Source organism: Phragmites australis, chromosome 15 (genome assembly GCF_958298935.1).
Source record: "Phragmites australis chromosome 15, lpPhrAust1.1, whole genome shotgun sequence".
Taxonomy (NCBI): Eukaryota; Viridiplantae; Streptophyta; class Magnoliopsida; order Poales; family Poaceae; genus Phragmites; species Phragmites australis.
This window is the reverse complement of record NC_084935.1, coordinates 25987105-26058572: the sequence shown is the minus strand read 5'-3', so window position 1 is coordinate 26058572 and position 71468 is coordinate 25987105. Positions and strand designations below refer to the sequence as shown.

Here is a 71468-nt window from a genome sequence, read left to right as displayed (position 1 = left end):
ATTTTTTATTAGAATATAGCTATAACATATAATAAAAATATAATATTATGAAGTGTTTTTCAAAACAAATCTATAAGTGTGATTTTTATGTTTCAAACTAAATATTTTGAAAGCTATTTACGGTTGAAGTTCTAAAAATTTGGTTAAATCTTGGTCAAAACGATAAGTATTTATGATCGGAAGGAGTATATATTTCTTTATAAATGAAATATATATATATATATATATATATTTAAGATGTATATAGTATTTTTAATATACATATATACACATATATACATATACTCCTTTCTGAATATCCGGAAGTACAGAAAAGGCTTATGGAAAACTAGTCTGTACTACTATGAGTAAATACTCTTAGCTCAATCTATAGTTGATCTTGTTATAATTGAATTATATATTACTTTTTGAGATATATATTATTTTTATATGTACATATTTCTTTATAAATAAAATATATATTCTAAGATGGATATACTACTTTTTAAGATATATAAGCTACTTTCTAAACACTTATGAAAAAGGAGTATCTACATCCAAAGTACAGACAAGACTTTCTATATATACACACACACACTCGTCACTCTCAAAATGGATTGCACCAAAAGTTTGTAATCTGCCCTATTGGGCCAAACTTTGTAGAATACCGTGCATTTGAATAAATTTTGGTGTTGTATCCTTGAAAGAAAATTGATATTTCCTTCAGTCATAAATATATATTATTTTGGATAAGACATGATCTCCAATATATAACCACTTATTAGAGTTGATCTTCCTGTCATACTTCTAGATTGGGCCCACTTGAACTTCTCGGTCTACCGTATCAATCAAAGCTCGTATACGAAAGCTTCACAACCTCCATCAAATTCTTCAAGAGGAGGTGGGGGAGGACTATCACGCATGTTCCTCCGAGCAAGGGAGTTACGTCGGCCATCTCTTCCTAGAGATCTACGATCATAATAACGTCGGTCGTCCTCGCGACGTTCCTCATAGCGGTTGTCTATCACTGTACATAGATCATGCCGATAGTGAGGAATACGATTCCTCAGGTCTTTCTGATTCCTGCGCCTACGGATAAGGTAGTTACAGTTTGGCCCGCAAAGCGGTGCTCGAGCTCGATCACCCGAGCTTCCCGCCTAAGCTCTCTCGACGTGGGGATGCTCGCTTTTGTGGCTCCTCGAGTCGGCGCCTTGCCGACTGGGGCGCCTAGATTTGCTAGGATTGTTTGCTCGAGTAGCTTAGATCTGGGCCACATCGAGTATGGTCCTGACCTAATTAACCATAGGGGTTAAGGGATTTGTTGGATCTAACTCTGGAAGGGATCTTAAAATCAGATGGGATCCCTAGATATTAGCATCTGAAGTGGTGAAAACATCGCTGCCTAGACTTGGCTTTGGTCGAGACAATGCTGCTTCACAGTTGCTATCATGAGGGAGCTCATCCCTCGATGCTTGAGCCACTAACAGTAGAGGTGTGCCCACCGGAAGTCGTCGTTGAAGACCAAGAGGTAGCTGACCTCCCGCGGTCTGTCGATGGAGAGTTATATCAGGGACACGTAAAGCTCCAACTGCAGATGTCTCTGGCGGTATCTCATCGGCAACGCTGGTACCATGACCAGCGGTTACTGCTACTGGATCCTCAAGAATTTTCATGCCGTTGTCTACCACAGCGTTTGGATCTACCAATATTAGGTTAGCAGGTGGGATATCGACTCCTCTAGCCATGAACATGAATCAATCTGTTCAGCTGCTCTAGCTGGCGATAGAGTTGTCGTCGCCATTGTCATCACTGTCAGTGTCCATACACTGGAGAACATTAGGCTCATTAGGATCCCACTCGAGATATCCCATCTCGTGGTATGCGTCCAATTGCCTGGACTCGAGAATACCGATGTGGATCAGCTCACCTTGATGGTTCCAACAGAAGATCATAGTTTCGAATGCGATCTTCGATCCGGCTAAGGGCGATTCGAGGGTGATCGCTGTTGACCCAAAGTGTTCATAGAAGCCGATGTCAGAGAATCCGATGTCGATGTGCACTCGAGACATAGTCGATCCTGAAAAGCAGAAGACTCCTACTTGGCGCGCCAACTGACAAGGATTTGTTCATAACAATGTGTTCAGAAATAACGGGGTTACCTTCGTGGATCAAAGATCGAACATGAAGCGAGACACACACGATGTATACATGTTCAGGCATTCGGTTGGAGTAATACGCTACGTCCTATGTGGATGATTATGTGTATATATTCACTCGAGTACAGACAATGTGGCTAACTTATTACAAGGAGTAGATCAAATCAAATCTAATTTAGGTCTAAAGTCGCCGAGTTCCACCTGCGCTAAGGTCCTGATGCCTGCCTCCAATAGCTGAGCGAAAAGAAAGAAGTCCCCCGGGGGGTCTGGGTCCCTACCTTATACTGCCTCTTATCCAGCCGTAGTTAGTAGTGAGTTCTTTTCCTTGTAGTCAAAGTAGATAGATCTAACATGAATATTAGTCTTCTTGAGTTGGGTAAACAATCGAGACCTTCCTAGTATACACCTTCTGAATTTCGGACGTATCAGGTACCATGAATTCGGTTTCATAATATCTGGAGTTGTTAAGTACGTGCACGGCATACCCCATTCATATATGGTATACTCCTTATGTGTATACCCTACAGTTAGATATTCAACACACATATTTTTCAGAACACATAAACCTAGCTAGCTAAACACAATCACTAGCTATACATCATTGACGGCGTCGTATTCCAAAAGGATAAGATGATAGACATCATGGCAACACCGCCTTCTAGAAGGACGAAAAGTGATCGACAAACAATGGTCGATTGACGCCATCTTCCAAAAAGACGAAATGATTGACATCATCTCAGCCTCCTACATTTCAGCACAATGTCAACCCAAGTATCATCTTTAATGAGCAGCTCGCAATCATCCAGATCAGGCTCTATTTTGATTAGCTCACGCTTGAGCCAGAACCAAACTGCATTGCTACCAAACCGTCCGTCATGGTTAAACAAGAAATGCTAGTTCAAACATGTCTTTGCACTTAACAAAAATGTTTCCATTGTGACGAACAACAATGGAGAACACAATTTACAGGAAACACGGGGTCTACAGTGAGAGCCTTCATAACAGCAAAGAGGACAAAGTCCACCCAATTGAAGTTAACGCCAAGCATCCACACCAGCTATAGGGACAACCCATCGTGCCACCACTTGATTACCGTGAACTGAGCCATTGCAGACCTACAACAGAAACAATGTATTACCCTCAGTTACACAGATTGAAGCAATTAAGTTTTAATAAATCCTAACTAAACCGAGATGGAAACTCCACGATACTCACCTCAGTGCAGCGAAAAAGGGATTCGGCCCTGAGATCTCACTTCTCCGATGTGAAAAAATTCGTAGTAGCTATGTGTGTGAAAGATATGAACACTAGGATGACGAGCAAGAAAGAAGAACACTCATCACCGCTTTATACTGAGGGAAGACGAGCGAATTATGTGTGTGAAAAGCTAAAAGAGCTTAAAGAGACGAGCAGTCAAATTAGAAAAAGTTTACGGATCTTTAAATACAGACGGATTTATCGGAACCCTTCTGTGCCTATCGTAGAGACACAGATAAATTTGTAAAAATCGTCTGTGAGTTCAGACACACCCAGATGATGATCTTGCTACAGATACGTCTGTCAAAACAATCATGTAGGGATATTTTATCAGTAATAGACTCTAAAAATTATCAGTAATATATTGTCTGCTTTTTACCGATTTTGCGGTAGTGTCGAGCTGCCTGTCTGATTATCGTTGCACTAGCATATTCCGTTCAGATTGAAAGATGATCCAAAGGTGGCAAAAGGAATTGAATCGGAAATGGTTGCTTTTGTGAATTGGTTTGTTCAATTTTTGTTCGCAAGGGGATAGGTTGGAATCTTTGGAAGCATCTATTGGTGGTGTATCTTTGCTGTGCAATTAGAGAGGCCCGAGAAAAGAGACACGATTCCAGTGAATTTAGACGCTTTTCCAGCCACCACTAGGATAGAGAACAGTGCTGTAGACTAGTGTGACTACTAGAGCGGTGTCTGCCACCAAATTTTGCTGGACACACAAGGTTTTTGGTCCATTTTTAAATCAGAAAGTTTTTTCTTCGATTAATTTTTTTTATGAAGATATATATATATATATATATATATATATATATATATATGAAACATATTTAGTATTCTCGAGAGTATATACTCTCATATACATATGTCACAACATAGAAAATATCTCATATGATAAATGGTATGTATACAGAGCATGTGAGTATATAAGATCATTCAAGTGGTATGTATGTATTTTAAGGTGGTTTGCATATTTTTTTAGTATATTACATTTTTATGTATAAATATAAAAGTATTATCAAAATCTATTAAAAATGATGTATTTCTTTTCAATTTTTTTCATGTAGTTCACGCTGAAACATTTTAGAATAAGTATATAAATATACTTATAGTGATAAAAGAGTATATCTAATTTATTTATATAGTACATTATAGTAAAAATATATATTTAAAAATACAGATTAATTTTTCTATATATATATTCTCCAGTAGCAACATACTACCTAAGATTTCTTAGCTAAAAAAAACACACGTTTTTTTAAGAAAAAGATGAAATTGATTTTTTTTTCTATCTCGCTCATCTATTCTACTTTTGCAACACGTTAGATCGAAAAGCAAATACACACCACGTTGGTTGGTAATGACGAATACTATGTCTATTGTACGAAGAATTTGTATACATCAACTGACTCAACTCGAACAGCTAAATCGAGCTCTAATCCCATGTGGTTGTCCGTATTATACGTTAGCCACCTAACGAATATGTTTTTTGAAAAAATGTTACCTTACGAATATACAAACATATCTAGAAATTATTGGTCATTTTGAAATGCAGCACTATGTCGATAAGATTCGTCATTAATGCAGACAAATCCCATTATCATCCAACGGCCACCTACTCGAAAAGGATTCGGTCCGTGACGTCATGGCTGTTGTTTGCTGGCGTTCACCCGGAGCGGATCGAGTATGGCTGGTCGTCACTCGTGAGGCACGGCGTGGCACCAGGGGTCGCTGGATCTTCTACGCGTGACGCCGGGTGCAAGGAGTAGCTGCTTGGGCCAGCACCTTGTCGGGCTTTCGGGCTTTTATATATGTATAGTTTATCTTAGCTATCTATTTTTTATCTGATATTTATTTATCTATTATTATTTTTACTTACTCTATAATTCTTTTCATCTATCTTTAATTTTTTTTAATATAAATGAACGATCATGTTGTAACAAAATTTTCATGTTCATATGATGTCATGGCCACGGTTCACAAATGCGACGGTAACCATCTAAAAATTGTGGTTACCGACTTTCTCGGTGAGGCACGGTTTCAAAAGTCGAGCAGTTACCGAATTTGAATTCAAAAAATTCAAACCGATTTTGAAAAAAATCAAAAAATCCAAAAAAAATCTGATAAAAAACTAGAGATAATTTCAAGAGTATCTGTGAAAACCAAACTTGAAACAAATATCATTTGGACATCCAAATTGACGGGAAAACTTTGGATATATTTGTAATGGGCTCGTCTGTGTTCTGGGCCGAATGAACAGTCGCTTCGGGCCCGTTTGCAGCCCATGACCAGTGGATAAGGTGGTGTCAGATTGGAGCTTGCTGGCAGCGCAACACTTTCCCCACCGCAACTCCAGCAGGTCCACAAGCGGTGTCGATGACTTCCCGAGCTAATCCGCTGAAGTCCGGCGCAAATCCGGCGGTGCTTCGTCGGTTATCACGGTCGGTAGCTTGGTTACCGACCGCATTTCTGCGGTAACCGACCGGCGGCCCCAGCTCATCGGCAGACAACGTCGCGTGCTCGGTAACCGTCGCTATCTCCTTGGTAACCGCTGCTATTAGCTCGATTTTGTGATTATAACGGTCGGTAATCTTTGTAATACGGTCGATAGTGATAGATTTCGTATTATTTCGACGATGCATTGCGTTATGAGTTCAGTTGTGAACTGTGTAGTAGTTTTTTTTGGTGTAAAATGCACTGTTTGGTGATGAGTTTGGTTGATTCACTGGGTTATAGACCTTATTACATTGAATTGTCCATGTACATGCGAATGATGGTAATATTCGTGCTAGATAATCGGTCATTTAGGTGTATATGGTGCTAATATTCGGTCAAATAAGTTTATTAGTTGGGTAAGCATTGATAATTTTTGTTCAATTGAGTTGAGTAACGATTTGAACATGTGTGGACATATGTATTAGTAGGCTAACCATCGAGATTTCTTCTTCCTACAGAGAAATTGTAAACTAATCGATGACATATAAAGATGTGGTGTGGTAGCATGGGGACAATTTGGCTCCAGGTTTTAGGTGTAATTATTGCAATAAGGAGAAGAGAGGTGGTGGTGCCACAAGGTTGAAAGAACATTTGGCAGGGTGCGGATCAAATGTTGTACACTGTGATAGGGTGCCTCCAGATGTACGTGATTACTTCAGACGTGAGCTGGATAGGGCAAGGCGAGAGGGTTCGGAGGCAAGAATCAGCTAGAGTTCAAGTAGATTTGACAAGCGACAATAAGGACACGGAAGAGGAACAGGTGCAGCGTGCCATAGGTCAATCGAGGGACGAGGAAGAGTTTAGGAGGAGGGCAGACGAGTCCTACGAGAATGGAGGTGGTAGTGGTACTGACAGAGGGGGCTCTGTGTTAAAGAGGATGCTTAGGAGAGCATCGTCAACAAGGGAGCCACCACCAAGTGTCCGGGATTACAATGTTGCTTTAGCAAAATCCCCTGTGCAACCGAGGATTGACACCGGGTCATGGAGTGCTAAGGGAAAGAAAGCGAAGGAAGCTATTGGTGTGGCATGGTCCAAATTTTTCCACACTTCAGGCATTCCTGGAAGAAGGGCGGACGATGCATTCTTTATCGCTGTAGTTAAAGAAACACAGAAATGGGGTGAGTGATTAGGTTTGTAATGAATTTATTATTGTCATACTTCTTTCTTTTTGACGTCTGATCATTTGTTCCGTAACAAGCGATGGTGTACCATCTCCAACAGGCCGGGATATAGATGGTAAGTATCTTAACGAGAACGAAAATGCTTTAAAGAAAATATTTGACAAGTGGAAGCTAGAATAGCCAGAATATGGTGTTACCATAATGTGCGATTCGTGGATGGGACCGACGCACATGAGTATTATTAATTTCCTCTTATATTGCAATGTTCGTATGTTTTTTCACAAGTCTGTAGATGCGACCGGCTACAGTCAAGATGCAAAATATTTGAACAAGGTACATTATTTTCCTAAGTTGCTAACATAGTATTTAAATTGTTGCATATTTATTTGGTTCATTCTTTTATGCAGGAGATAAGAGCAGTGGTAACTGATTTGGGCCCATAAAATATTGTACAGATTGTGACTGATAACGGGTCCAACTACAAGAAGGCATGTCAGGTTCTGAGAAGGGAATATCCTGCTATCGCGTGGCAGCCTTGTGTGGCGCACACGATAAATTTAATGTTAAAATCGGTTGGTGATTTTAGAGAACACGACATTGTCATCCAAAGTGCAAGGGCCATATCACGATGGCTATACAATCATTCGAAACTATATGAAATGATGAAGGCAGCGATTGGTGGAGAGTTGGTGAGGTGGAATGCCACAAGATTTGAAACTAACTACCTATTTCTTGATAGCTTTCTACGACGAAAGGATAAGTTCATGCAATGAATGGCATCTAGTGAGCTCCAGCAGTCTCGATACATTAGTTCTGATATTGGGAGATATGCACATGGTTGCCTATCCAGCTTACCATGGTGGGACAATCTAAAAATGATTGTCGATTCCGTCCAGCCATTGTATGCATTCCTCTATTTTGCGGATCAGGACAAAGTGCCAACATTGAGTGAGGTGCTCCTGAGATACACCATTGTGAAGCAGGAGTATGAAGCGTTGTATCAGAATGATAGAGATTCTTTGGATAAGTACATGGCAATTATCGATCGCAGAATGCATGATCTAGCCAATGGGACATACATGAATGCCGGTAATACACTCCTACCACTTGCTACCTTACTTTTCTGATGCTTGTGTTTCTAATGCTTTTAGTACTAATGTTTCGATCATCAACTTGCAGCGGCCGCTTTGAACCCCCGCACGCATTACGCATATGGCACATGTCCAACCTTGTTCGAAGATCTCCGTGAGGCATTTGAGAGGATGACTGATGTTACTACTGTTGCAGAAGCACTTATTGAGGCTGAAACATATCGGATAAAGTCTATCTCATTCTCAGGTCCTCTAGCTGCACGGATGGCTTGTGACAGCAGGACTCATCCTGGTACAAAATTTTTTACATATCTATCTGATGCGTCATTTTACCTACTTTTCTGAGCCTTATATCACTATACCTACTTGCAGCGCAATGGTGGTCTATGTTTGGTTCGTCTACACCTACACTATCAATGCTTGCTAGACGCCTAGTGTCACAGTGCGTGTCATCTAGTGGGTGTGAGAGGAACTGGAGTACATTTGCTTTCATCCACACCAAAGTTCGCAACCGATTAAGCTACAAGAAGCTCCATAAGTTGGTATATGTCAACTACAACCTGAGAATACAAAACAACTTGGGTGCAGGTATCAGGTCAACTGTTGATGATGATCCATTTCAGCGGCTTATGGAGCTCACATTGAATGAGGATAACAATCCGCTCCGGGACTGGATGGAGACCAGGAGATCAAATGCAACCCCTGAGCTTGACGAGGAGGACATAGATAGCGACGTACCCCTGCCTACTCACCTGGTGACAGACACAGCAAACACACCTGACTTGCAACAATAGGCTGCTACAGTGGTTGGTGACACACACACGGGAAAGAGGAAGAAGCAAATGACGCATACAAAGAAGAGCAAGAGGACTAAGGGCAAGGGCAAAAGAAGTGCAAAGCGATGAGAGCACGGATAGTGACCTAAAGAGCCCAACTTACCAAGAATCGAATGACAGTAGCTCAAAGACTGACAGCGGTGATAATGATGGTCAGGGCGGTGATGCTCCTCCATGCCAATCATCTGTCGTTCCTCCTGTGCAATTCACTGGTGAGAGTCAGTTTTCGCATGCCACGCAGGATCAGGACCACGATGCTCCATTCTCACCAAGGCATATAATACATGGTGGTCACGATGGATCACAAGATAGTGCGAGCTATTCCAGCAGTTATGGCATGGAGAGTAGTTCTGGATCGTATCCGTACCACTATCCTGTCCCCGATGCTCAGTCAGAGCCTCCTATTCAGTGGGTCTATGAGTGGCAAGACCTTGAGTTTTATGCCATTTTGCAAGGACAATGAGCAACCACTTCTGCATGGACAAGGCAAACATGGGCTGAGTTTAAGGCAGAGTTGCTATCGACACGACGGCTAATGCTAATGTCCACCGATGAGTACAATATGGCCGACTGTAATCGGCCCCCAAGCTGGTGGTTCTAAAGGTGATGCAAATTTACTTTTTGCAACTACTTCATTTTCATACCATGTTGTCACACTAATTTTTTCCATCCCCTAGGTTGCACGTTGCATGGATACCATGGTAAGTACTCAAGGATGAGATGTAATGGCGTTTTTAGCTTTACTACGGACAATTCCATATATATTTATTAATTTCAGGCGCTGCATATGTAATATACGCATATATTCAAAGCAATAATTATATGTTCGTGCTTGAATTGCTATTACTATCTGTTTGTTGCCTTCGAAACTTCCAAAATATAGCAAAGGTCATGCCAAAATTTTATATGATATTAAAAAACATACCATGGTTCTATACTATTTTCCCCCATGATTTAGTGGTCAATTTTTTGTTTATTATGATTTTTCTACTTAATTATTGATAATGCGTCCACATATCTCGGTAATCGCTTAAAATCGTTCGGCTATCGCATCAATTCGGTCGGTTTTCGATCCGTTAGTTACCGCCCAAACCGCTCGATTTATCGAGCAAACCGCTCGGTAACCGGTCCAAACCGACCGGTTACCGATCGGGCAAAAACTCGGTTTTTTTCGCTAAATTTCAAATTTTGCCGAATGAATTTTCTTCAATTTTTTTTGAATTTTTGACCGGTAATCACGGTTATCGCGAGATTTCGTTTACCGCCGGAGCTCGGTTAGGTAACCTTAACCTTGGTCATGGCATATATTCCTTTCGGCCCATTTTGGTGTGTTGGGTTGTTAAACTGAATGTTAAGGCCCTTTTTGAACACATGAGAAAAGAATAAATAGTAATCATATATTTATTCAGTGTCATATATGCTGAAATCCAACAAGAATATAACGTGAATTGTTCGTATTCATTAGACGTAGAGAGGGGATTTTTTTAACTCAAGGCCGCAGGATTTTTTTTTTTTAACTCAAGAGAGGATTGAAACTCTCAACGAAAATTGACAGTCTTATATATATCATGTCAGAGTCCCTTCAAAATGTTAAAAGAAAATCTCGTATCCTATGAGAGAATGCACTTTGAAGCGATGCTACAATATATTCACCTTCGGATTAAATTTCACCATTTTCAATCCAAAACTCCGTTTGTTCCAAAAGAGGTCCCGCTATTTGATGCACCATCTGTGTGGGTTCTGTTCTAATTGTGTCATGTGCTTTTTACGTCGTGAAGGTTTATATTGCCTTGACTTGAGTGGCCTGAACAAATCATATTTGGGCATTTGTTGGAATGGAGCAGTGGAGAGCCGACGCTCAGCTCCAACTTAGCATTGAGTCTTAAGAATCTGTTTAGCGGAGTTTCAATTTTAAGAATATTTAAAGCTATATATTTCGAGCTTTAAAAATTTATAGGTTAGTCTTGTCAGTGTATTTGGTCGAGCCATCTTATTATCAATTTAGATTAAAAGTATAGCTTAAACCACTTTATTTAGTATACAAACTCTAAATCATAGAGGAGTGCAGGAGGTGGAACTTTTCGAAACAGGCCCATAGTTGCACGCTCAAGTACATTCGAATAAACGAGAAAAAGGAACGAGGTGTGCTAAGTTGATATCGCCACAGTTGTACAGAAACCACAACAAAAATTGGTGTTGTAACCATGAGCCTCCAATTTAGGAGCTAGATCTTGAGCGATTTAGTGCCTAATTCCTAAATTCATGTTGGTACTATAAAATCTGACAAATGCCATCGCGGGAGAAGATGAGTTCTTGGTTGCTAAGGTTGTGATTGATTGGGTGGCTAGACCTCCAATCAAGCTTGTGCAATGCATTTTCCTAGTGATTGGTCGTCTCTCCAGAGTCTAAGCTAGGCAACCCAATGCAAAAGTGACCTCTAAGCAAGGCTTGGGTAGAACGAAAAATCATCCCTTTTTATCTGCCCAGGCTTCCGTTATGCAAGGCAGCAAGGGCCCACCGCGCGGGTATCCAAACTTCCTTAGCTCAATGCAATCCTAACCCTCTGTTCGTGCAACCAAACACAATCTTACACAAATCAAAAGATCCTAAGCAGGGGAACCGAACAATGTGCAATTGCATTACACAAGCCATGTTTAGGTCCAAGCCTAGGTAGACCTAGACCAAGGAACCAATCACACCATAAGATTGTTGGCTAGCGTATATTCGATCGTTAGTTATCTAAAGGACTGTTTGTTTTAGATTGTTTCTGGTTTCTGTTTCTGTCAGAAGTCCAGAAGTCAGAAACCTAAACAAACAGGTTTGCTGAAAAATAGTTTCTGGAGAAATCAGAAGCTTGCTTTTGAGGAAATAAACTAGAAGCTGAGAAACTAGCCGAGAGTAGTTTTTCTGAGAAATAACGTGCTGAAAAGCCAAAAACTTGTTGTAAAATTCAATAGCTAAAATCTAAAAACAGCTTTTCAGAAAAATCAAAAGCATAGTTTTTCAAAAAAACTAGAAACAAAAACCAAACAAACAGACCTTAAACCATCACACTTCAATCATGCTGATTATACCTGAAGTTTAAGAGATTAGTCAGCATTTCTTGTCTTTTGCCGTAGTTCACATAAAAAGGGAAGCGAACATTGCTATGCACTTTCGTGAAAAAAGCGCCTCCTCGCATCGGGCGTTTTGTGACTAGAATGCTCAAGCACCTGATTCCTCTGTTGCTAGGGCCCTCTGGAGTGAAACTTCAGGTTTTTTAAGAAAAATGAAATCGTTCCAGCCTCTCCGGTGTTGATGCATGTAGCATTTGGTTCTTATTCTATTATATCAGCACCTGTCTGATTATTTGGAATAAATAAGCAACAAGCACAGGGAGAAATGTATAATATCTTCCAACACATAGCTTCTACTAAACTGTCACCTATTTTTGTGAAGAAATCCATATCCACCACTTCCCATGAATGACAGGCGGAACAGATGTTCTTCATGTGTTCTTCTTTCCTCGCAACAGTCTCCAAAATCTTAACCAGTATGTGCCCTTAACAAATCCTACATAAAACATGTCAAGGTTTTTTTTTTTATCAAACATCATATCATTACGGCATCGCCATATTTCCCGACATAAAACAACCACCTCAGTTGAGTTAGCAAAGTGACAATCTAAAAATAGATGTTGAATAGTTCTGTTATGATTGCAGAAATTGCATTTGAGAATTCCATTCGAATTACGTTTTGCCAAATTATCTTTGGTCAAAATCACATCTCTCCCTATATACCATAAGAAAATCTTGATTTTGAGGGGAAAGCTTAAGTTACCACAGCCACTTCTGATGAAAAGTAACATATTGATTGATCATTGTTGATACATTGAACATACTGAAAATTGCCCATTCAAATGTAACTTCCACTTGAAAATGTATGAATCTCGAGGCAAATATATATCCACATGGGCCTAGACACTAAATCGTGCATGTAGTTAATTTGTCCCCTACGATTGGTCTTCTAAATGAGATGTTAAGGGGTATTGTCTTCATCACCTTAGGGGTATTAGTCTTCTATATCATTCACCCGAGCCTTCCGGTTCTCCATCTATAGAATTATTTTGGGTCCTCATCTTGTCATTTATCCAAAGTTAGTGACAACAAGGACGCTCTAAAGGGTCGGTATAGATAAAGAATTCCAAATAAAAAGATAAATAAAACTAGTAACTAAGTAAGTGGAAGAATCATTCCAACTTGACAATCATGCATGCACGCACAATGAGATATGAAGATGATCTGACCCTAAACTATGCGTCGCTCACATATCGATAAGTCTACGAATACCTTACACTTATGGGCATAAGACAACAGATTAAACTTTCAACTACTTTTCCTCATCGACCTAATTTTCTTAATCTAGGAGACAGGCTCATGTGACTATATCCATCCTTAACCCATGAAAGAAATGAGATAGTTATATGGCAAGTACTCCCAATTTTAAAGGTTCAGCAGCAGGACAAGAATAGCTCTAGGATAGAGAAGGGATAAAATAGAGCAACCATGCTAAATTTTAAATTTTAGCTCCGGTTAGTGAAGTTGTCAAATTTTAATTAACCCACTTACTAAGCTATGGTTAACTCTATCAACCTTAGCTCTGACACCACTATGTCATACCCGACCAAATTACACCTGATTTAATCGACAATTAACTCGATTAAAATAGAAGTAATCCTGACAGTCCCGACATATGCTCAATAAAGCCCAATATTACAGCATATACCGTTTACAACATAGTTTCATCACAAGATATGAACAGAGTATAAAACTTTTAATTTTTATTACAGACCTTGTTCCGAGTTCCAGTTTCTACTTACATAAGAGGTTTCATAACGCAACGGAAAGATATTAATAAAACAAAAGACCAGTGCCACCATTGCCCATAAGGCACCACCGGGACTAACTCAGACATTCAATCTCTTCTTTTGGCCATCTCCAGCATCGGCAGGATAAAAATACCTGTATACGAGTTCGTTATTACCTGTATCAACTTAAGGGCAGCACCCTAAGTATGAAGGTACTCGCAAGACTTACACAATATGAGTATATATATTCCCGACTTCAAGGATAATGTATTAAGTTGAATAACAAGGCATAGCCATAAAGTTAAGTTAACTCAGCAAAAAATAATTTAACCAATGTAATGACATGAACTGCTAACACAAACTGACAATAAACATAATCTTCAATAAAGTAAACTTGCCTAACTCAACTTAGTACCAGCGCACGCTTCTCCCGAAAGCCCACATACTTTCCTTTTATTTTTCCCAAACTGAATCAAAACTCTACGACTGATGCGGATGAAACTCAAGCATGCTCATAACCGAGAGCGTGACAATTTAAATTGATCTTACACTCTGTAGAGGGTACATATTTACCTACATGACTCGTGTCCATCCTCTTGGCCCCCGAGATAACCTTTCTCGTACCCAAAACTACCCACTTGCATTTGCTCCTATGGCACCGGGGTTACCGCGAGCGTGTCCCGGACACCTCCGGCTCCCCGCCACCTTGTATCTCCTTGTACTTTTTCTACACGTCATAAGGATGCAAGGCAAGCATCAGCACGGTATACGATAATCGGCTTATTTTACCATTAGATCGACATGTAGAAGTACGAAAAGTGCTCAAACCAACGACACCAATAGACGATGCTTAAACAATGTAAGCGGTCTATGGCACCAAGTCTCCTCTCCTGAAATGCCCCTAACACCCGCTCACATCTCGTCTCAATTTTTTTTCAACTCATCATCGCAACCTATCATTCTTTTGTAACAATAGTTGAATTTCTTGTAACTCACGAACGACAGTGACTTCCATCGCTCGACTTTTACCGATGATCTATGCAAGGCTAAGCAATTACCGTATCACTTTTAAGTTGGACAATGTCATGGAAGTACCCAGAATATAAGGATCAGGATTAACAATTTTATCAAGGTAGGTACAATGTAACAAATATGTTCTACCCGATTCTCGACATCGACTCCTCATCACATGCATCTACGATATATAGCAAAATCTAACAGATTGACCAACTATTTACCAAAACATAGGAGAGATATGATAGATACTTGCCTGGTGCCTGCCTGATGCTTCCTGCGTAACATTCACAAAATTCTACTTGTTCGTTCTCAGGTTCGATCACGTGACACTTTGAAGCGTCGGTTACTAAATAAAGATGATAGTGCATCGCAATGAGCATGATGGCATGCAACGAAAGGTGCTCCACAGTGAAAGACTAAGGTGGAGATACAATGCACCAAAGCATGAGTTTAAAGCAGTAGGGATTTCATTAATTTAAATTATTGTTAAATATTAATAATTTATAGATTTAATTAACCTTAACAAAGCTTAATTCCATTTAGAAAGTGTACTATGTTTAACATGAGTGTGAGTATTTTTTATGAACAGGACACATTATAAGAAGATTAAAAAATTGGATTAATCAATTATGGAGGTACTAATAATTAGTTATGAATTAATGAAGCTTAAACACATTTCCTTAATTGAAGAAACCACATAATATATTTCATGACTCATAGTATTTTTTTTCCACGTAGAGCATGATAAAACAAAGCTAGCAAAATTAGATTCACTATTTTTGGAGCTATACATTTTTTTCTATGCATTTTACAAGTTTCAGATGAATTAATAGTTGAACAATAAACCAAATTTTGCATTTTCCGATTTAACCCCATATTTATATGCCCTAAATCTTTTGCACCAGGGAGAGGCTAGCCACAGCGGCTGACACGGGCCCAGGCGCGCTGGCTCTGGTCAAACGGCCTGGAGGTCGAGCTGGATAGCGACGGCAGCTCGGCTAGACTCATCGACGGCGAGCGGCTGCGATCTCGACCCAACTGAGGCTACCACAAGCAAGAGCATGACTCATGGAACCCGTCCGAGGAACTCCCAGTAGCCAGCGACAACTGAAAGATGGCCGACGACAGCACACGGTGGCGTTAGTACCACGGTGGCATAGTCCAGCACGCCGACGATGAGCAGAGGTGCAAATGGGCCCAACAAGGATACCTAGAGCTTATACGCTAGCTAGCAAACTCAACGGTGCGACTACTGGCCAATGAGCCCGGCTACGGCTCAGCCGGCGGGGTGCGCAGTGGATCAACAGCGCACGGTCGTGCGATGGGAGGCGCGCCGGTCACAGGCTAAGCCCAAATTAACACGCGTGGAAGGTAGAGAGGGCAGTGGGGAAGCTCACCACTGTTCGGGTTTGGGAAATGGAGCAGCTATGTGGTGGCTCAACGGTGAGGTGCGGAAAGAGGCCGTCGGAGATGAAGAGGACGTCGACGTGAACTCAAACCAGGTGCGGAAGAGGGTGAAATCGGTCAGGAAACACGGCGGGGAGCGTCGGGCGTGCCTCCATGGGGCTTCACACGGCTGTCCTAGCGCTGAATGGAGCTCGAGCATGGTGAATTTGGCGTCGGTGGTGCCAGTGTGCTGTGCTCTATTCCTGCAAAGCTCGGCCAAGTGGGAGCAAGAAAGAGAGAGCAAGTGAGGGAGGGAGATAGAGATGAGAGGGAAGGGGATAAGGCGTGGCTGACGTCACTGGAACATGCTCAGTGGCTGGAGACATGGCTCAGCTAATAGCCTCATCGGTCAACAAAAATGGCGGTGACGCGAGCAGAGAGAAAGATGAGGCCGATGAACACATTTTCTAACTAAAAAATAGGTCTTCCTGAGGTCTGAAAATTATGGGACAAATTTTGTGTGAAACTATAATTTATTTGCAACCCATCTTAACTTGTTTGACCCAAAAATCCTGAGCCAAAACTGAATTAAAATTCTTTAAAGATAAAACCTTTTCTAACTTGCCGTAATCTTCATGCCTTTAAAATAATTTCCAAAAATTTGGAAAAATTCACTAATTTCTCACATGGTATGGATAAATTTCTGAAATTATTTCTAACCCTATGTTGCATAGAAATTTGTGAGTTTCTTTATAGAGTACCACTTGACATTAACTTTAACAATTTAGCTTCAATTTAAATTATATACCAAAATTTGCTCAAAACAAATAACCATGATTCTAATGATGCTCATTTATGCTTAATGACAGTTTAAGGATTTTGGACTGTCACAAAACTCCCCTCTTAAAAAAGAATCTCGTCCCGAGATTCGGGTGAGGGTCAGGAAGAGTGCGAGAAAACGGCGGAGTTGCAAGGGCACATATCTCAGACTTCGGAAAACTCCCAGGTTTCCAAGTGCCATACTCACCTAGACAAGATAATCCTTCAACAAGGATTCCACGAGAAACAAGCGGTGGTTGTGTGAGCGATGATAGTGTCATCATCCTTTCTCATCTCAGTTCACTGACATGACAAAGTAAGAAACTCTACTCATGTTCATGAGAGAAAAGACGAGGGTGGTCTCCTTGGCTACTTGATGGTGATTGTGTGCATATATAAGAAAAATAGGGATACAAGATTCCTACTAAAACAAGGGTGGTGGGGGTGGAAGGACAAAAATTTCATTGCTCAACAGCAAACTGTCCCAACAATAGGCAAAGAGTTTATATCATTCCTAGTACTAGGGCTTTGCTCATATGTCAGAGAAAAGCCTGGGAAAATTAGTGCAAAGCTGATCCTCACATTCCCACGTGGCTTCATCTTCAGAATAATTGTTCCATTGAACCTTGAGAAACTTAATCGAACGACGTCTTGTCTTTCGTTCAGCTTCGTCAAGGATGCGAATCGGATGCTCACGATAAGAAAAGGGTGGTTGAAGATCCTGGCCATCTAGCTCCATGGCTTCGGTTGGAACTCGAAGATATTTCCTCAATTGAGAGACGTGGAAGACGCCGTGAACGTCGAAGAGGGATGAGAGCAGCTCAAACTGATAGGACACTGCTCCATGCCTAGCAATGACTTGGAAAGGATCAACATATCGAGGTGCCAACTTTCCCTTGACTTGGAAATGTTGGGTCCCTTTGTGAGGAGCAACCTTGAGGTATACATAGTCTCCCAAATTAAAAAAGAGTTCACACCGACAACGATCGACGTAGCTCTTTTAACGAGATTGTGCCGTAAGCAAATGCTTGTGTATTGTCTTGACTTGTTCTTCCACTTCCCTGACTAGGTCCAGACCAAGGAATGGTCTTTCTCTAGACTCAGACCAATGGAGGGGAGTCCTGCAACTCCTTCCATAAAGTGCTTCAGAAGGTGACATCTTGATGCTTGACTGATAACTATTGTTGTACGAGAACTCCATAAAAGACAGGGAAACCTCCCATTTCTCTCCATATGTGAGAGCACAAGCTCGCAACATGTCTTCAAGTATCTGATTTACCCTCTCAGTTTAGGCATCGGTTTGGGGATGGTAGGTGGTGCTATGGAAAAGATCGGTACCCATGGCTTCATGGACAGCCCTCCAAAACTGAGAGGTAAGCTATGAGCCTCGATCAGAGGTGATCTTCTTAGGGACATTGTGAAGGAAAACAATCCGAGTGAGATACAAATCCACATATTCTTTTGCACTATAGCGAGTCTTGACGGGAAGAAAGTGTGCAGATTTAATGAAGCGATCAATGATGACCCAAATAGAATCATACCCTTGAGAGGTCTTTGGTAACCCGGCAATAAAATCCATGCCAATATATTCCTATTTCCAAGAGGGAATTGGAAACGGTTGAAGGGTACCTGCTAGTTTGAGATGACTGTCTTTCACTCTTTGGCAAACGTCACACTCAGCCACATACCAAGCAATCTTCCGCTTCATACGAGTCCACCAAAACCTTTGCTTGAGATCTTGATACATTTTTGTGTTTCTGGGATGAATGGAGAGCAACGAACTATGAGCTTCATCCAAGATCTTCTTTCTCGATTCATGGACCTTAGGAACCACTAGCCACTTTCCGAACCATAGAACACCTTGATCATCTTCGGAGAAGCAACTAGTCTTGTCCTCCTTCATTTTGTCCTGAATCCGGTCCATACCCTTATTAGTCTTTTAGGCTTCTTTGATTTGATCCAGAAGGGTCGACTTTATCTCAAGGTTGGCAAGCAATCCTTCTTTGACTATTTCTAGACCAAGTCCTCAAAATTCGTCGCACAGGGTGGCGACTTCGGGTTGGACCATAAGGCAATTGCATTGGGACTTTCGGCTCAAAGCATCGACAACAACATTAGCCTTGCCAAGATGATAGTGAACCTCCATCTCATAGTCTTTGATCAATTCAAGCCATCTTCGTTGCCTCATATTGAGATCAGCTTGAGTGAAGATATACTTGAGGTTTTTGTGATCGGTATAGATGTTGCAATGATTCCTAAGAAGATAATGACACCAATCTTTAGGTCGTGCACAACGGCCGCAAGCTCTAAGTCATGAGTAGGATAGCTTTTCTCATGACATTTCAATTAGCAAGAGGCATAAGCAACAACTCGACCTTCTTGCATCATGACGCACCTAAGTCCAATGCTAGAAGCATCGCAATAGACATCAAAGCTCTTCTGCAAGTCCAGTTGAGCTAGAATAGGTGTGGTGGTGAGAAGAGTCTTCAAGGTTTGGAAAGCTTGCTCACAATCTTCAGACCACTTAAAAATCACACTCTTCTTCAATAATTCAGTCATAGGTTTTGCAATCTTGGAGAAGTTTTCGATGAACCAACGGTAATAATCCGTAAGTCCAAGGAAACTCCGGATGTCAGTGATGTTTTTAGGCTGCACCCAATTCAGCACCTCTTGCACTTTACTTGGATCAACTACGACGCCATTTTTGAAAAGCACATGACCTAGAAAGGAGACTTCCTTCATCCAAAACCGTAAGTTGCTGAATTTGGCATAAAGATAATGCTTCCGAAGTCTCTCAAGAATAATCCACAGATGTCCAGCATGTTCATCTTCGGTCTTGGAGTAAATGAGGATGTCATCAATAAAGATCACGACAAAAGGTGTCGAGCTCCTGCATAAAGACCGTGTTCATCAGGTACATGAAGTAGGCTAGCGCATTGGTTAGGCGGAGGGACATGACGATATGCTCGTAAAGTCCATAACGAGTAGAGAAAACCGTCTTCGGAATATCCTCCATTCGGATTTTGATTTTATGATAGCCCAATCTTAAATCCATCTTGGAAAAGAAACGGGCGCTAGAGATTTGGTCGAACAAGATATCAATTCGAAGAAGAGGGTACTTGTTCTTGACGGTGACCTCATTCAACGGATGATAATCAACACACATCCGCAAGCTTTGGTCCTTCTTCTTGACGAAGGGAGCCAAACATCCCCAGGATGAGGAGCTCGGATGAAAAAACCTTTCTCAAGTAACTCCTTGAGTTGCTTCTTCAGTTCCACCAATTCATTTGGATGCATCTGATAGGATCTTTTAGATACCGAGACCGTCCCAGGCACTAGGTCAATAGTGAACTCAACTTCCCGGTCGGGCGACATTTCTGGTAATTCTTCTGGAAATACATCCTGGTACTCACACACCATAGAAACTACATCAATCTCTGTAGTCATGGTGCCCTCCAAGGCATAAAGATGGGAACCGCCCTTATCAAGGTTGAGGAAAAATCAAACACCAGATGAATCCTTCAGTGTGATAACTCTTTGTATGAGGGACCTATTCTTGGTTAGCCAATTCATCCCTAATATATCTATCCCTCTAGTGTTGATCATGATTAAGCTTGCGAGAAAGGTGACCTCATCGAGTAGAATATTTGCCAACGGAATAAATTGGTGGGCGTGTAGTTTGGCTCCTGGTGCTTCTATGCGGAAAGGCATGGATAGTATTTGGGTGGTAGGATTTTGATGCATGACGTAATATTTCTTGATAAAACAATGAGATGCACCAGAATTAAAAAGTACAGTTATGGGATGAGAGTTCATGAGCAATGTACCCATAAGAACGCTGCCATCCTCTTGAGCTTCTTCGGTGGTGATGTGATTAACCTGACCGCTCTTTGAGGCCTGAGTGTTCTCAGGTGCTTGGCGTGGTGGCTATGCTGGAGGTGGCGTTGGCTGCCTCAGGGCATTCACCATACTGCCTTGCTTGGGGAAAGGACACTCTCTAGCAATGTGTCCGGTATGACCACAATTGTAGCATGGGCCCCTTGGGCCACCACCAGGGTTAACTTGATTTCCGATGGGCCTTTGCGGTTGTCCTTATTGAGGAGGAGGGCGTCGAATAATCCACATAGGCCGCGGAGGAGCCTGAGACGGTGCATGGGGTGGAGGAGGAAACCCCATGCATGGACGTTGTGAGCTACCACCCGTCGAAGGAAGCAGAGCTCTCTTGCGCTTCTTCTCCTCTTGGTGGTTCCTCATTTTGTACTCCACCGTAATTTCCATGTTTACTAGCTGGTTGAAGTCGTTGAACTCACAGGTTGAAAGTTTATCTTGTATCTTACTGGATAGCCCATTTATGAAGTGATTTTGTTTCCTCGCATCGATGTTGACTTCCTCAGAGGCATACTGAGCTAAGTAATTAAACTCTCGCCCGTAGTCCATCACGGATTTATCCTTTTGCTTAAGATCCCCAAATTTGCGCCTCTTGATGTCTAACACCCCGGTAGGGATGTGGTAGGCGCGAAAAGCTTCGCGGAACTCTGCCCAATATATGCGATGATTGGCCGTTGCATGGCGAGTAAGTTTGCCCACCATGCCTCGGCTACTCCCTCAAGTTCGTGCGCAGCATAAAAGGCCTTCTCATGGTCCTCGCACTGAATAAGAGCAAGCTTTTGCTCGATGGTGCGAAGCCAGTCATCAACATCGAGGGGGTCCTCGGTGCGAGTGAAGACGGGTGGATGAGTGTGCAGAAAGTCGGAGTAGTCGTCGTGACGATTTGGTCCACCTCCACCATGTGGAACCATATTTCAGACCAGAGCTTTGAGAAGTCGGGTTTGGTCCTGACGGTTCTATTCAATCCTCATTAGCACCTCTGCCATGGTCGCCAGTGAGGGTGGGATCCGTTTACTCGAGCCTTCTAGTTCTCCGTCTCTAGAATTATTGCGGGTCCTTATCCTATCGTTTATCCAAGGTTAGTGACGATAGGATGCTCTAAAGGGTCGATATAGATAAAGAATTCCAAACAAAAGGAGAAATAAAACTAGTAACTAGCAAGTGGAAGAATCATTCCAACTTGATAGTCATGCATGCTTGCACAATGAGATATGAAGATGATCCTGACCCTAAACTATGCGTGGCTCTCATATCGATAAGTCTACAAATACCTTACACTTAGGGTCATAAGACAACGGATTAAACGTTCCACTAGTTTCACTCATTGACCTAATTTTCTTAGCTTAGGAGACAGGCTCACGTGACTATATCCATCCTTAACCCATGAAAGAAATGAGATAGTTATATGGCAAGTACTCCCAATTTTAAAGGTTCAGCAGCAGGAAAAGAATAGCTCTAGGATAGAGAAGGAATAAAATAGAGCAACCATGCTAAATTTCAAATTTTAGCTCCGATTAGTGAAGTTGTCAAATTTTAATTAACTCACTTACTAACTAAGCTATGGTTAACTCTATCAACCTTAGCTCTGATACCACAGTGTCATACCTGACCAAATTACACCCAGTTTAATCGAAAATTAAGTCGATTAAAATGGAAGTAATCCCGGTAGTGCTGATATATGCTCAACAAAGCTTAATATCACACCATATACCGTTTACGATATAATTTCATCACAAGATATGAACAAAGTACAAAAGTTTTAACTTTTATTACAAACCTTGTTCTGAGTTCCAATTTCTACTTAGATCAGAGGTTTCATAACACAGTGAAAAGATATTAATAAAACAAAAGACTAGTGACACCATTGCCCATGAGGTACCATCGGGACTAGCTTAGACATTCGATTTCTACTCCTGGCCATCTCCAGTATTGGCATGATAAAAATACCCATATACGAGTTCTTCGTTACCTGCATCAACTTAACGGCAACACCCTGAGCACGAAGATACTCGTAAGACTTACACAATATGGGTATATATATTCTCGACTCCAAGGATAATGAATTGAGTTGAGTAGCAAGACATAGCCACAAAGTTAAGTTGACTCAGCGAAAAGCAATTTAACCAATGTAATAACATGAACTGCTAATATAAACTGACAATAAATATAATATTAAATAAAGTAAACTTGCCTAACTCAGCTTAGTACCAGCAAACGCTTCTCCCGAAAGACCATATACTTTCCATTTCTTTTTCCCAAATTGAATCAAAACTCTACGACTGATGTGGATGAAACTCAAGTATGCTTATGACCGAGAGCGCATCAATTCGAATTGATCTTACACTCTGCAGGGGTACATCTTTACCCACAAGACTTAGGTCCATCCTCTTGGCCCCCGAGAAAACCTTTATCATACCTGGAACTACCCACTTATACTTGTCCCTATGGCACCGGGGTTACCACGAACGTGTCCCGGACACGCGCATGGTCACGCGACGGGAGGCGCGCTGACCATGGGCTAAGCCCAAATTAACGCGCACGGAAGGTAGAGAGGACATTGGGGAAGCTCCCCACTGTTCGAGTTTGGGAAATGAAGCAGCAACACAGTGGCTCGACAGTGAGGTGCAGAAGGAGGCCATCGAAGACGAAGAGGACGGCGACGTGAACTCAAATCCGGTGGGGAAGAGGGCAAAATCGGTCAAGAAACATGGCGGGGAGTGTTGGGCGTGACTCCACGGGGCTTCACACTGCTGGACTAGGGCTGAATGGAGCTCGAGTATGGTGGATTTTGCGTCGGCGGTGTTGGTGTGTTGTGCTCTGCTCTTGCGAAGCTCGGCCAAGTGGGAGCAAGAAAGAGAGAGCAAGTGAGGGAGGGAGATAGAGATGAAAGGGAAGGGGATAAGGCGTAGCTAATGTCTATGGAACACACTCAATGGCTAGAGACGTGGCTTAGCTACCAGCCTCATCAGTCAACAAAAACGACGGTGACGCGAGCAGAGAGAAAGATGAGGCTGATGAACAGTAGCCAACTGAAGAAAATATCCACTCCAATCTCCATCTCAAAAACAGGTAATCCTGAGATCCAAAAGTTATGGGACAAATTTTGTGTGAAACTATAATTCATTTGCAACCCATTTTAACTTGTTTGACCCAAAAATCCTGAGCCAAAAGTGAACTAAAATTCTTTAAAGATGCAACCTTTTCTAACTTGCCGCAATTTTCATGGCTTTAAAATAATTCCCAAAAATTTGGAAAAATTCACTAATATTCCTCACATGATATGGATAAATTTCTAAAATTATTTTCAACCCTATGTTTCATAGAAATTTGTGAGTTTCTTTACAAAGTACCACTTGACATTAACTTTAACAATTTAGGTTCAATTTAAATTATATGCCAAAACTTGATCAAAACAAATAATCATGATGCTAATGATGCTCATTTATGCTTAATGATAGTTTAAGGATTTTGGGCTGTCACACTATCCATTCTACTATCATTGAGGAGAACTATTTTTTACAACGTTATGGCTCGACTTCCATTAAATACTAGAACATGGAAGAGAAATTTAGCTCTCATGATGACTACTATCATGCTTATGTGCATATAAGCAAAAGTGTTGGAAAATGGAAAAGAGGCGTTTGAACCAACTCATTCGTGACAGCGACACAACATGTATTAGTGTGCTTCGTATGGACATAAGAACTTCCTATATTTTGTGGGAGATGCTTAGACACATTGGTGGGTTGAAGGGAACATGGAATATGACCCTAGAGGAGATAGTGGCTCAATTCCTATACACATTGCCCCATCATTTGAAGAATCGACCAATAGAAAAGTTTTCTTCCGAAGTGGTGAGACAATTAGTAGACAGTTCAATTAATGTCTTCTAGCTATTCTAAAGTTGCACCAGTTGTTGCTTAAGACCTCATAGCCTATACCAGAGAATAGCGCCGATGATAATGGAAATATTGTAAAGCAAATGGATTCTTAAGCAATTTCTTTCTTTAAAAAATCATAGTTGCAAAAATAGGGTGTGATATTCTTTTTCTTTTGTTTTGGCTTGCGTTCGTAGAATTGTTTAGGTGCTTTGGATGGAAGCAATTTCTTTCTTTAAAAAATCATAATTGCAAAAATAGGGTGTGATATTCTTTTTCTTTTGTTTTGGCTTGCATTTGTAGAACTGTCTAGGTGCTTTGGATGGAACCCATATAAAGGTAACTATTCCAACTATGCTAAAAGGAATGTATAGGTAAAGAAAAATGGATATTGTGATGAATGTCCTAGGTGTTTGTGCACCTGACATGCAATTAATCTACATTCTACCTGGTTGGGAGGGCTCATCACATGCGCTTCGAGATGCCATGTCGAGGCCAAATGGGTTGCGTGTCCCTCAAGGCGAGTTTTGTTTCAGTAACTTTAATGTAGCTTTGAAATAAGTTGTCGAATGCAAATATTGTTTTTTTTGTTTTTCTATCTTAAGGTTGCTATTACCATTTTGATATTGATTATACAAATGCAAATGGGTTCTTAGCACTGTATCGAGGTCAAAGGTACCATTTAGGAGGTTGAATTGCACAAAATCCACCAAATAGTGCGAAGGAATATTTTAATATGCAGCATGCTATAACAAGAAATATCATCGAGAGGTGTTTCAGAATGCTAAAGGGTTGGTGGGGGATTTTGAGGGCTCCGTCATATTTTCGTATAAAAACTCAATGATGAATAGTAATGGCATGTGCCCTTTTGCACAATTTAATTTTGCAAAAGATGTTTAGAGATCCAATGGAAAGTGAGGAATCATCGGTGACAACTTCAATGGAAATTACTGAGGGGGAAGTCAGGGAACCATAATTTATCATGGGTGCCTCAACATCTAACAAGTGGATTAGTTCTCGAGATGTTCTTGCTCAGAGGATGTATAATAATTATAGGGCTTCTAGTTCTCATTGAGGTGTGTTTTCTAGTTTCTTAGATACTTCTAAAATTATTGTATAATAATTATAGGGCTTCTAGTTTTCACAATTTCTTTCTAATATGCTATCAATGTTATGCAGCTATGGACTTTTTAGAGATCTCAACAAGTGTGTGTGGAAGGGGAAAAAATAAAAGAAAATGGATTGTGGCTGAAGATGATGATCTGGTTAAAGCATTGTATGAGGGATGTTTTTGGATCCAAGGTGGAAGGGGGAAGGAGGTTTTAAGAATAATGGGTATTGTTCACTACTTGAGACACGTATTGCTAAAAAGTTACTAAATTGTTGACTATCTACAGTTTCACACATTGAGTCTAGAGTAGGGCATTTTAAGACAAAGTACGATGCACTGGATTATATGCTAAAATAAAGTGGCTTCTCCCGGGATGAGAATAGGAAGATACTTCAATGTGAGAGACAATAATATGATATGCATTGCAAGGTAAATTTGTTATGCTCTTTTTGTGAAAACTTGCATTCATTAATTCAATTCTTTTAGGCAGGAAAATAGTAAAAACCCAATCATTTTCATATATGGGATGCATTGTCAAAAGTTCCTAATTCTTATGAACTCTGTGTTGTAGAATCATAGTGATGTCAAGGGCCTATATGACATTACGTTCCTTTACTATGATACATTACCTACCATATACGGGAGGGATATAGCCACAGGTGAAGGTGTAGAAGGGTTTAGTGAAGCTGTCACAAACATGGAGCAAGAAATTACTGCTAAATATGGTAATGACTAGAAGGGAGAAGATGAGAGAATGTCTAGAGAAACACCTAGACGGTCTACTGACTCAACACCATCAAGCTCTAAGAAATGGGAGAAAGACGGGAAAGGGAAGGATAGTGTATCAAGTGACCCTCTTGTACATGTTCAATGAAGTAAGTGGTGATCTAAAGGTTGTGACTAAGATTGTTGGAAAAATGGCAGCATCAATGGAGCATGAGGCCGCCATTAGAGAGAAGGTGATGAATGAGGATCCGAACAAAAATTGAGAGAGAACGTAATAGAAGAGTTACACATGCTTCAATTTACTAGAGGTGAAGTTACCAAGGTTGTTAGTGTGTTTGTGAAAATGCCAGATCAAATGGGCATGATGTTCGCGGTTCCAGAATCATTCAGGACGGGATTTATTCTAAACATGTTCAAAGGTATGTGAAATTATGCATTCTTTCTCTGGAAATGACTTTTCTTTCTGTTTTCATGTGAAGGGCATTGGTTATTTTGGTTCAAGCTGCTCTGCCTCCTTAGGGCAGATTCTGCCTTCCTAATCTAGCTATAAACCTGCACATCTTTACTATATGTGAGCTCTCTAACGAGTGGCATGTGCGTTAGTGATCTGGAATGTTGTTGTCTTAGATAATAAAAGTCCAGTTGTGGACAAAAAGAAAATTCAATTTTGGTCTCTGATGCCCTCCCTTATGTTTCTTGGGCCATCTTGCTCTATGCTTTAGAGTATAACTACAAGTGCTTGCTAAGAATAACTTTATGCTTTGTACATTAGAGTTCCATCAATGAAGATGTGCATTTTATCCAAGAACTGGGCAAAGTGTGGTAAATTTTGTCCAAGAAGTGAGAGCTGAGAAGTAGACAAGACAACACTTGTTCCGATCACATGAGAAAGTGAGAGCTGAGAACTCAGGTTTACAGCAAATATTTTAGGCTATATGGAAATATAGGGACAATACCACTTTTAATTTTGATATGGATGTGAGAAAGGACATCTCTCGAGGGTCTTTGTAACTTTCTAGATTTGCTTATGTGAAAGTGTACTACTCATAAATTTAGAGACCATGTTATCTAGTTCCTATCAGTCTTTCATTGTCAATAATTACATATTAACATGTCTAGCAAGAGACCTTAAACCTTAGTATTTTGTATTTAGTCCAAGTGGCAGTTTGTGTTTAGTCCAAGTGGTAGTATGTCAGATATAAGCATATTCCCATACCTGAGCAGCAAACTAAACATGGTAATGGTATCAAATACCATTACTGTGTTTAACCAAACAAAGCATGTAATTAATGATCCTACCATCAAATCCCTGAAATCCTAGGTCCCTCAAGAGCTCGTCCGCAATTGCGAGGGCATCCTTGCGCGAACTTTGTCGCCGGTGACTGACTGCTTCCGCCACATCCCACCGGTGAGGAGCATCCGCTTCCCTCTCCCATCCCTCTCCACCCAAGCGTTCTTCTCCTAACCCTAGCTTTTGTTCCAGATCTTGTGGGGATTCTTGCTGGAGGGGGAGGAGAATGAGGATCCACATCAATCAGATTGGGGAGGAGAAGGAGGATTGGATATGCAAGATGCGTGTGTTCTTCCTTCTCCTCTCAACTCTTCCATGATTTTGTTTTCTAAAAACAATGGGTAAATTGTGTTTGGTTGGGGGAAAAGGATGTAGGTGTAGGGTATGGATAAAGGGGAAGGAAGGAGGAGGTTTGAATTACAAGTGCTCAGTTTGTAATCTAATAAGTGAATTGTTTGTTGTGTTATGAGCTGCTGCTTCTTTGGTAAAAGCAATGTAGTTTGTTCAAATGGCACATGTTTGTTGTTGATTTTGATATCCTTTGCTTGTTCTTGTCTTGTTTTTTATTTGAATTCCCAGATGCTAGCTTTGATAGTGTATTCTTGAAAATTCTATGAGTAATAAGCATGTGACATATCTGTTGGGTGTTGTGGTTATTTGGCCGTGTTAGTTTGTTAACTGCAATAGATTATAGGGTCAATCAAGACTAGATAATTGTATAATCAGTCAGGAATTCTTATATATTATCAATATAAAAAGAATGAACTTGCACTACTGATTATGCACTTTGAACACAAAAACTTGTTCAAACCTTACGTATCATGCCTCTACTTTTGTTGTGGCTCTATCCATGCTACTATCACTTAGGAGAACTATTTTTGTACAGTGTTATGGCTCGACTTCCATTAAATACTATAACACGGAGGAGAAATTTGTCTCTCATGATGACTACTATCATGCTTATGTGCTATTATATTTGCGTATTATTTGCACTAGCATATAAGCAGAACTCAGGTGTTTGAACCAACTCATTCCTGACAACGGCACAACATGTATTAGTGAGCTTCGTATGGACATAAGAACTTTCTATATTTTGTGTGAGATGCTTAAACACATTGGTGGGTAAAAGGGAACACGGAATATGACCCTAGAGGAGATAGTGACTCAATTCCTATACACATTGCCACATCATTTCAAAAATCAAACAATAGAAAAAAAATTCTTCCGAAAGTGGTGAGACAGTTAGTAGAGAGTTTAATTCATATCTTCTAGCTGTTCTAAAGTTGCACCATTTGTTGCTTAAGACCCCTGTCGGAAAGTGAACTCCTGTCGCAGGGATCCCGAGAGACCCCTTTTTAGAGATTCGGCCGGGGGGATGATCCTGGAAAAGCTTGTGTGGGAAATAAGCGGGAACGGAAATAAATGCGATGGCTAGTGGGAGACGATCACCCTAATGCAAGGGAAAGTGGGTACGCCGGGTTTTAGACAGATTCGGGCCGCACGGAGGCGTAACACCCTACTCCTGTATGAGCGCTATATTTATCCTTGAAGGGGATTCTTCAAGGAGGTATCTGGTTCTAAGGGGAGAACTGTTTGCAAAGAGCTTGAGGCTCTTATGTTCTAGCTTAACTTTCGAGTGTCTGTCGATCTATCTTTGGCCTGGTTCGCCGGAGATTGTTGGTTGTCTGGTCTCTTGGTCGTCTTGTGGTCGGGGGCTGTTGCTCTCTTTTCTTAGTGTTCTCCATCCTTTCCTTTTATAGGCGCGTCGACCTCAACATATCCTGAATGGGAAAGAGGGGACGCGAATGCCAAGGTGCCACGGAGAAAAAGGCGTAATCATTTCATCTTGGCGAAGTGACCGGGGCGGTGGAGAAATGCGGCGCGCATTCGACCACCAGCCGCTGCGAAAGCCTCTCGGCGCCATAAAAGGGGCCCACCGGGCAGCCTCAGAGGTGCCCGGTGCGCCCACCCCGTCTTGTCCTCCTGACAGGGCGGGGTGGCTGACGGAGCGCTTTGATCCTGGCAACGTTATCCCGAGGCACCCGGATGAAACGGGACGGGACCCGTGCATTTAATGGACCCACGCCTCCCCCCCTGCCAGTACATGGCAGGGTCTGACACTGGGGCGTGGGCAGCTGAGAATGTCAGGATGTCAGGATGTCAGGCCGCGCGTGCCTATTAAATGCGGCATTGGGCCTTTGACTGGATGACACCCTGACGACGGGACCCTTCGGGTTGTCGAATGATCTTGCGCGAACCTTCGGGGCACCGAGTCCTCGGGGGCCGCCACGTGCAGCCCCGAGCACTCTCTCCCGAGCACTTCGGTGGGACCTTCGGGGCACCGAGTCCTCGGGGGCCGCCACGTGCAGCCCCGAGCACTCTCTCCCGAGCACTTCGGTGGGACCTTCGGGGCACCGAGTCCTCGGGGGCTGCCACGTGCAGCCCCGAGCACTCTCTCCCGAGCACTTCGGTGGGACCTTCGGGGAACCGAGTCCTCGGGGGCTGCCACGTGCAGCCCCGAGCACTCTCTCCCGAGCACTTCGGTGGGACCTTCGGGGCACCGAGTCCTCGGGGGCTGCCACGTGCAGCCCCGAGCACTCTCTCCCGAGCACTTCGGTGGGACCTTCGGGGCACCGAGTCCTCGGGGGCTGCCACGTGCAGCCCCGAGCACTCTCTCCCGAGCACTTCCTTCTTGGTATTTGGGCTCTGCGGATCATCGGGGAACTAGAGTGCTCGGGAACCAGAGGCGGCGGCCCCGAGCACCTTCTCCCGGGGCTTAGCCTCTTCTTACCTTGCAGGGTGGTGACATGTGGTGGATGGCCGGCCTGGCCTCGGGACTTAGGGACCCCTGGTTCTGAATACACCGACAGTAGCCCCCGGGCCCGTTGGTAGCCGATGGGACGGAGACTGCGAATGGGCCCTTCATCGCGACCGAGGCCAAGGCTGGCGCGGACGCCATGTGGCAAGCTTTCGAGAGGTGGCCCTTGCGGATCTAGACCTCAAGTACGTTCCAACGGGAAAATGAGTGGACGCGTGTCCACACAACTTTCGAAGGGTATGATAACCATACGGGCGGCACGCGCGGTCGCCGCGCAGATCAAGGAAAATACGCCTGGCAACCGCTGACATCGCGCGATCGGCGGGAGATTCGCCTGACAGTTGCGTCGATCGAGGTGACGCTTCGCCGAGCGAACCGTCTGGGGCGGCAGTTTTTGAATTTTGAGCTATAAAAAGGGGGAATGGATCGGACCGTTCCCCTTTTTTACGCTCTCTCGCACTTGCGCTCCTGCCTTCTTTGTGCTCCGAAGCCCTCAGGAAACTCCCAGGCGACCGGAGCATTCTCCCTTCTCTCTCTTTTCACCACCAAAAAACATCCCCCATCTTGCCGAGATGACGAGGGTTGGAGGAGGACGCCGGGACAAGACTTCGGACAGCATCTTGCCGGAGTCTCGTCTGAGGAACGAGGAGGCGGCGGACAAGATTAGGAAGCTGCTGGTGCCGGAGGGTCAGGAAGGAGCTGCGGTGGTGAGGCCGGCGACTTCGACGCCGGCAACGACCGTCCCTGGGCGGACCGTCCTGTTCACTTCTTTCGTGGCGGCGGGGTTGGTGCCGCCGTTCTCCGCCTTCTTCCTGCAAGTGCTGGAGACGTACGGCATTCAACTGGTGCACCTAAGCCCCAATTCTGTCGTGGCGTTGGCGGTCTTCGCGCATCTCTGCGAAATGTTCGTGGGGGTGATGCCGTCGGCGACGCTGCTTTGCCACTTCTTCGTCCTTCGGCCGGTGGGGAAGAAGAGGGGGCACTCCACGGCGGACGTCGCGGGGTGCTGCAACCTTCGGCTCCGGGAAGGCCTGGGGGATCATTACATTCCCCAGGTGCTGCATAGTAAGTGGGAGGAGTGGCGGCGGGACTGGTTCTTCGTCGACATCGACCCCCACGAGCGCCTCGAATTGCCAGAGAGGGCGGCGGAACCTCGGCGATCGACGTGGGAGGCGCCGCCGCCAGAAGACGCGAGGCTGAAGCCGGTGCTGGAGCGCATCTTGGAGCTGCGCGAGTCCGGGCTGACCTCCGTCATGGTGGTCGTGGATTTTCTGCGCCGTCGGTTGGCGCCCTTGCGAGAGCGGGCCCGACCAAGCTGGTTCTACACCGGGCCGGAGGACATCACCAGGACCCAGATTGGCGCGAGCTGGGATCTGGGGCAGGCGGAGCTGCGGGGGATGACCCGAGTGATCACCGGAACGGAGGACATGAGCCGGACGGAGCTCCCGTGGCCGGAGATGGCGCTCTGCGCCAACCCCAACCGGGTGGCCATTATGGCGGGGCTGCCGGAGTTCGATGCCCAGGGGCCCGTGGACCGGCCAAGAAGCCGGAGTCCTGAGGCCTCCGAACTCCCTGGGCTGGAGGAACTACTTGGCGATGAGGTTGCTAGCAGCTCGGCGCAGGCTGGCGAAGGGGTCGCCGCAGGCGGCAGCCACCGTGCCAGAGAGGAGGGCGCCACTGAAGTTGTTGAGGAGTTGGCGCCGGGAGACCGGGGAAAGCGTCCCCGGGCCTTGATCCTGGTGCCGGACTCTCCGCCGTCGCCGACGGCAGCGGCGGCATTTCCGGTGCTGGAGCCGCGCCTGGTGCGGATGGGGCCTGCATCGGCGCCCGCGACCCGCACGGCGGAGACCGAGACCCGCGCGGCGGCACCCGAGGCCCGCACGACGGCGCCCGTGGCCTGCGCAGCGGCTCAGCCGAGCCCCCAGCGGAAGAGGCGGCGGGAGGAGTCCGGACCGACAGTGCCGGACCCGGACATCAGGCTCCCAGCGGCCAAATGGCGGTATCGGTGAGTCTTCTTTCTTGCTTTTCCATGGGCATTTCCGGCCCGAACTAGGTTTTGACAATTTTCACTTGTCTCCCGTAGGCCGGCCGCAGGCGCTACTGCGACGGAGAGAGAACAGGCACCGGGGCCAGAGCCGAGCCCGCCCGCTGCGCCGACGGAGGCCGGCACAGGAACGGCGGAGGCACCAATTGACGTGGCGGCCCCTGGAAGAGAGGCGGAGGCGGCGGCCAAGAGAAGGGCGCCGGCGGAACCTACCCCGGGCGCGGAGAGCCCGGGGCGGATAACGGTGGAGGTGGATGTTCTGCCGGGGCCGGTGGACAGGGCGGCCGATGCGGGAATGCGGCCACCGTCCGAGACCTTGGCTCCGGCGGAGCCTACCCCGGGCAGGCAGAGCCCGGGGCGGATGGCGGTGCAAGGCCCTGCGGAGAGCTCGGCCCCCCTGGAGGCACTCTGCGGAGAAGCCTGGGCCCCACCGGTGCCCGGTCAGCCCGCCGATCCTTTCCTGGCCGCCATTGAAGGTGTCCAAGTAGCGGTTGGGCGGCTGGGTGCAGTGGTGAACGCCAAGAAGGGGGAGCTCGAGGCCGAGCGCGCCCGCCTGGCACTGGAGAAGGCGCAGCTGGTGGGCGCCCAGGAGGAGGCTCGTGCGGCAGCCGCGCGGGAGCAGAAGCTCTTAGAAGACATCCGCGCAGAAGCCGCGCGGGAACGAGAAACTCTGAAGACCGCGCGGGCAGAGGCCGCGCGGGAACGAGAAGACGCCGCCCGCTTGGCCGAGGCGTCGAGGCAGCAAGCTGCCGAGGCCCTTGCCAGGATGGGGCAGGCGCAGGAGAGGGAGGTGGCTGTCGCAGCCCGAGAGCAGGCTGCAGAGGAGCGGCAAGCCGAGCTGGCCCGCCGGGAGGGCGCGGCCGAGAAGACGCGCGCCGACCTCCAGCGCTGGGAAGACGATCTCCGGAAGATCAGAGAAGAATTCAAGCGCTGGGAGGAGGACGTCTCCATCCGGGAAGTGGACAATGAGCTATCGGCGTCGGATCTCGGTGCCCGGGAGGATTCGGTGGCCCAGCAGGAGGATGTGTTGGCCCGGCGGGAGAATGAGCTGAGTCGCCGAGAAGGCGAACTGAGTCGCCGAGAGGGCGAAGCTGCTGCTGCGTTGGCCACCGCGGCTACCAGGGCGGAGGAGAACGCGAAGCACGAGGCGGAACTGGCCGAGCGCGAACGCGCCTTGTCCGAGATGGTGGCCAAGACGAAGCAGGCTGCCGCCTCCACCGCGGCTGGCGGTTCTTCCGGTCCGGCCGGGGACCAGGGACTCGAGGCACAGCTGCGAGCCGCCAAGGAGAAGCTCGAGACCTCTTTTGTCTCGCGAGTCAACCTTGAGCATATGCTGGAGGACATACTCCGGCGGATGCGACGGGCCGTGGAGAAGGGTGGACTTGGACGGCTTGTCGATGACACAAAGGGTGACGGCCCCGCACGACAAGTGTTGGGGCTGCAGCAGGTCTGCGAGCGCCTCGAGGCCCTGCCTTGGGCGGTCCAGGAACTCGCCGCCCGGGAGGGACGTGGCTTGGCGCATGCAGTGGCCGAGCACGTCCTGGCCTGCTACCGAAGCAGGGACCCGAACTTCCCACTGGAGCCGGTGCGGGAGGGAGTGGTCGAGGCTGAGGGGGAGGCTGCCCGGGCAGCGGTCCGGAGTACCGCCGCCGAGGTGGCGGCCGGCTTTAGGCGAGAGGTGCCGCCGCCGCCAGTCCCCGGGGATGACTCAGAGGATTCAGCCGACGCCTCTGCCGCCGACTAGATCTTTTGTAGCCTCTTTTCTTTTGTTGTAGATGTAGGAGTGAACCCTTAGAAAATGCCTTGGAAATATCCTGTGAATATTAAATGGCTGTTTTTCCCTGGGCTCGCAACTCCAGTTTCTCTGTGTGTTTGATGTTTCTTCTGGTGCTCTGCCTGGAAGTCCCGGGGAGTACTCAGTCGGGCCGTTCCCGACCTTCCCATCCCCGAGAAATGAAGTTGTTCCGATCGCTGACGTTGGCGCAGCCAGCCCTCAAGCTCTCGCGAGTCCGCACTGCCTAGGTTAAGAAACGAAGACACAGACTCCCTTACCCGGGAGATAGATCGATCCTGCTCGGAACACGCCGTGCCTAATGAACACTTTTTTACTTTGCGACCACTCAGTTAGTAGAAGGGAGACGTGTGCGGGCGAGAATGTGACCAAGAGTCCTCGCGGTCCGGTGGTGCCCGGGCTTGAAACGGGCCGGACCGAGCACTGACAGCCTGCCCCCGAGACCTGAGCTCCGGACTACCCGAGTGGCTCGAGCGATAGGATTACCCAGGGTACCCGAGGACTCGGTAGTGCTCGGGGTCCTTAAAAGCGGACCGAACACCACGACCACCACGAAGGGCTTCGGTCAAACATTATCGCACGCGCGCTACTCTTTTCTGCAAACCGCTCTGTCGTTCTGGGAAAAAGTAGACACGCGGCAGGGTTTTTGCGTGCGAGGAAACCACCTCACCGAACAGATTAAAGCGCGAGAGCCCCCGAGAATGACTCGGGAACATAAATTTACTGAAGGTAGATTTGTCTGAATATAACCACTCACCGGACAGCTGTCGGCCTTCCGGCCCACCGATCCAGGAGGGATGTGCTTCCGAGTTTAGGTGTCGGGAACTTAATTCTTTTAACGGGGCGCCCGAGCGCCTGGAGGTGCACGAGGCTCCTAGGGTCGGGTGATCTCGACCACCCGAGGACCCTTGGGGCCGACCAAAGACCGGGGCATTGAAGCCCTCGCGGCCGAGCTGCTTGTGATCGCCAGCCTGTGACTTTAAAAGAGAAAATAGGATTTCTTTGTCTGGCGCGCTCTGCCAGTGCGGTACTTGCTATAAACTGCTCTCGTTTTCGACCCGAGACCTCTCGAACACCCAAACCGGCGGACAAGAGCGAGCAGAGGCATAACCCAGAGGTCCTATGGTTTGGTGGCGCCCGGGTATGACAGACCAGACCGAGCACCGACAGCCCGCCCCGGGGGCCCGAGCTCCGGACTACTCGAGCAGCTCGAGAGATGGGATTACCCGGAGCACCCCGAAACTCGGTAGTGCCCGGGAGCCTGTCACGACACCGAACACCACAGCCTACCATGGCGGACGTAAGTCAGCGGCGACTGCTCGCATGCATACCGATCGGGATTCTTTTGTCAGCGGGGAAAAAGAGAGAGCGAACTTTTTCTCGCACAACCGAGCTCCTCACCAGACAGATTAAACATACGGAATCCAGAAAAAGTATTTTGACATAGCGATTGCTTATTGAAATACTTAATGTGCAATATTTACAAGGTTGGGTGACAGCGACTTACCCCACGGGGCGAAGCCTTCAGACTGCTCGGGCGGGGAGAAGCCCCCGGCCTTGCTAACCTGAACCGCGAGCACGACCATCTACGGGTAGAAGCGTCGAAGATGCTCGATGTTCCACGGATTCGGGAGTGGCTGTCCTTCCTCCGTCGCCAACCTGAAAGAACCTGCCCGGGGGACCGCGATCACGGTGAAGGGACCTTCCCACACAGGGGACAACTTATTCATTCCTTCGCGCGACTGGATGCGTCGGAGAACTAGGTCCCCCACCTCGAGAGACCGGGCCCGGACATGGCGCAGATGATAACGCCGCAGACTCTGCTGGTACCGAGCCGCCCGGACAGCAGCACACCGCCGGCGCTCTTCCAGGTAGTCCACGTCGTCGCGCCTTTGATGCTCCTGCTCACCCTCAGAGTATGCATGCACTCGAGGGGAGCCCAGAGTGAGCTCGGAGGGGAGGACTGCTTTGGCGCCGTAGACGAGGAAGAAAGGAGTCTCCCCGGTGGCGCGGCTTGGCGTAGTCCGATTGGCCCACAGCACGGCTGGCAGCTCGTCTACCCATCCCTTCCCGTGCTTAGCGAGCACGTTATAGGTCCGGGTTTTGAGGCCCTTCAGAATTTCCGCGTTGGCGCGCTCGACCTGCCCGTTACTCCGAGGATGAGCGACGGAAGCGAAGCAAAGCTTGATGCCGAGATCTTCGCAATAGTCCCCGAATAAGGCACTAGTGAACTGGGTGCCGTTGTCGGTGATGATCCGATTGGGGACACCAAAGCGGCTAGTGATGCCGCGGATAAACTGGAGCGCCGTGTTTTTGGTCACCTTGATGACTGGGACCGCCTCCGGCCACTTAGTGAATTTGTCGATAGCGACATATAGGTATGCATAGCCCCCGACTGCTCGGGGGAATGGACCCAGAATGTCCAAACCCCAGACCGCGAAAGGCCATGACAGGGGAATGGTATGGAGAGCCTGAGCTGGCTGGTGAATCTGCTTTGCATGGAACTGGCACGCCCTGCAGCGCCGAACCAGCTCGGAAGCATCCTGGAGAGCTGTAGGCCAGTAGAAACCTTGCCGGAAGGCTTTCCCGACCAGCGTGTGGAACGATGAATGGCCACCGCACTCGCCCTCGTGGACCTCAGCGAGAAGATCGCCGCCTTCTGCCCGAGAGATGCATTTCAGGAGGACACCTCCTGCGCTACGTCGGTAGAGATCCCCATCTACTATGGCATAGCGTTTGGACTGCCGAGCAACCCTTTCGGCAGACGCCTCATCCCCAGGTAGGAACTTTTCTTTCAAGTACCCTCGGATGTCAGACATCCACGAGGCATCTTGAGAACATTCGGCGAGCACAGCGCACTCGCCGGACGGCGGCGCCCTGACGGGGCTTCCCACTGAGGGCACCGCCGGGGTCCCCTGAATTGAGTTCGAGGTTTCCCCTTCATCCTGTTCGGCAGGCAGGACGGAAGGCCGTGCGAGTCTTTCTTCAAAGACTCCGGCAGGGGCGCGCGCACGTGAGGAGGCCAGGCGAGAGAGCTCGTCGGCCGGAGCATTGTCGCGGCGAGGGATATGCCGTAATTCGAGGCTGTCGAAGCGTCTCTCGAGCTTTCTGACTGCATCCACGTACGCTGCCATTTGAGGATCCGTGCACTGGTACTCCTTGGAAACCTGGTTGACGACCAGCTGGGAGTCCCCTTTGACCAGGAGGCGACGAATCCCGAGCCCCACCGCAGCCCGGAGGCCGGCGATGAGACCTTCATACTCCGCCATGTTGTTGGATGCGCGGAACTGCAACTGTACGACGTACCGGAGCTCTTCACCCGTTGGGGAGGTGAGAACCACTCCGGCCCCTGCGCCTTTCAGCGAGAGGGAGCCATCGAAGTGCATAACCCAGTACCCGGGCGCGTCGTGCCCAGGATAGGCAGAGATCTCTTCTGGGATGACGCAGGGGACGGGCGTCCATTCTGCCAAGAAGTCGGAGAGTGCCTGGCTTTTGATTGCCTGGCGACAGACGAAGTGTAGGTCGAACTCCGCCAACTCAACCGCCCATTTGACAACGCGCCCGGTGCCCTCCCGGTTCCGGAGAATGGGTCCCAGTGGATAAGTGGTAACCACCGAGATCTTGTGCGCCTGGAAGTAGTGGCGCAGCTTCCGGGAGGCGACGAGCACGGCATAGAGTAGCTTCTGCGCCTGGGGATACCTTGTCTTGGCCTCCCGGAGGACCTCGCTGACGAAGTACACCGGTCGCTGTACCCAGCGGGCCCGGATGGTAGCCCCACCTGGGGGGCTGCCACAGCCCCCAGGGTCGGCGGTATGGTCGGGGCTGGCCGGGCACTCGGGCTCGATTCCTTGGCTGGGAAGAGCAGTGTGTTCGGGCTCGAACCCTTGCCCAGGGGAGCCGCGAGGATAAGTGAACGGTCGGGGGCCTCTGGGAGCTGGGACCCAGCACCCGGCCCCGAACATTCGTCGCGCTCCACCACCAGCACTATGCTTACGACCTGTGGAGTGGTCGAAACATAAAGTAGTAGGGGCTCACCTTGGGAGGGAGCCACCAAAACGGGTGGCGAGGTAAGGTACTTCTTTAAGTCACGGAAGGCCTGCTCGGCTTCCGACGTCCAGTCAAAACGACCGGATTTCTTCAAAAGCTTGAAGAGGGGGAGCCCTCGCTCCCCGAGCTTGGAGATGAAGCGCCCGAGGGCTGCCATGCAGCCGGCGAGGCGCTGGACCTCCTTGAGTCGAACGGGGGGTCGCATCTGCTCGATGGCCCGGATCTTCTCCGGATTGACCTCGATTCCTCGGCCAGAGACCAAGAAACCAAGGAGCTTGCCCGCCGGCACCCCGAAGACACATTTCTCCGGGTTGAGCTTGAGGCGGGTAGAGCGGAGACTGTTGAAAGTCTCGGCAAGGTCCTCGAGCAGTGTGGCGCGGTCTCAGGTTTTGACCACGAGATCGTCGATGTAAGCCTCGACGTTGCGGCCAACCTGCGAGTTAAGAGTGATACGAATGGCGCGCTGGAAGGATGATCCAGCGTTACGCAGGCCGAAAGGCATTGACATGTAGCAATAAGTCCCCACCGGGGTAGTAAAAGCAGTTTTTTCCTCGTCCCCTACGGCCATGCGAATCTGGTGATACCCAGAGTTTGCATCTAGGAAGCACAAAAGATCACATCCCGCAGTTGAATCTACGATTTGATCAATGCGAGGTAAGGGGAAGGGATCTTTGGGACAAGCCTTGTTAAGGTCGGTGTAGTCCATGCACATGCGAAGCTTGCCGTTGGCCTTCGGGACGATGACTGGGTTTGCTAGCCAGTCGGGGTGGAGGACTTCTCGGATGAATCCGGCGTCGAGGAGCTTGCGGACCTGCTCGCGGATAAACTCCTGGCGCTCTGGCGCCTGCCGCCGGACCTTCTGCTTCACTGGGCGGGCGTCCGGACGCACAGCCAAGTGATGCTCGATCACCTCCCTAGGGATCCCGGGCATGTCGGACGGTTGCCAGGCGAACACGTCCACGTTAGCCCGGAGGAAGGCGACGAGCGCGCTTTCCTATTTGCTGCCCAGGTCGCTGCCGATACGGACAACCTGGGTAGCGTCATCGCCCACCTCGACCTCCTTCGTTGGAACAGAGGTGTCGGCGGCGAGTCGGGGTCTGGATGAAGAGGGTCCCGGGCCCCCTGTAGAACCATCAACCCCGGCCTGCGCTGAGACCAGAGCCATGTATGATTGTTCAGCACAGGAGACGGCGCCGCCGGAGTCGGCGATCACGGAGATAGAGCCAGCGGGGCCGGGCATCTTAACCGTAAGGTATGCATAATGCACGGCCATCATAAACTTGGCAAGCGCCGGACGCCCGAGGATGGCGTTGTAGGGGAGAGGGAGCTCCGCAACATCGAAGAGGACGCACTCCGTGCGGAAGTTGTCCCGGCTCCCGAATGTGACAGGCAACTCAACCTGCCCGAGGGGCAGGGAGTGCCCGGGAGTTACTCCACAGAAGGGGAGTGACGGCTTTAGGCGTCGGGAAGATACTTGCAGCTTCTCAAAAGCCTCTTTGGAAAGGAGGTTGAGGCCGGCACCACCGTCGATCAGCACTCTGCCGACCTTAACATTGCAGATAGTGGGAGACACTACCAGAGGTAGCCGTCCCACGGCTGCAGTACTGACGGGGTGATCAGCCATGCTGAACGTGATCGGAGCATCCGACCACCTCAGGGGTCTTGTGGCCTCCTCGCTCGGGGTTGCCGAGCACACTTCGCGCCGCATGACCTTGATGCCACGGCGCGAGCAGGGTGTGTAAGCGCCCCCGTCGATGAAGGCGACCGCATGCTCGGGCTCCTGGAAGCCGAGCTCGGCGTTGTTGGGGACGACCTCGGCATCGCCTCCTCCGCGGGACTCGTCGCGCTCCCTCTGGCGCTGCTCCACGAGTCCTTTGACCGTACGACACTCCGTGAGGTCGTGCCATCTGGTCAGGTGTATGGGACACCATTTACCTGGCTCGGGCCCCGCGGGAGCGGGGGCCCTCGCTGGAATAGGAGCTCGGCCAGGGGCCGGGGTTCTTGCTGGAGCTGGCGCCCTAGCCGGTGCCGGGGCCCTCGCGGGCACAGAGGCCCGAGGAGGAGCCCGAGCAGGGGCCCTGACGGGGCGCCGATCGACACCCGGCCGACGCTCTTGCCGGTGATCGGGCTCTTGCGGCACCCTGTGAGCGGGGACTTGGGCTGGCTCGACGGGAGCGGCCTCGCGCTTCCTTCTCTTTTTCTTTTCCCGCTTATCAGAGCGGGAAGAACTTGGCTGATCGGAAGCGGGGCGAGGAGCATGCCACGCCCTGGCCTCCGCAGCCTTGGCGCACTTATCAGCCAGTGCGAAAAGTTCCGCAGGGGTCTCGATCTCGTGCGTACCTAGCTTCTCGAGCATCCGCTCATCACGGACGCCCTGCCGGAAAGCAACAATAACAGCATGGGGGGCCACTCGCGGAATAGTGTTGCGAACCTGGCTGAAACGCTGTATAAATCGCCGTAGCGTCTCCCCTTCCTGCTGTTGGACGGCGTGGAGGTCGCACTCCAAACCGGGACGTGCGAACGTGCCCTGAAAGTTGGCCACGAATTGGTGGCACAGGTCATCCCAGGAGCCGATAGATCCTGGGGGTAAGTTCATAAGCCAAGAGCGGGCGGAACCCCTCAAGGCAACATGAAAATAGTTTACCATCACCTTTTCGCTGCCTCCGGCCGCTTGGACGGCCGTCGTGTAGATCTGGAGGAACTCGACGGGGTCGATGGACCCGTTGTACTTCTCCGGCAGCTCGGGGCGGAACTTGGAAGGCCACCTCACCCGGCGGAGCTCGGTGGTGAAGGCACGGCAACCGGTGCCGTACCCCGCAGCACGAGCGGGGGCTCTCGGTGACGAGAAGCGGCGAGCCGGGGATCCCCGGTGGTCGTGGGCCGGGAGAGAGGAAGCCTGGTCCTCTGCCCCAACCCCCTGCCGGGTCTCCCGCTGACGTTCGAGAGTGACTCGGGCATCTTCGTGGCCCCTCCGCTCGTCAAGGTGCAAACGAAGGTCCCGGGCTCCGGACATGGCCAGGGGGACGGCGCTCCGCCTGGAGACCCCTCGGCCCGTGCGGGTGTTGCCCGCTGAGGAGCCGGCTCTGGCGGCACCGTGCTGAGAAGTGGTGCGAGGACTCCCGGCCTGCACCTGGCGACGAGCAGTGCCGACCAAAGCGACGACATCTTGCATCCACCGGCCTTCCGGAGTGTTTGGCGTGGCCTGAACGGGCGGGTGTCTGAGGAGAGCATGTGCTGCAAGCAACGCGCTCCCTGGGCTGGCCTCACTGAAAGCGAGCCTGCGCCGAGGTGGCACCCGACGTGGTCCAGAGGCGGACCTGGCGGCCGGGGTCCCGACCACCTGCTGGGGGTCGGAAAGTACGTCGGCAGCGGCGGCGGCGCTGATGGGCCCAGCGCCTTGATCCCCTTGGGCGGGAAAAACCGCGCGCGTGGATGGCGGCTGCCGCGGGCACGCAGCAGCGACGGGGCTTTCTCGGTCGTGGGGCAGCGCTCCGTTACTGGAAGTGGAGCCGGAACGCTGGAGACGGTGCCCACCGGCCATCTTTTCCTGTGGAAAAAAAAGTGAAACAAACAATCCAGGGATATTCCCCCCTACCTGGCGCGCCAGCTGTCGGAGAGTGAACTCCTGTCGCAGGGATCCCGAGAGACCCCTTTTTAGAGATTCGGCCGGGGGGATGATCCTGGAAAAGCTTGTGTGGGAAATAAGCGGGAACGGAAATAAATGCGATGGCTAGTGGGAGACGATCACCCTAATGCAAGGGAAAGTGGGTACGCCGGGTTTTAGACAGGTTCGGGCCGTACGGAGGCGTAACACCCTACTCCTGTATGAGCGCTATATTTATCCTTGAAGGGGATTCTTCAAGGAGGTATCTGGTTCTAAGGGGAGAACTGTTTGCAAAGAGCTTGAGGCTCTTATGTTCTAGCTTAACTTGAGCTGGTTCGAGTGTCTGTCGATCTATCTTTGGCCTGGTTCGCCGGAGATTGTTGGTTGTCTGGTCTCTTGGTCGTCTTGTGGTCGGGGGCTGTTGCTCTCTTTTCTTAGTGTTCTCCATCCTTTCCTTTTATAGGCGCGTCGACCTCAACATATACTGAATGGGAAAGAGGGGACGCGAATGCCAAGGTGCCACGGAGAAAAAGGCGTAATCATTTCATCTTGGCGAAGTGATCGGGGCGGTGGAGAAATGCGGCGCGCATTCGACCACCAGCCGCTGCGGAAGCCTCTGGGCGCCATAAAAGGGACCCACCGGGCAGCCTCAGAGGTGCCCGGTGCGCCCACCCCGTCTTGTCCTCCTGACAGGGCGGGGTGGCTGACGGAGCGCTTTGATCCTGGCAACGTTATCCCGAGGCACCCGGATGAAACGGGACGGGACCCGTGCATTTAATGGACCCACGCCTCCCCCCCTGCCAGTACATGGCAGGGTCTGACACTGGGGCGTGGGCAGCTGAGAATGTCAGGATGTCAGGATGTCAGGCCGCGCGTGCCTATTAAATGCGGCATTGGGCCTTTGACTGGATGACACCCTGACGACGGGACCCTTCGGGTTGTCGAATGATCTTGCGCGAACCTTCGGGGCACCGAGTCTTCGGGGGCCGCCACGTGCAGCCCCGAGCACTCTCTCCCGAGCACTTCGGTGGGACCTTCGGGGCACCGAGTCCTCGGGGGCTGCCACGTGCAGCCCCGAGCACTCTCTCCCGAGCACTTCGGTGGGACCTTCGGGGAACCGAGTCCTCGGGGGCTGCCACGTGCAGCCCCGAGCACTCTCTCCCGAGCACTTCGGTGGGACCTTCGGGGCACCGAGTCCTCGGGGGCTGCCACGTGCAGCCCCGAGCACTCTCTCCCGAGCACTTCGGTGGGACCTTCGGGGCACCGAGTCCTCGGGGGCTGCCACGTGCAGCCCCGAGCACTCTCTCCCGAGCACTTCCTTCTTGGTATTTGGGCTCTGCGGATCATCGGGGAACTAGGGTGCTCGGGAACCAGAGGCGGCGGCCCCGAGCACCTTCTCCCGGGGCTTAGCCTCTTCTTACCTTGCAGGGTGGTGACATGTGGTGGATGGTCGGCCTGGCCTCGGGACTTAGGGACCCCTGGTTCTGAATACACCGACAACCCCAGAGCCTATACCAGAAAATATTGCCAATGATAATGGAAATATTTTAAAGCAAATGGATTCTTAAGCAACTTCTTTCTTTAAAAAATCATAGTTGCAAAAATAGGGTGTGGTATTCTTTTTCTTTGTTTTGGCTTGAGTTTGTAGAACTGTTTAGGTGCTTTGGATGGAACCCATATAAAGTAACTATTCCAACTATGCTAAAAGGAAAGTATAGGTCAAGAAAACGGATATTGTGATGAATGTCCTAGGTATTTGTGCAACTGACATGCAATTCATCTATATACTACCTGGCTGGGAGGACTCATCACATGATGGTCATGCTTTTCAAGATGCCATTTCGAGGCCAAATGGGTTGCATGTCCGTCAAGGTGAATTTTGTTTTAGTAACTTTAGTGTAGTTTTGTCCCAATGCAAATATTGATTTTTTTTCTATCTTAAGGTTGCTATCACCATGTTGATGTTGATCATTATACAAATGCAAACTGGTTCTTAGCTCCATATCGATGTCAAAGGTACCATTTGGGCGGTTTGATTGCACAAAATCCACCAAATAGTTCGAATGAATATTTTAATATGTAGCATGTTAGAGTAAGAAATATCATCGAGAGGTGTTTCGGAATGCTCAAGGGTCGAGGGCTCCATCATATTTTCTTATAGAAACTCAATGACGAATAATAACGGCATGTGCAATATAATAGTTATGTATGCTTCAATTTACTAGAGGTGAAGTTATCAAGGTTGTTAGTGTGTTTGTGAAAATGCCAGATGAAATGGGCATGATGTTCACGCTTCCAGAATCATTCAGGATGAAATTTATTCTAAACATGTTCAAATGTATGTGAAATTATGCATTCTTTCTCTGGAATGAGTTTCATTTCTATTTTCATGTTAAGGGCATTGGTTATTTTGGTTCAAGCTGCTCTGCCTCCTTAGAGTAGATTCCACCTTCCCAATCTAGCTATAAACCTTCACATCTTTACCATATGTGAGCTCTCTAACTAGTGACACGTGCTTTAATGATCTAGAATATTGTTATCTTAGATAATATAAGTTCAGTTGTGAAAAAAAAACCCAGTTCTAGTCTTTGGGCCATCTCGCTCTATGCTTTAGAGTATAACTATAAGTGCTTATTAAGAATAACTTTATATTTTGTACATCAGAGTTTCATCAATGGAGATGTGCATTGTATCCAAGAGCTAAGTTAAAGTGTGGTAAATTTTGTCCAAAAAATAAACCAAACACCCCTTAGCTTTTTTAAAAAAGGCCTAACATCTACTGCAATGAAATTGTACGTAGGAGTATAGTACAATTTCGGATTACGTGCCACTGTAATGGAATGGCAGGCACTCGAGCGTCAACTGTCCAATCCGTCCCTCCGTCCGTACGGGCACAATCATCCAATTCCAATTTCCAGCCCCGGTCCGAACCATCCAGAAGCTTACCTCAACCCTCCCCCACCCAACCGACGGCCACGATGCACCCGCTCATCCACTCCAACGGCCGATACGCCCTTCGCGGCGAGGCCAACTTTTACTGCTCGCATCGAAGTCGCCCACGAGAAAAGCGCGCGGCGAAGGAGGCGGTAAAAAAACAGCGGGCGGCGCCTCCGCATTTCGAACCGAAGAAGGAAAAAAAAAGGATCGCGAAAGAAATAAAAAAAAAATCCACCGTCTTCTCGTGGTCTCCTCATCCTCCAAACCCTAGCTTCCCACGTCCCCACCGGCCCACCCCCGCCCCACCTCGCCGACGCCGTCGCGTCCCATGGCGAAGTCGCGGCCGCCTAAGCGGATCCTCGAGTCTTACACCATCAAGGGCTCCGACAAAGTCATCAAGCGTGAGCCCCCTCCCTCATCCTCACCCGCGCCAGCTGATCCGGGATTTCCAGGGGGTTTTGGGGGTGAATTTTTTTGGTGGATATTCGGTGGCGTGTTCGGGGGTATGGGTGGCCGTGTCTCGGCTTCCGAGCCCTGGGATTCGGGCGTTTTTTTACTTCGGAGTAGATTGATGTCGTCAGAAAATGGTTGCTTTAATTGGGCCATTTCGACCGCTCTGTTGTTTTTTGTTTGGGTGTGGAATGGTATTTAGGCCGCAGTTTTTACGCTTCTGGCATGGATAAAATTTGATCTCCTTATGTTCACCGCGGAGAAATAGATGTCTAAAAAAAAATCAGGGCTGGAAGCAATTAGCACACAGGGGCATGAACATTACAGTGGTAGTTGCAGTGCTCTATCCTCTATGCCCTGCACTGGAAACTCCCTTTTCATATTCTTTCGTTTGCGGTAAATTTGATCTGTTCGAAAATTTCTTACTTTTAGGTATTTGTGCATGTATTTCTCTCTCTTCCGCATGCAAATAAGCGCGAGCCTTATTTACTCTTGGTATTCTTTGCTAGAAATAGTACAGTAAGCTGTCTTCAAATAATAGTTTCATTGGTATAAAGCTTTCCAATGCCTTTGATGAACCCAAATTAAGCTGGTTTGGCATTTGTTTGATCCTCCCACTTGTTTCTTCCAGCTGGGGATTGTGTGCTAATGAGGGCATCTGATGCATCAAAGCCACCATATGTGGCAAGAGTTGAGTCGATTGAGGCAGCAGGATCTCGAGGCACAAATGTAAGAGTGCGGGTGCGGTGGTATTATCGGCCAGAGGAGTCCATTGGTGGGAGGCGACCTTTTCATGGTTCCAAGGAGGTGTTCCTCTCTGACCACTATGATATGCAGAGTGCTGACACCATTGAGGGGAAGTGCAATGTCCACAGCTTCCGTAGCTATACAAAGCTTGATTCTGTCAATGCTGAGGACTACTTCTGTCGCTTTGAGTATAAATCAGCTACAGGAAGCTTCGTGCCCGACCGCATAGCTGTGTAAGAATTCAGTTAAACTTCTACAATTTGAGTGTTCTGAATTTGCTTTCTTTGTTGTGTTCGTAATTTGTAGCAAGCTCTAGCTAATCAGGTCCTTGGACTTGTGCAAATTGTTAGTCTCTTAATACCTCGAGTCCAACATAGATTATGTGCCAGATAGTTAGCTTTGGTTTGTATATACTTGTTGCTTTGGTTTTCCGAAGCAGCGTTTTCCCCCACATGCCACTATTGATTGCTTATTGGTGGTATTAGGCAGTTATACAATTGATACGAGCAAAAACATGTCAAAAACCAAATGAATAACTCTTTCCTTGTTCGTGGGGATAGGGCTAAAATAACAAGCAACTTTAATTGCAGGGAGTATGTAGATGATACTTGTCTTAATTTAGTATCATGTCCTCTGTAGATAGTTCACTGGTTTCATTGGGGATTTCACACCTGCTTTTTATTTTAGAAATGGTATTTGCTGTCTGTTCCCAGGGTTAACTAGGTCATAATTCTGATGAGTTCATATATGATCCTGCATCATCATAAACCTGCCTGTGCTCAATAGGAGTAATTCGTTTGCCTGTTTTCCTAAAGGAGCGCCATAAATGAATGTGGAACATGAAAAGGACATGGAAAACCAAGACTCGTTTTCTACAATTGCTGGTATAACTTACTTTAGGGGGAAACAAAAGAGGTGCAGAAAGGCTCATGTCATGTAGTTTTTTTTTTGTGGCATTGAAACACTGGTTAACAATGCATGCTATATCATGTGTAACAGGCCTTTATGGCCCACTATTGAATTTTGAACAAAAGCACCAAAGCAGCCACAACCTTAGGACTTATTGGTTCCTTGTTCACTATAGCAGCTATATTTCAAACAATACTCTTGTAGCATGTTATCCCATTAAATCTTTCTCTTTGTTTGATGTCATAGGCGAGACCATTGAGTTGGTTCCCTGGATGGCAATTAGAATAAGGGTAATGAGGTAGACTAGAGAAACTGGAGGTTGGGAATAGCAATTGGAAGAGAGGATATTTCTGGCTTGGTTTTGGAATAGATGCATAACATCCGTATATGTAGAGTACTATGGGTGCAAACAGGTCAGATATTTCCCGATCGACCGACCAACCACTTGAAGGGGTTCAAATGTCATTTCGGAGCGAAAAATAGGATATCCGGGAATTTTTTCGGATATCAGAGTTGGAGCCGGATAGTTGTGTCGGATATCAGAGTCGGATATAGGGAGACAAGTATCCGTCGGATATTGGATATCCGAGAATAAAATCGGATATATCCGAAGACTATCCGATGACCATCCGAGCATGTCTTCCGGAGCTTATAACTTTTTCATACGGAGTCAAATGGAAACAACCGTCATATGAAAATTGTACCTCTTGTTGGGATCTATAACTTTGTAGTTGCGACCTTTTTTTTTCATTTGAAATCGTTAATGTGTCTAAATAATTAATAGAAGCTTCTGCCAGCATATTGGGCACTCGTAAGTCGTAACTTCTCAAGCTTCACTCCAACATGACTCCTTCCATGGGAATATATTGCTAATTTGCTTGTTAGACTGCTAATGTGGTTGAGTTTTGGACTCGTGTGATCATAACATATGCGGTATATATGGTTATTATTTTTACTCGATATTTGAAGAAATATTCGTGATCGACACTATTAGCATCTAACTCGTTGCATATTCGATTTGTATTCATGACCGATACTATCTACATCTGTATCTGTATCCGACACTATCCGTGTCTGACTCCAACTTTGAAGGAAAAAATGTGGGATAGGATATAGGATCAGCGATATCTGTCCGTATCCGATCCGATTGCACCTTCTTGAAGACCCTGAACCTTTCCTGATAGGATGCGGTTTCCTAATTCTGCAGTGACTTTTTCTTAATTAACTCCAACTACTATGGACCTGAACATTCTGGCTGAGTACAACTATGGTCCTATTACTCTTAGCTGAACTGAGTTCCTCCTGGACTCTCTCCTAGTCCTCCTAGACTACTTTGTGTTATCATCTGCTACCGCATCTTCCGTTTCCATCTCTGTTGTCTGCTTCATGTCACAACATTATTGCCACCTTGAAAGAAAAAACAGCTCGTCCTCACCTTGGTATCCACCATTCAATGTAGAAGAGTTGTTGGCACCTATGTTCCTTGGTAAATTTCTCATGTCAAAGCTGTACAAACCCTTTCTCCCGATGCTCCAGCCCCAGCAAGTCTAGGAGTGATGGAGGACATTGGTGGATGTTTGTCTCCCGCTTGTGGGTGTATGGTGGCTTGTGTTGACCGAGCTGAACCTACAACATTCCCATTTTTATAATAGGGCCTTGTCGCCCCCAACATCAATCATTTGCAATTTGCGGTGCTTTGCCCTTATGTACACCAGCAATGTTTCTAGAGTCATCGGTGACAAGGACAGAAGGAAGAACTCTATAGGATGTGGTGTTTTTATGTCTCTCTGTAACCTGTTCTGAGTGGAGAAAGTATATTTTGACATAGTAATGGTGCTATGCTACTCATGTTTATCCAACTAACTACTATTGCCTCCAATTGAACCTGCTGTTTCACTAACAATGTTCCTGCACTACATAGTAGAGAACTAAACTTGCCTTCATATCTGGCAACACTGCCCGTCATTGAGAGCCTTGTGATCCCTTCTAAGGGAATGAGGCTGGTATGAGGTCCGAATTGAAGCTTGCAGCACTCCTTAGATCTATGCCATGATGTTACTCCGTTGTCACGTTCCGATTGCATGTACTAATGTGGCACTGCTGTGCGGCCCCAGTCGTATGGCAGGCTGTGAGCCAAACGTTGTCTCCTTCATCTCTGTGCTGGCTGCAGAAAAGTTGTTCACGATTGAAACAAATCAACGGATCCTCCTTGACATCATAAGCGAGGAAGTCAAGCTTATGATACTTTGAAGTGCCAGTGTTGTTGGCTAGATATTGTACTGTGGATGGACCTTGTGATACTGGAAGTTGAGGCATCACCGGGGATGCTTGCTGTGGCACAAAGGGCAAGGCGAGCTACAGTTGCTGCAGTGATGTTGGAGTCTGCGGCTAACTTAGTGGCAGGCTGAGTGGTGCCTGAGACAGCTGCAGCAGGCTTAGCGCCGCTATCATCAAGGTGGCCATCAGCTTGGTTGCAGGGAGGTGATGGTTTCAGGCAGAGGCATTGTAGATGAGTTTGGCAGGAGACCATTCTTCTTGAGTATAGTATTGGGAAATAGCAATTGGAAGAGAGAAGATAGATTTATTTCTTGCTTGGTTGTATGATTGATACAAGACATCTGTATAATGCATTCTTTATAAAACTGTTCTCCCTTGATTGTTTCCTAATTCATTCCAACTACTACGTACCTAAACTATTCTGGTCAGGTACAACTTCAGCCCTATTACTAGTCCTAGCCATACTCAATCTCCTTATGGACTCCTCCCTATCTTTCCTCCTCTGCTACTCTGTGTATGGACTGCTACCGTCTTCCTTTTCCTGTTCTGCTGGCTGCTCCTCCGGCTGGAGCTCCTATCACAACAACTTGTCTGGCTGCAAATTGTGATGGATTATGGATGTAGTCATAGATGACTCGACAACATTTCTTTTACTCCCATTGTATTATAAACCAAATCCATGTTTGTTATTAGGCTTTGGCTACCTCCCATATTTGCCGGTTAGATTTATGTATAGTTCATGAATCTGAATCATCTTTTTTATTTACGTTTCTCATCTCTTTTCTAAAATATGTGCCAGGTTTTGCAAGTGTGAGATGCCGTACAATCCTGATGACCTTATGATCCAATGCGAGGAATGTTCTGACTGGTGAGTAAACCAATAAGATTGAAGAAAAACTGACTTCTCAAAGTCATGCTGGCCTAAACAAGAGCTTTGTTGATACAACATACTATACTTATTTTCCTCTGGTGCATTTTTGTAAGTCTGCGGATTGTTTTGTTTGTCTACGAATGGATGGATGTGTTTTATCTGTTTGAGATTAGACAGGAGATACAAAAAAGTTGGTAGCAAATCACTGTGCCATGCGAAAGTAACTAATAAACTAACCTAAATTGTACCAAATATGCCAAAAACGAGTTACTTTTCTTTGGTACCTTTGTACGGTTTGTAACATAGTGTAACTTGATATTCACTGCACTTTTCTCCCATTGAGGACCAAAATAGTAAAAAAAGAACAAAAATAACATGTTGTTTCTTGAATTCTTTGATTGCTAAAATCAAGTGTATTACCACTATTCACCTATAACAAGTTCTGTTCTTGAACTCTTACCTGATCATGAGTGGTTTATTAGGCCATTTGATGACAATAAATTTCTCTAGGGATGATATTTTCATTTTTATACATTTCACATACATATTTCAGCACAAAGTGTCCCCATTAAGACTTAAGGTCAACTTAAAACTTTGTTGGTGCTTTGATTAGGGGTGAAAATGGGAGGGATATTTCCCGCCCGTCCACCCGACCGAAGGCTTGCGAAGCAAATATGGGATGCAACAATGGTTATCTGATACTATTCAACACTATCCGTGTTTGACTCCGGTTCCGGGGAAAAAAGATATGATACAAGATGACTGGTATCCGTCCGAACTATCCGAATGTTAGGTATTACGAGAAAACTATTATGATTTCACTTAAAAATATGATAATATATAGGTAAATTGTCACACATCTGTAAACAGATTATACTGAGTGCTCTTATTTTTACATCTTAGCGACCACTCTCTGTGTGCTCACTTTGATTGCATATCTATATTGTTTAATGTGTTGTGTGTGGATGCAAATAAAGTGAAAAATTTTCATCTATCCGATTAACCGAAAGTTTGCGGCACTATTCGCTCCGACTCCGACTCTGAGAAAAAAATATAGGATATAATACAGGATGAAGAAATAATTATCTAGCACTATCCGTGTCCGACTCCGACTCTGAGGAAAAATGTATGATAGGATACAGGATGAGTGTATATCCATCCGTATCCGATCCGATTACAACCCTAGCTCTGATCTATTCACGTCCCTGCGTGCACACCCGTGTTAATGAACCAGCAATTTGGGCCCTTTTGAGGCTACATAAGTAAAGGTTCTATAACTGCTGCTTTTGTTTTCCAGGTTTCACCCTGCTTGCATTGGAATGACTATCAAAGAAGCAAAGAAACTTGAGCATTTTTTCTGCCAGAGCTGTACGGCTGAAAATGGAAAGATGACCGAGAATTCTCACGAAGCTACAGCGCAATCAGAAGAAAAGGTAAACTATGATGTGATGCCATTGCTGCTTATGGTTGATGCAAGTTTGTTCTGTTATTTGAAACAATGCAAATGGGAATTTTTCCGGTAATATAACTTTACTTAAGTATAGTTTGCATTTTGCAATATTAAGGCTTGGCTGCAGGAGCGGGCCATCCTGTGTTGCAGTCAAACCTGTACCGAACCCCCGTCTAAAGGAACATTGGATAAATACCACTGCAAAATATTCAATTTTGAAAGTGCTACTGGCTGAGGTAGGTTTGATCTGCTTTCACTAAACCTCTACTGAACCAGCTTAACCTTTTCAAATTAACTCCGATGCTAGTTCATACATAATCCAATCCAAGAGGAAATTAAATCCATTACAATTTACAAGTTGGATGCACTATATTGTCCTCAACATTTGGTACATGCTGTTGATGCCTCAAAATTCTCAAGTCCATTCGAGCACTTGGAGCTATCATTTATGCAGTGCTAGTCATTCAACCAATGTGCCCACACCACAATTCATTTAAACCGATCACTGCAGCAGGTGGAATCAAAGAGACGGAGAAGGTGACGGCCCTGCCGATTAATTTATGAAATGCTGCACGGTTGTACAAAGCCTCTGAGAACTGTAATGCTATTTGTCTTCGTCGCAGTTTGTGGCTCTGGGGTCTCTCTAATGTCAGGCACACGGTGTACATAGCTTGCAACCTGAGATTGTTGTATTAGTGCACAGTAGGATTTGCGTGGTACTGTCGGATTGCCGGAGTATGAGAAGAGTATGGCAGCATACCAGCATCAGGTGATCAAGCTCCCTCTCGGCATTAGGGCTCCTGCATGATCCAGCAATAATACTTCCATGCAACTGGGCCTGGACAGCCGTCGTGTCCGTTCTCCAAAAACTTTGTATCGTCATGTGAACTTTTTTTTTTCTCCCTGTAATGCAGGCATCTTAATTTGGTACTTGCAAGTTACTCCTGGGAAACCCTACTCGCCCCCCATTTTCTGTGGTTGCATATTTGCATGACTCAGCACGTGTCTAAAGTTTGGTTGGAAGAAAAGTTATCAAGTTGGGAATTTAGATTGTTAAGCTGTCCTCGAGTTTTTGTTACATTTGTTGAGAATCCTCATGTTGGAATAGTACAGTATATTTTTGTCTCCCTCCGTGCGTTGAACATAGCTGTGGTGCCGAGCGCTACTTCAGTGATAGCAATTGAATTTTGAGTTTGCATACTTTTAAATTATATTTGTGTGCATACCATACTCATGGACTGGTGCACAATATTTATTCGATGCTATTTGATAAGAAAGACCTTCACGTACATGCAAGTACTAAAAATCTGAATATAGTGCATGTTTAGTTGCTAGCCATATCTTGCCACTCCACACCTTAGTTGCATCACAGTTTTATAAGCATGCGTTTAGTTCAACGTCACATATGTGGTTTGCTAAACTTTCTTAACTCTTTACCTTGTATACCATAAACTCATTTCCTTGTCAAACTTTGTGACAAGTGTGTCCTTGTGGTAGTCACATTTTGCCTAAGTTTTGTGGCAAAGATAGGTGTCAACCAAATAGTAATTGTGTTACGGAACGGCTATTGACCAGTCGACTGAATTCACTTGCCATGAATTGCCGGTGCGCTGACGTACGACCCTCATGGCTTGGGCACAGGCTCTCACCTCCTGAGTTTCTTAGCTCTTTGCATAGCATTTCTTGCCAAACTTTGCTATAGCGACTATTTTATTCATCCTACTTCTTGTAAAAGTTGTACTTTATCTAAATTTAGTTGTAACAGAGTTAGGTGTAAAAAAAAAGCCCTATATTTAGGTTACGGAACGGCTATTGATCGGTTGACTGAATTCATAAAAAGAATTTCGCTTCGCACTGTTGGTGTGCTGACGTACAACTCTCGTGGCACGGTCATCGCTCAAATTTTTTGTTTGAAACACGTGAATCTCACCGAATTAGTTCAATTTTTTCAGAAACCAGGAGAAGTTAGTTCAGTTTTTAGGAGAAGTTCATGCATTCCATATGGGGCATAAATTGCATCACATCCCCCCCCCCCCCCCCTGTAATCTTTGATTTGTCAAGCCAGTCGCATCAAGAAATGAAATGGCAGAATTTCAGAAAAGAAAAAGGGAATCTTTTGCCTTTCCTTTTCTTTTTTGCGCTAAAATAGCAACCACATGAAAGATGTTGCCGAAGTCAGAGCTACGGCTACAGCGATCTGCTTCCATCCTCCACTCCCGACTCCCGTGTAACGCATGTGCTGCAACAAGAGGGTAAGTTGTGATTGGTTGTCAGTACGAGATCTTGTTTGTATGGATTATATACATATCGAAATAAAACTTGTTGAGTACAGTTATATTTGTTGAAAATAAGAGTGTTTAGTTGGTTGTATTTGTCTGGATAGGTTGAGCTGAAGTTCTATTTGGTTGATTGAATTTGAGGTCGTATAAGCGAATATAAGAGTTAAAATTGTGATTGGTTGCTCGTAGGAAGGTGATTTTATGACACTAATAAGTGGGTTCGTCTGCATGAGCAGATACATGATCTTGCATCCGTCAGGCTAGGCTACGGAGTTTCCCTTCTGGACCAGATTGCAAGTGTACATTTGTATTTATCACGTCAGACTGGAACAATAAATGCTAGCAATTAAACACGTTTCTCTTTTAGATATATGCATCCGTCGAGTCAGGATCCATAAATACGAGCAACCAATTACACTCTAAGATCACCGTTGATGCTAAACACAGCCGAACCTTTGAGTGACAAGTGGATCCATGGGCTGTAGGACCCATATAAAGGTGTAAGAGATGTGCTACAGAGCTAATTGGTTGGTAGATATATATAATCTTAACAAAAAGCACGTTTACTTGCCTGTATCTATTATTCTAACTTAACTCGACAGATACAAATATACGTTCTTAGTCTACTTGGCGGATGAATCTGCATCCACTCATATAGATGAACTCATTTGTTAACGTCACAAAATCAGTTTCATATCAACAATCAAGCACAATCTTTAACTCTTTCATCTGCTCATATAACCCCAAATTCAATCAACTAAATAGAACACACAACTCAACCTATTTAGATAAATACAACTAACTAAATATTTTTTTTTAAGCAAATATCACACCACCCAATCCATGCGGGCAATAACCCGTGCGGGCATCCCCAGCCGAGCAGGAACAAGACATCCAACAAAAATAGCTGAAACAAGTTCTCCGGTGAGAGCTGTTGACCTCCTCACGTCCCGGTCGTCACCGCCGGCGGCCACGGAGTATTACATCCCGCCTCTGCGTGCATCTCCCTCTTCAACGCCGTGACTCCGGACCGGAGCCTGCTAATCGACGGCCATCGTTGGCTCAGCGCTAACGGCTGCATTCGTACCAGAATCTGCATCTCCCTCCTTCAAGCTGGAGCCCAGGGTGCGGTTGGTTCCTCGTCTTCCTTCTTGTCCCTGGTTGCTCTTGAGCAGTTTTTGGTTCGTTTCCCCTCCCAATTTTGGTGTAGCAGGTGTCAGGTTTTTGGAGGGTTCGTGTGATCGTGTCCTTGGAAAAAAAAGTAGGTCTTTGTATGTTGGTTAAAATCAGGGGCTAATGGCTGCCATGATTCAATCACTGGCAAGTAGTAAGACTTCTGGACCTTTCTTGATTCAATCGCGGCAGATCTTGATACTTGAGGGGCTTAGATTCATATCTTTGAGAGAGATCCTTTCATTATCTTCCCTTTGGGAGGTTCATATTCATCTATGGTGCCTTTGGTTCTTGTTCCTACTTGTGCTTGACGACAAACCAGGGGTGTACCTTTGGAACTGATTGAGGAGGATTTCGGAGAAATTGAATTTCAACCAAATCCCAAAATACTCACAGAGCAAGTGATCCAGTAGGGAAACCTGTAGGAAAACCCAGTGATTCAAGTGACCCAGTGATGCATAATTTCTATTCGTCAGAATCTGTCAACCTACTTTTGACGTGGTATGACAAAACTTAGTGTAGGTCAAGGTTTAAGCTATAAAATTTAGTAGAAGATAATGGTGCTGCTGTTTCCATAGTCTCCAGCGTTGTAATTCTTTGTTTCCATAACATTTACTCATGTAAATTGGGTTTCTCTGACTGCAGGATTAAGCCTGGAAGAAACTGAAGAAAATACCTCGCAATGCTGTATTAGTAGGAACAGCTTCAGCAACATTGACACAATCAAAAAGTGAAAATGGTAGAAGCTTTGGTCATAGTGATTCTCCAAAAGATTGCCTCTGCACTTGGAGAAGAGGGATTTAAAGTTCTTGCTTCTAAGTTACAGAAGCAGCTACCTGACATGCTAGAGGTTACCAATAGAATGAGGCTACTCCAAAGTGATTTGTCGATGATGCAAGCATTCATCAGTCAAGTAGACATTCATATGTCTAATGATAAGGTACTGGAGGCCTGGCTGGAACAGGTGCGACAAGCAGCCCATGAAGCTGAGGACATTGTTGATGAGTACATTTATCTTGTTGGCCAAATGGAAGGAACAAACAGTTTCATAAAGAGAGCTTTGAACCAAACAACGGTGGCTAATAAATGGCGCAAGCTTGCAACACAGGCTAAGTTCGTGGAGGATTGTCTTAAGAAGATTACAGAGACAAAAAATAGATTTGATGTTTCAGCAGCAGGCAGTAGGAAAGATAATGCATTGAGTAATTCTAGTAGACTCCAACATGTATCTGAACATTCATATCTGAAGGATGATGATGATTTTGTGGGGAATGCAGAAGAGATGAAGCACTTAACAGAATGGTTATCTGATGTGAGGAAAGATCGAACTATAATCTCCATTTGTGGAATGGGAGGATTGGGTAAGACAACCATTGCTAGCAGCATCTACAAGAAAGAAGAAATTAAAAGAATGTTTATCTGCCGTGCATGGATCTCAGTCTCTCAAAGTTACAGGGTCAAAGATCTCCTCAAAAGGATCCTACTGCAGCTCATGGCAAAAAATGAGAATGTTCCCGATGGGCTTGACACCATGGACTGTGTGAATCTAGTTGAATTTCTTCAGAAATATCTACAGGACAGGAGGTACTTAATTGTGTTGGATGATGTATGGAGTAGGGACTCTTGGCCTTTACTAGATAATGCATTTGTCAAGAACAACAATGGGAGCCGAATAGTCATCACAACTCGAATCCAAGCTGTGGCATCCCTAGCTGATCCAAACTGTGAAATGAAACTCAGTTTACTACCGAAGGAGGAGGCGTGGACTCTTTTCTGTCAAAAGGCCTTCTCGAGATTAGATGACAGAAGTTGCCCTCTCAATCTTAAGACCTGTGCTGAAAGAATTGTGGACAAGTGCCAAGGTTTGCCACTGGCTCTTGTTGCTTTAGGGAGCCTTTTATCCTACAAAGAAATGGATGAACAGGAGTGGGAGTTGTTCTATAGCCAACTTAGGTGGCAGCTGAGTAACAACCCAGAGCTGAGTTGGGTTGCTAGCGTTCTGAACCTCAGTTACAACGATCTCCCTAGTTACTTGAAGAATTGCTTTCTTTACTGTGGCCTGTTTCCTGAAGATAATCAAATCGAAAGGAAACGGCTAATCAGACTCTGGATAGCTGAAGGATTTATTGAGGATAGAGGACCCGAGACAGCACTGGTAGATGTAGCTGCATGTTACCTGAAGGAGCTTGCTGACCGTTCATTGCTTCAAGTCGTCGTCAGGAATGAATATGGAAGACCAAAGAGGTTCCAGATGCATGACCTTGTGAGGGAGTTATCTCTAACGATATCCAAGAAGGAAAAGTTTGCTACTACATGGGACTATCCTAACTCAGGCTGCATTTTCAATGGATCTCGTCGAGTTGCCATACAGAAGGATGGTAATTTAATGCAAACAGCAAAAATTTCGGCACAGCTTAGGTCTGTCGTCGTGTTTGTGGAGGAGATGCCATCATCTTGGTTCAAGGACTGTTACCCAAGCTTTAGATTGTTAAGGGTCTTGTGCCTGAGACACTGCCATATCCAAAAAGTACCAGATCACGTGTCTAATTTGTTTAACTTGCATTACCTTGACTTGGGATATACCAAACTGAAGGAGATACCAAGATCTATTGGGAAGCTTTGCAATCTGCAAACGCTGTATCTCAAGGGTTCTGTACTGGAGTTGCCGAGTGATATGACTATGCTAACAAAGCTTCAGCACCTACTTATTGATGTTGGTAGGTTTGGAAGTTCAGCAAGTAACAAGATATATCGCTTGGAACATCTGCAGACTCTGAAGAACATAGAAGCCAACAGCTATGTGGTTAAAAAACTTGGATGCCTGACAAGGTTGAGAAGCCTTGGCATCAGGAAGGTGCTAGAATACTACAACACTGATTTGTGGGCCTCAATCAGCAAGATGACAGCTTTGACTTCATTGTCTGTGATTGCAGCGGACCGCAACAGTGATGTTATTGATCTGGCCAACTTGAAGCCATTACCGCACCTAGAGAAGCTTATGTTAAGTGGCAGGTTAGAAAAAGGAGCTATTCCTCCTGCGTTTAGTCACTTCCCCAAACTGAAAAGCTTGAGGCTTTGCTTTTCTGGGCTTCATGAAGACCCACTTGCTTTGTTCTCTATCATGTTTCAGAACCTAGGCCACCTTAATCTTTACCGGTGCTACGACGGTACGAGACTGACATTCTGTTCCGGGTGGTTCCCTACTCTCAAACACCTCTACTTGAGCTCCATGAGTGAGCTGAAGGAGGTTGAGATTGAGGATGGCACCATGATAGGCTTGCACAGGCTGGAGCTCTGGGGCTTGAAAAGCTTGACATCAGTGCCAGAAGGCCTTGTGCACCTTAGGTCACTCAAACAGCTGTGCATTGGGTCGATGATGCCTGAAGAGTTCAAAAGAATGTTAGAAGGACGTGACCGATGGATTGTTGAGCACATCCCCTACATTGGAGACCCGTGATCAAGAAGCCACTCTCACGAGTAAGCATTATGTCTTGGTAGTAGACTTGAAGTTGTCCTGGCCAATGGAACTGTCCTTGATATGCTTACTACTTTACGGAAAGACAATACTGGATACGGTATGAAGCACGTATTTATTGGTATGTACTGAGTGTGCTAACTATTCCCTGACCACTGTACAAGTAGTATTATTTTTATAACAACAAGCAGTTTGTAAATACACAACTTATTGTTCAGGAAGTGAAGGCTCGCTAGGAGTCACCAAAATTTTAGTACTTATGCCTGCAAATCTACCTTCAACTAACGTTGCATTTCTTTTCTGCAATGACTACATAAGCTGTCAGGTCATTTTCTTCGAGACATTCTTATTTTTTTAAAGAAAAAATCTTTTCAGCCATCATTGACCCTTGTTTTAAAGTGTATGTATGAAATCTTCAAGATAATGATTACTGCTTACCGGTTGTGTTCCCAGAAATTGCTACTGGCAGCTAGGAGGAACTTGAGTGAGATCCTATCTGCATTTGAGTTCATGGATCATCACTGTATTGATCTGGTACGTACATAAGAGAAGCAAGTTATACATCGTAAAGAAAGAGTCTATACCCACTAATATGTTATTTATCCTCATTATAAAATCTAGGCTAATAACTAATTTGGTCCCTCAACTTTGCCACCCAAATTAGACATAACCCAGCTTTAGGTCACAAGTTGGCATTTAGTATTGTGTGCACGAAATCTTGGATCCCTTGGCAGGTTAGATCAATTTGATGGATTGAAGTATGCCTTGATATTCTTATATGTTCATTAAGGCCCTGAAAAAAATTGATATTCTAAGTTGCTCCTAGTCCTATATATGAAGAAGTATTTCTTTATCTTGTCTGGTTTGCATATTTAGATTGGTTTTTGATAGTTTGTTTTGTTTTGGAGGCTATGAGACATTTGGAAGGAGTTCAGAATCCTTTACCTGCATCTTCGTACAAATTTTATGCTCTAATTGAGACAACAAGAAGTGATGAATTGTATGACAAGTAAGTTCTTGTAGAATCAGAACATGCAGCAACAGTGATTATTTGTCATTGTCAATGTTTCATGACAGTGGTAGTTGTTAAATTGCTACTTTTCCCTTTCATTCTGACTTAGCTTTCAATACTTCATTTTATCTTAGGGAGCATGTGATACCAATTTTACTTGATTGTTTTGTTCATGAGACTTATCGGATAATCAAACACTTCGTGCTTGCATCTAGCTTTCATCGTTGTCACACTTTCCTTTATTTGTCATAATTTTTTGGGGGGAAATAGTAACATGATAGAAATTGTTATCCTTTATGGATATGGACTAGCTGATGATCCCTTTAGCATGTTCCGGTTAATGTACCAACTTTATGACCGGGCAATTGGCATCATCGTATTGGCATCTACTTGAGAGAACATTAACATAACTGTGTGGAAGATCAATTTGTGCAGACACCTTTTTTGACAGCTACCATGTGAATGTGTTATCATGCAGCTTGCATTTACTTTGTTCATCTGCATAATTTTTGTGTTGAAAATGATTTTAGTTTCTCATGTTGTCTTTCGTTTTGGCTTTTCTTTTGTAGAGCAAAGCTGGAAGCCTTTTTGTTGCGTTCAATGGAAGATGGTCTGGTAGCTGATGGAGTTATAGCACAGGATATCACCCAAGCATCAAATTTTTGGCGAATCCGTGAGGTTTTCATCCTACAATCGATACTCAGTTTGCCTCTTTTAGCTTAGTGAATAGTGACGACTGATGAATGTTACGTCTATCCTGAAATCTGTTAACACAACATTAAACTGTTCATATGATTAGTGATCATTCTCATTGTAATAACTAACATTTGATGTGGATGCTGATGGTTATGGGCTTACAGCATGATTCAATGTTTGACTTATAAAAATAAGATGAACTCAGAAGTCGCCAATTTTTTTGCGGGAGAACATTGGTTTTCCAAACTATATTCTCCCTAACTAAAGTTTCAAGTAGAAGTGCAAACTGATTTTCAAAGACACAAAATGATGGACCATAATGGCATCACTTAAACGTAGTGATAATATATCTCAGCTGTTGTCATTCTTGCAGGGTATATCAGAAGCATCTGTCAAAGATGGGGCTGTGTACAAATATGACTTGTCCATACCTGTAGAGAAGCTCTATGATATTGTTGAAGAAATTTTGGGCTATGGCCACCTTGGAGATGGGAATCTGCATTTGAACATCTTATCAAGCAAATACGATGTCTTTTAGATTATTTTAGATATAACTTGGAAGTGTCTCGAGATTATTTGTGGATAACAATCTTATTTTGTTTCTCCAATGGAATGTTAGATTCCGGCAAAAATTGAACCATTCGTTTATGAGTGGACTTCAGCACAAAGAGGAAGCATAGTGCAGAGCATGGTTTGGGGCTCATAAAAGCTGAGAAGATTCACTATAGCAAATCACCCGAAGCAGTATGTCTTCTCATATTGTCCTACCACCACTTGCACTGAGTATGTACATGTGCATGACGAGTTGAGGAGAATGACCAATTATACTGACAGTCTTTATCAATTCAGTTGCTACATTCAAGCTACCTTCTTGCTTGGCAAATCTTGATAGACAGGTCACATGAGAAGGTTTGATGAACCAAGGCTTGAGATGCTTAGGTTATTTGATACAACCTCGGAATTGTTCGTGCTTATTAGCCTAGTGTCCCTTTCACACGTGACATAGCTCAGAACTCCTTTTTGCAAGTTTGGGGACTTCTCTTCCTTCTCAATGTCGGTTAGCTTAATACTGTAACATGATGCGAAATTGTATCTCAAGAACAATCCTCATGTTGCATTAATTGTTCCACATTTCTACTAATTCACCAGTAACTTAGCTATGGATTGTCATTCATGTTGTCAATCCCAACTACCGTCCTAATTTGATCAGGTGCAATTGATGGCCTCCATCAAGAAGTTGCTTGACCCCAATTAAATTCTAAACCTCTACAAGGTTCTATCTCAGCCTGTACTGTAGCTGAAGGTATTCTTTTACCCTACATTTGGATGGAACTGAGTTACTGTACTGTAGCTGAAGGTATTCTTTTACCCTACTGTACTGTAGCAGCAAACATGCTCGATGTTTTCTGTTACATACATTCCTCACTGACAAGTGAAATCCATGATCCAAATCAAGTACCCGATCTGGATTAGCAGTGAACATTTCTGTTATGAATTTTCCACAAATAACACCTAAAAAAGAAATAAAAGGGAACTGGAAAAAAGCAACTATCCAATCTGAAATTTTAATGGAGCCAGCAAAGCATAAACTTGGATATGTTGCAGATTTATTCGACCGCAAATTGCTCACAAACTTCAATAGCTTCGTCATGCTACAATAGGAACTTCAATCGGAACTTGCTGTACTTTCACCCAAGAGAAGCAGATATAAACATGCAAACAAGCCAGCCAGATGCATCTGTCCCAGACATCGCCAGTAAACTTGCACATATCAAATGCATGTATCTACCAATGGAAGAAATCATACCAAACCTGCCACGAGGTGGTCTGCGTATGCACCAAACCACACATCTTACTCAGTTTCACATTCTCAGTTTACTCGAAATCCGGTCTGCATGAGGTTGATTATGCTGTTCTGATTTCTAAGCAAACCAGTACAAAGAAGAGCTGAACAAATTGGATAATTGCCCAGCAAATAAATACAGGTGCAAACATTCATTTCCACTCCCACAGACCTGCGCATTCCCCCACTGTACAAGCTTTGGCAATGAGCATTCTTGGTGCAAAAATAACCCAAAGATGGAAAATGTGGCACAGTAGTCTCGACGAATGAGCAAGGTCCAGAACAGCAGACTGATTCAAAGATAACATACTGCAACTCAGTTTAACAGGACTGCGAGTAAATACTCAAACAACATGACGAAGGAACCAGGATCACAACCTGCCTACAGTTTATGGTACTAACTACTAACATACTAATAATTTAAGTACCCAAACATTGTCTCATAGAATAATTAAACAAACTGCACTACCGAATAACAAAGTTGAAGCATCAATATAGGGAATGCAAATAAAGTATAGACTGGTAACTGGAACACATTAGATATCTCTGTTCTGCTCCATGATAACCTCCATCAGTAGCGATCATCATAAGAGCGAGCTCCCGCTCCCCTGCTGGGACGATCATAGGGGGCAGGTCTATCTCGGTAACTCCCACCAAAGCGAGCAGGCCCACCACGTGGACCACCTCTGCCATAGCCACCAGAGCTCCTAGGTTCATCACGGTAGTAACTTCCGCTGGTCCGCCCTCCATCTCTCTCATAACTTCTTTCCCTGCTAAAGCCACTCGATGCATAACGATCTGCACCACTATACCTGTCACCAGAATAGCGATCTGCTACCGGTGCATAGCGATCACTGGCATAACGATCACGTCCAGCACCATAATAGGTATCCCTGCTGTCCACATAACGGCCACCATCATATCGATCATCATCATAGCGGTTAGCAAAACGGTCTGATCCTCCAAAGCGGTCACCACGTCCCCCAGTGCCACCGCCATACCTCGAAGGGGGAGAGTACCTTCCAGTTCTACCTCCATCTGAATAAGGACATTCACGAGCCCAGTGTCCAGGGCGGCCACATTTGAAGCAATCATCACTTGCTGCTGGAACTACATCAGCCCCACTGCGATATCCACCTCGAGCACCAGATGAGTAACCACCACCACCACCACCACCACCATATCCATAGCCATCATCAGAGTTCATCCTAGGTTGAGCTTTGTTCACAGAAATATTTCGGCCATATAGTTCTCCATTGTGCATTCCCCGAATGGCAGCATCCACAGCCCGTGGTTCTGAAAATGTAACAAATCCAAACCCCCTGGAGCGGCCTGTGTCCCTTTCCACTACAACCTATACATACAATGAAAGTGAACTGTAGCAACTATATATAACAGTGAGCAGCCAAAAAATTCTATCAATAGCAATACATGCACATACAAATTGGGTGATGAAAGTGACAACAGCTGATGCATATTTCAAGTACGCAAACCAGTGAAACTATCTCAGACAACTGTAGAAGAGTAACGGTCAATCTTTATACCACAGCTCAAACGTTGTATGCAATTCAAAAGCTGCTTTAACTGCCCCAACGGTGCAGTACACTCATGATCTCCTGGAGAACAGCATACTCTAGCCAAAGGTCAGAAGCCAGAACTGGAAGCATGTGACCACAAATGCTGTTGATTAGTCTAGAGGATATCACTGGAGCTGCCAAAATAAAATGAACTCTTCTGTCTGCGACCAATGTGCTGCAGGAACCAGTGAACTCCAATCCAACAAAGTGAACTGAGACCAATTATTTTGGCCAGCAACATAGTCACAAAACAATAACTTAAAGCTGAATTTCTAATAAGAATAGGTCAGTTTATATTGGCCTGCCATATTCCTTCAGGATGACACAACTTTGACATATAAATACAGATTTGTTATTTTTTTTTTATCTAAGACTGGTTTGCATGTACAACTAAGAAATTCTGTTTCAAAGGGAGGAAGCACTACAGACGCTGAGAATAACACTCTTCAAAGTGAATGTAAGCAGGCATACAACACTTGCTCTTCAGCATCATCTGTAATACCTCACTAATCATGGATAACAAACATAGTTCTTCTGTCTTTCTTATCAATCTGATCTGGAAGAATTATGCAACAAAACTTTGCTGTAAGTTCATATTCAGCGCTGGCAATCATGTTTGGTTCTGTGGAATTCATCATTAACCATGGCAGTGACAATTCATTTGCTGTGATCTTAAGCTGACATCAATTTTATTAAGTACTGGCATGACACAGACAGGTCTCTGGTTCTGCCCACAAAACATAGCACATCTATCAAATTGACTACAGTGCGGATACTTCCAACTGATTTCTACTGAACCCATCAACCCCAAAATGCTAACCATGAGCTCAGTTGATTAATGTGTTTCTTATCATTGAACATTGTTAGCTTCCTAAATGTATCCACGGCCTCTGTGGATCAGTAACCGCTATTAGATAGAAAAAAGAGGACAGAAGAATGCTAAAAGAGCCCTACAACCAACAAACACGTGTATACTCCAGTTAATGAATTAGTAATAAGATTTCTCATAAGGTTCAAATAACCCTCAATATAATCAGAATGGTGACCTTTTCAATTATCAACAACACATGAATTGTAAACAAGATACGACTCATCCAGCCAAAATGAGATTTGTAAGGTCATACTTCCCTAAGCACAACCGTAACTGGATCATGTATGGATTATCCATTGAGATAACTGGTAAATCAATAAAATTTAACAGAAAACTAAACAAACCAAGTTACAAAAATCAAGAGCAGCTTCACCATCATGAAGCAGGGGAGAACAAAACAGATTCATTTACTACTAATCATCTCAACAAAACAACCTTATTTAACTAAAACCTAAGAAATTCTGCTGAGAAACTATATACCACATCCGTCTACATGCTAACCATACCGAAACAAGGGATCACAACTAAAACACCTTCAATCCCCACCAAATCACACGCATCACCTTAGTGCAGAAGTGTGGTTATACCTGCGCCTCGATGACCTTGCCGTACTGGCCGAAGGTGCGCTTGAGCGTGTGCTCCGTGGTGTCCCACGACAGCCCGCCCACGAAGATCCGCCCCACCTTCTCCTCCGCCATCCGAATCAAACTCTACGGCGACCACCTGCACCGAAACCCAGCAACCAAATCGCCATCAGAAACCAAAATCAGCACCAATCTGCGCCGCGGGGCAGCGCGGATCGCGCCGCCGCGGAGCCAGACGAAAGGGTCGGCGGCGCACCTAGCGTGCGGAGACCTTCTCGGGATCGCTCGGGTCGCGGCGCTAGGGTTTAGAGAGAAAGGGATGAAACGAGCCAAGGAGAGAGAGAGAGAGAGAGGAAGGAGTATTTGGAGAGTTCCATATATCTCGGAGGACGGGCCGCACGGAACGATTTTCTGGTGGGGATTTTTTCTGCTTCCGCTTTTATTTCCCTTTTCGGGAAACAATAATAAAATATTTTTTGGAGGGACAATAATAAAAGAATTCGCCCTTTTTTCTGCTTCCGCTTTTATTTCTCTTTTTTGAAAACACTAGTTTTTTTGCGTGTGACGGGAAACATGGTAGGACACGGGGCACGGGATGGCACGAGAGTGCACGTGGAGGCATAGGATGCGGACCCACTCGGGAGACACGAGTGCGCGGGATGGACGGACGAGAGACCATGCACGACGATAGAAGATTAACAAATGTTTTAAGTAGAAGAGATAATATAATAATTTTTATAAGAACAATAATAAAAGAATTCGTCCTCTTTTTCTGCTTCTGCTTTTACAGCCGAGGCCTGCTTCATCGTCCTCTTTTTCTTTACCTGTTTCGGATGAGTAGAATGTTCTAGCAATATACAGAATTCAATTAAAACTAGGATTTGGTTTGGAATTAAATATCCCAACTTGCTAGGGGTGCTGGTTAGAAAAACTAGCTAGCTGCGCGGTTTCAAACGAGGATCGCTAAAATTCCTTTTTTTTCTAAAATTTGGTCACGTTAGCAAGATTTAGCATATAATTCGATCCGTTGGCAGAGTTTGGCAAGACTAAATTAATTCTATTTGCCGGCGCCCTTGCTGAGATTTGACCAAATTATAGTTCGAGTTTGGCAAGACTGTGATAAAACACTTTCTTTCGAAACTAAAGTGCGAATTCTTTTAAACTCACATTAATATGCGAAACCACAGAAATGCCTTTAAAAGATATAAACTCACATTAATCTGCGCCACAGGGCAGCAAAAATCACACCACTGTATTATAGGCAATAATTTGATGACCAAGTTTTCAAAATCGGGATAACAAGGCATCTCTGTTTTCCTCTGAGAAAGAGTATATGCACGATTCAACAATTTCTACATCATGTCCTTGCAAGCTGCAGTAAAAAAGATCAAGCGCATGTCTGGATTGGACGTACTTCACATTAAAGTCTATGATCTCCAATAGTTCCTAAAGACTGCCCAATTGCCCAAGCAGGATATTCAAGGATAGTGGTACATATTGCATAGGACTTAGGGAGTGCCATGTACTATAGTCAAGTTTCCTGATTACACCATGAAAGAATAAGAAAGATCAGCATGACTGATCAGATTTTTATTTCAGTGAAGGAAAGGGAGGCAATTACAATAGCTTTGCACTTTCCATTCTTGAACATTCCAAATTCAATACTATTTACACCACCGTGGACACAACGGTACAAGAAGTACAAAGATAGAGATGAATGGCACACATTATCGATGGTGATCAGTGTCAATCCAGGGGGTCAATTCAGCAGGCTTACCGAGGAAAAACTGGAGCTGTCGCCTTTCTTACGGACGATCGGATCTGAGCCAGTTTGCCTGGTGGACATCAATCCTCGACCGCTTTTGCTTGAACTCTTCTCAATTATTTTTACAGGAAGAATCTGCAACCACAAGTTGGAGACAATTCCGAAGGTTTCATAAGTAGCTAGCTCTCGACAAGCTCCAGGACTTCAGTTAGAATTTAGTACTTCAATAAAGATTTGGATCCAAATGCTATACTTAAGAACTTATTGCTGCAACAAAAGACAATTGGCTATAGCTAAGTATAATACAGTTCTTCTTTGGGTTTTACAGAAACGTAGAAATAACTATGTCTTTCAGCATCAGGCTGGTCCAACATAAAACTACTCTGTTACAAGAGAGAAACCCGAGATGTCAGGAAAAACTAGCTCTCAACAAGAGAGTCACCAGTTGTTGTATCACCCAACGGTGTTTGCTTCCGCTGCCTAAGTCCTGGTCACTTTGCCAGAGATTGCCACAAGAAGATCAGATGTAGAAGCTGCTTCCATTACGGTCACATGAGGATGCACTGCCTCAGAAGAAAGACACAGCAAGGGTTCGGATGGATGCCGAAGCTTAGACCTCTCAATCCAGCCGTGGATTCTGAGGTTATCTCAAACGCCAATAGTCCAGTTCCTTCCGAACTCGTCCCTTTTCAGAGTGCAAAACCCCCTGTTCTCTTCCTCAACTCTTGGTCTCCCCGCTTCTCCCCCTCCAGCAGAGAAAACCTCTTCGATCGAAGCCCTAGAGTGGGAGCCATGGCAAACTTTGCCATCAATCCTCTCCGGTTCGTCCCTCCGGAGAGGGTGGTAGAAGATGGAGGGCCTGACCGTATTGCTCGTGCGTGGTTCTCCTTGGCGGGGAATCCGATAAATGCACATGAAGGATTTGTGATCATTTTAGATGAAGAAGATGAAATCAACCCAGAGGAGTACAACGTTTTCCTGCTTCAGGTCAAATACTACATTCAGAATGAATTACAACTTCAAGTTCAGTATAGTTGTCCCCATCCTTTTGGAATTGGAATGCTCCAGTTGAGAAATGTTTTCCAGAGAGATCACCTCTTCAATGGAAATGTCCATAACATCGATGGGTTCCTAGTTAAATTTGTGGAGCATGATAGAGCAAATTTTTTTTTCTCAACTCGCCCTACTACAAGATCGGTTGGTTTATGTTGCTCGGTTTTCCCTTGGACTACCTAAGTCTACCCTTATTAGACCAAGCATGTGCTTCCTTTGGCAAGTTAGTCCATTGACACTCGAATGCAAGAAGCAAAGCGTATGCTCTGGTGAAGTGTTTGTTTGATATTGTGGAGTCGGTGCCCAGAAGCCTTGTTATTAGATAAGGTTGTGAAATAGGAGGAATTGGCATATCCTGGTCCGCGCTCATTTCCGTCCCAACGTACTTTGACACCGCCGGTTGTGGCCAATTCAGCACCATTTTCGTAGGACCAACAACCACAACACCATCAAACATTGGTTGCCACCCGCCAAGTTCACCATCTGACACCGTCAGAGATGGCAGAATGCTGCTGTCAAGGGCTTTGCTTCAACTGCAACAAGTTTGTTCGTGGTCATTGGCATACCCATTTGTTCTTCATTGAGTATGATGGCATGGCTACCGCCATCATTGACTGGGGTGCTATAGACGACGGGCCTGTACGTGGTGGCCGGTGTCTAGTAGGCGGCCATGGTGCACCTGTGTGTGCATGTTAGCGGCATGGAGCTCATGGCTCTAGTTGACTTAGGGTCATCCAACAATTTCATCCAAGAGGATATAATGCTCCATCTCAGCATCAATCTTCAACCAGCACGCTTTGGCCTATGCGTGACAGTGACAAACAAAGATCACCTTATCAGCTCTAGTGTATCTCGGGGGTTGACAATCTTCATTGGCTAGGTGGAATTCACATTGGAGTGCTACATAGTGCCTCTGGGTGGATACCCTTGGGCTGATACTATGGGACTTCGACCGATTGACCATGTCCTGCCATATTTAGAGTTGTGCGATCACCTAGCATGGCGCACCAGGGTTTGGCGGTGCCATGCTTCATACGATGTGCGGCTAGGACGACCATCTTCAGCATCTTTTGCATGAGTTCGAGGGTTTTTCGGTGAACCCCGCAGTCTTCCTCTGGCTCGTGCCCACGACCACTACATTTGCCTGGAGCATAGCGCACAACCAGTGGTGGTGCGACAGTACAACTACCCACAACTGTAGAAAGATGAATTGGAGTAGCAATGAGCAGTGATGCTCGCCCAAGGCATCATTTGCCTGAGCACATCTATGTTCTTTTCCCAAGTGCTGTTAGTCAAGAAACACAATGGCTCATGGTGTTTCTACATTGACTATCATGCCCTCAACACCCTCACCATCAAGGATAAATTTCCGATGCCGGTGGTCAAAGAACTCCTCGACGAGCTACACGGTGCGAATTACTTCACTAAGCTCGACCTCTGTTCAGGCTATCATCAGGTCCACATGAACACAACTGATGATATTGAGAAGATGATGTTCCGCACCCACCAAGCCCACTACGAATCCCTCATCATGCCTTTCGGCCTGACAAACGCACTAGCCACATTTCAAGCTCTCATCAATGGCATTCTTGGATGGTATTTGCATCGCTTTGTCCTTATATTTTTTTAATGATATCCTAATCTACAGCTCATCTTGGGTGGACCATCTATGACATGTTCCAACCATTCCAGAGGCGCTATGCCATCATCAACTCTTTCTCAAGCGGTACAAGTGCACCTTTGGGGTGTCCTCCGTGTCCTACCTCGGGCATGTGGTGTTGGCCTCAGGAGTCTCCATGGACTGGCAGAAGGTGCAGCTGGTGGTGGATTGGCCTAAACCACGACCGGTGCATGTGGTATATGTGTTCCTTGGCCTCGCCATATATTACCGACACTTCATCGCGTGCTACAACTCCCTCGTCGCCCCCTTGACGCGCCTCTAGAAGAAATGTGGAGCAATCCTGATCCTTCTTTAGTTCAATTCAAATCTTATTTAAATCCTTGTTTAAAGCTAATCTCTCCTCTTTCTCAAATTCTACCCAAATCTAAATTCAAATTCCTTATCTACTCCCATTCTTGTTCAACCTCATTTTTTTGTTTCTCTTAAATTCACTCTAAGTTCAATTCAAATTCAAATACTATTCAAATTTCTCTGTAAAAGTTTCTTTTCTAAAACCCTAGATATGTCTGAGGTGCCATTGGACCCAATCCTGCTCAAGCTCAAGCTCTTGACTAGCACACAAGTCATCTAGAAGGCCCAACGCAAAAAATCCACGAAATATATGGATATTCGCGGAGTCCTGGATAGCCTCATCTTCCCATGCAGTTTCGGAGTTCAAGATGACCTTAAATGAAAATCTTAACAATACCAAAGTTGTAGGTCTCATCGATAGCGTTGATTTGAACCTATGGAAGGTCCCTTTTGAATAATGGAGCTAGGAGTTATGGCCCCTGAAAAATCAGTGCTGCGCAGATAAGTCTCAGTTCAAACAGTTTATCTTGTGACATATTTTTGTAAATAAAAATGGCGTTTACAGAAGTTTCAATGAATACCAAAGTTGTAGATATTTTTGAGTACTACAATTTAGAGTCCAGAAACGTTCAATTTCGAGTCCGGACGGTGGAGATATCATCCACGGAATATAGAGCTGCGAAAAAGGAAATCCTAATCGACTCAAACTCGAACTCAAATCGTGTTCGGCTTGGCCTCCACCTCAACCAGCGGCCCCTAGCCCTATAAATAGTTGTTTAATATCCTACCCTACCCACTTTCCATGCCTCCATACCCTACCTTCCACAGCTGCCCTATCCGTGCGGCACCGTTTGCCGGTGCCGCCGCCGCCACAAGTGCTGTCGTCGTATCTGCGAATCCACCTTCCCCGATCATCAAAGCAAGGTGTGGACCCCTCCTTCTCCTTCCTTAACCCTATTTTACCATCATACTAAGTCCCTAGCTAAGCCCTAGCCTCGGCCAAAGCTCGATCTTCGCCGCCACAGTCGTCATTAGTCGCGGACAGCCATGGCATCGCCGATTAGCATCGACGTTCCCGGCTGACCAGAGGTCAAATCGCCATTACCTTTCACCAACCTATGACCCATGATGTTGCCCATGCCCTCACCAACTGGGTCATCTAGTAGAGCAGCCAAACCGCCAGGATCAAGGTCGACATGCCTGCTGTCCAGTCTCGGGATGCGTTCTGCGCATGCACAGAGTTTGCTATCGCGTTTTTAGTCAACCTGGAAGCCGTATGGATGTGCCATCTGCGTCACAACATATCCCATGAAGACTTATACATGAA

At 45.7% G+C, this 71468-nt stretch overlaps 3 protein-coding genes across 12 annotated transcripts; 2 read left to right on the top strand and 1 right to left on the bottom strand.

The window, feature by feature from the left end:
* The first annotated feature begins 45297 nt into the window (after window positions 1-45297).
* On the top strand, window positions 45298-52898 carry LOC133892316 (chromatin remodeling protein EBS-like). 3 transcript variants are annotated; one of them, XM_062333001.1, is made up of 6 exons: window positions 45298-45538; window positions 46219-46567; window positions 50320-50388; window positions 51689-51824; window positions 51957-52077; window positions 52353-52898. In XM_062333001.1, the coding sequence occupies exons 1-5, from the start codon at window positions 45466-45468 to the stop codon at window positions 52074-52076; spliced, it is 747 nt and encodes a 248-aa protein (XP_062188985.1). In that variant the 5' UTR covers window positions 45298-45465; the 3' UTR covers window position 52077; window positions 52353-52898. The 3 variants fall into 3 exon arrangements, with proteins under 3 accessions (XP_062188985.1, XP_062188987.1, XP_062188986.1); XM_062333003.1 differs by lacking the exon at window positions 51957-52077 and having other exon boundaries at window positions 45301-45538; window positions 52356-52898; XM_062333002.1 differs by lacking the exon at window positions 51957-52077 and having other exon boundaries at window positions 45302-45538.
* A 2060-nt stretch (window positions 52899-54958) lies between these two features.
* Window positions 54959-60872, top strand: LOC133892314 (disease resistance protein RPM1-like). Of its 8 annotated transcripts, none has more exons than XR_009904365.1 (5): window positions 54960-55245; window positions 55939-58770; window positions 59222-59302; window positions 60350-60458; window positions 60850-60872. XR_009904365.1 is itself a non-coding variant. In XM_062332998.1 (3 exons), exons 2-3 carry the CDS (start codon window positions 56030-56032, stop codon window positions 58428-58430), a joined length of 2283 nt encoding a protein of 760 aa, XP_062188982.1. In that variant the 5' UTR covers window positions 54959-55245; window positions 55939-56029; the 3' UTR covers window positions 58431-58559. The 8 variants fall into 8 exon arrangements, 1 of the variants encoding a protein (XP_062188982.1); XR_009904360.1 differs by having other exon boundaries at window positions 55939-58889; window positions 60850-60871; XR_009904362.1 differs by having other exon boundaries at window positions 54960-55250; window positions 55939-58889; window positions 60850-60871.
* A 1714-nt stretch (window positions 60873-62586) lies between these two features.
* Window positions 62587-65768, bottom strand: LOC133892315 (glycine-rich RNA-binding protein RZ1C-like). Its single transcript, XM_062332999.1, has 3 exons — window positions 65608-65768; window positions 65355-65490; window positions 62587-63673 (listed from the first exon to the last, which is right to left on the bottom strand). The coding sequence occupies exons 2-3, from the start codon at window positions 65463-65465 to the stop codon at window positions 62891-62893; spliced, it is 894 nt and encodes a 297-aa protein (XP_062188983.1). The 5' UTR covers window positions 65466-65490; window positions 65608-65768; the 3' UTR covers window positions 62587-62890.
* Between the last annotated feature and the right edge of the window lie 5700 nt (window positions 65769-71468).

Excerpts from the sequence above, each read along its gene's own strand:
- LOC133892314 (XM_062332998.1), top strand. The coding sequence starts at position 56,030 with ATGGTAGAAGCTTTGGTCATAGTGATTCTCCAAAAGATTGCCTCTGCA.
- LOC133892315 (XM_062332999.1), bottom strand. The coding sequence starts at position 65,465 with ATGGCGGAGGAGAAGGTGGGGCGGATCTTCGTGGGCGGGCTGTCGTGG. Across the intron at positions 63,674-65,354 it reads GCAAGGTCATCGAGGCGCAG|GTTGTAGTGGAAAGGGACAC; the intron begins GTATAACCACAC and ends TTGTATGTATAG.
- LOC133892316 (XM_062333001.1), top strand. The coding sequence starts at position 45,466 with ATGGCGAAGTCGCGGCCGCCTAAGCGGATCCTCGAGTCTTACACCATC. Across the intron at positions 45,539-46,218 it reads CTCCGACAAAGTCATCAAGC|CTGGGGATTGTGTGCTAATG; the intron begins GTGAGCCCCCTC and ends TGTTTCTTCCAG. Across the intron at positions 46,568-50,319 it reads GTGCCCGACCGCATAGCTGT|GTTTTGCAAGTGTGAGATGC; the intron begins GTAAGAATTCAG and ends AATATGTGCCAG.